This window comes from Grampus griseus, assembly GCF_964374135.1.
Source record: "Grampus griseus genome assembly, chromosome: 8".
Classification (NCBI taxonomy): domain Eukaryota; kingdom Metazoa; phylum Chordata; class Mammalia; order Artiodactyla; family Delphinidae; genus Grampus; species Grampus griseus.
Genome location: NC_139002.1, coordinates 14,968,116 through 15,040,204, shown reverse-complemented (window position 1 = coordinate 15,040,204; position 72,089 = coordinate 14,968,116). Strand labels below are relative to the sequence as shown.

The 72,089-nt window shown below is 42.1% G+C and overlaps 3 protein-coding genes and 1 pseudogene across 5 annotated transcripts in view; 1 reads left to right on the top strand and 3 right to left on the bottom strand.

Annotated features, from left to right (window-relative positions):
• JAML (junction adhesion molecule like) overlaps positions 1-15,419 on the bottom strand; it is a gene marked incomplete at its 5' end in the record, with an annotated part of 22,270 nt that extends 6,851 nt beyond the window's left edge. Inside the window, 5 exons of the mRNA XM_082660855.1 lie at positions 2,903-3,140; positions 6,704-6,816; positions 10,561-10,786; positions 12,361-12,515; positions 15,377-15,419. Coding sequence (XP_082516981.1) covers positions 2,903-3,140; positions 6,704-6,816; positions 10,561-10,786; positions 12,361-12,515; positions 15,377-15,419 — 775 coding nt within the window. The remainder of the gene's footprint in view (positions 1-2,902; positions 3,141-6,703; positions 6,817-10,560; positions 10,787-12,360; positions 12,516-15,376) is intronic.
• A 14,436-nt stretch (positions 15,420-29,855) lies between these two features.
• Positions 29,856-53,043, bottom strand: MPZL3 (myelin protein zero like 3; the record flags this gene model as incomplete). 2 transcript variants are annotated; one of them, XM_082659828.1, is made up of 6 exons in its annotated part: positions 29,856-30,018; positions 34,159-34,219; positions 35,740-35,905; positions 37,253-37,463; positions 42,591-42,757; positions 52,914-53,043. In XM_082659828.1, the coding sequence occupies 6 exons, from the start codon at positions 52,984-52,986 to the stop codon at positions 29,992-29,994; spliced, it is 705 nt and encodes a 234-aa protein (XP_082515954.1). In that variant the 3' UTR covers positions 29,856-29,991. The 2 variants fall into 2 exon arrangements, with proteins under 2 accessions (XP_082515954.1, XP_082515955.1); XM_082659829.1 differs by having other exon boundaries at positions 42,591-42,721; positions 52,914-52,986.
• Positions 39,384-40,880, top strand: LOC309825607 (prolyl hydroxylase EGLN2-like; annotated as a pseudogene). The gene is made up of 2 exons: positions 39,384-39,395; positions 39,568-40,880. The product of its transcript is annotated as a prolyl hydroxylase EGLN2-like (transcript).
• Positions 53,044-58,241: 5,198 nt separating the features above from the next.
• Positions 58,242-66,172, bottom strand: MPZL2 (myelin protein zero like 2; the record flags this gene model as incomplete). The annotated part of the gene is made up of 5 exons (XM_082661241.1): positions 58,242-58,305; positions 61,572-61,719; positions 64,491-64,701; positions 64,968-65,134; positions 66,115-66,172. The coding sequence occupies 5 exons, from the start codon at positions 66,170-66,172 to the stop codon at positions 58,242-58,244; spliced, it is 648 nt and encodes a 215-aa protein (XP_082517367.1).
• Positions 66,173-72,089: the final 5,917 nt, after the last annotated feature.

Here is a 72,089-nt window from a genome sequence, read left to right as displayed (position 1 = left end):
AGGGACCTTATACCCAAGGTCTGGAGCTCTTAGGTGCTTTTTTTGTTTGTTTGTTTTGTTTTGTTTTGTGGTACGAGGGCCTCTCACTGTTGTGGGCTCTCCCGTTGCGGAGCAACAGGCTCCGGACGCGCAGGCTCAGCGGCCATGGCTCGCGGGCACAGCCGCTCCGCGGCATGTGGGATCTTCCCGGACCGGGGCACGAACCCGTGTCCCCTGCATCGGCAGGCGGACTCTCAACCACTGCGCCACCAGGGAGGCCCTCTTAGGTGCTTTTAGGTGACAGGATGGTGCTTTTAGAAACTAGCAAGAGTTCCATGGGTCTGGTTCAAAGGTTGTGTTTGTCGGTGTGGTGGGGAATGAGGCTGGATCAGTAACAGGAGCTAAGTCATGCAGGACCTTGATTATCTCAATGAGGAGTTTGGATTTTTTTCCTTGGCGATGGAGAAGACATTAAGAGATTATAAGCAGTTGAGATTTGTTACTGAGAAAGATGGCACTCAGAGCTGCATGAAGAATGAGGGGTAGTGACTGAGAATGAAAGCAGAGACTTGTTAGAGGCCTACAGTCCAAGACGGGGATGAGACAGCCAGAATAAGGCGGTGGTGACAGATGGGAGAGGAGGCAGATCCAGTCAGTAGTAGACAGCCATAAAAAGGAACGAAACTGAATTATCTGTAATGAGGTGGATGGACCTAGAGTCTGTCATACAGAGTGAAGTAAGTCAGAAAGAGAAAAAGCAAATACGGGTTGCTAATGCACATATATGGAATCTAAAAAAAAAGGTATGATGAACCTAGCGGCAGGGCAGAAATAAAGACGCAGACGTAGGGAACAGATTTGAAGACACCGTGGAGGAAGGGGAAGCTGAGATGAAGTGAGAGAGTAGCATCAACATATATACACTACCAAATGTAAAATGCGTGGCTAGTGGGAAGCTGCTGCATAGCACAGGGAGATCAGCTCAGTGCTTTGTGACCACCTAGAGGGGTGGGATAGGGAGGGTGGGAGGGAGACGCAAGAGGGAGCGGATATGGGGACATGTGTATGCATATGACTGATTTGCTTTGTTGTGCAGCAGAAACTAACACAACATTGTAAAGCAGTTATACTCCAATAAAGATATATATTTTTTTAAAGTCAGTAGTAGAAATGACAGGACTTGTCAACTTGTTAGACTGGGGGTCATGGGAAAGGGAAGAATCAAGTACAACTCCCAGGCATCCAGTTGGATAACTGTGTAGATGGTGGTGACATTAACTGAGGTTGAAGAGATGGGCTGGGGAGAGGTGAGAGGGGTAGGTTTGGATATGTTGTATTTGAGTATTTGTGGAATATTTGGGTGGAGCTCATATAATACCTAGAGATAGATAGATAGGCAGACAGATAAAGTTGTATCTAACATAGAATATATTGAATGTATGTAGAACATGGTGTTCAATACTACTGAGGTAGAGAAGGTCAAGGATGTGCCTTTAGAGTACCATTGGTGACCTATGCTAGAGCAGAGGTAGAAGCAGAAGACTGAATGCAGTGTGCTATCAATTAATGGGAGATGAGATAGGAGACACCATGTCCAGCCCTTTAGCAAGCTATCTGGCTGTGTAAAGAAAGAAATACATAATGTACTGTGGGGAAGGTTGCACAACTCGGAATATACAAAAAACCATCAAGTGTACACTTTAAATGGGTAAATTGTAAGGTATGTGGGTTGTATCTCAATAAAGCTGTTTCAAGAAAAATAAAGATATAGGATGAGAGCTAAAGGAGACAAGGACATAGGTAAGAGGAAGAGTGGAGTGTATGTTTGTGCTGAGTGGTAGAAGCCCTTGGAAAGTATGGGCTTAAAGAGCCATGCTGTGAGGATCCTGAGAAGGAAGAGAGAGCACCACCCGAGCACAGGGGCTCAGATAAGCCCTGGGTGGAAGGGAGCTCAGGATGGCAGGGCAGGGAGGACGATGGGAGTGGATGTAGGTCCGTTTGTGGGCGGGGAGGGCTCCAAAGTTGAATGAGCTCCCGTTAATGGCTTCTATTTTCTCTGTGAAGTGGAGCAGAGACTTCTGAGAGTGAAGAAAGCCATCTGTCTTCTTCCCTCTCCAGCTGGGATCCTTTGCTATTGGCAAGAAGGCGCCTCCATAGACTTAGGTCTCTGGCCAGAGGTACTGGGGTGTGTTGCACCCTCACCTCTATCCCTGCCCCCAACCAACCACAGCCCAGCCCTGGGTCCCTAGCAAAAGGCAAAGTCCACAGGCCACATCCTGACTGCTAACTGGGTTATGGTTTAACTTGAACTCCTCACTTATCAACCTCTATCAGTCAACCCAATTTAGTCTTTACTCTCCTACACACCAATGGCCTTAATACACAGTGTTTCGCCAGAATACAGAATCTTTGATCAGGAAACCCCTCTATTGTTGGTTCTGACCCCTTCCTGTTTTCTCTCTGTTCTTTGCTGTCTCTCACCAGCTCGGGACCATCTTCCTTTCCACTACAGAGCACAGAGCATCTCCCTTGAAGCCAAGTCAAAACAACTCCAATCCATCTCTGAGCTCCTGTACTTTTAACTTAGTATATTACACTAATGATGAGTGAGGTCCGGCAGAGGGGTGGTGTTCACTCAATATGAGCTTTTTTTTCCTTGACCTGCCAGCAGGGAAGAACTAGGGTGAGGCAAGTAAGGTGCATAGGGCACCAAATTTAAGGAGGTCTCACTCTCAAGGTCATGCAAGTACAGGGTACAAGTGCTTGATAAGTGCTGGGCTTATCAGGTTCAGGCAAGTACAGCACCTGGGAGTGATGCCTCCTTAAATTTTGCACCCTAGAAGCCTCTCCAGCCTCACCCTAGTCCTGGCCCTGCCTACCAGCTATGAGGCTCCTCCTCCCTCTCCAACCAAATGTTAGATACTTCGAGGCTCTTTCAGGATCACGTGCAGCACAGTGGTTTTCCTGACTGTCAGGTTCCCCAGGTGGATACTGCAGGTGTAGCTTCCTCCATCAGACTCCTTCACTCTGTGGAGCACAATGGAGCCATCGTTGTGGGAAGTGTCCCCCACCAGGTTTACACGGTTCTGGAAGCGGCCCCAGTTCTGGGGGTATCCCATGGCTGCCTTGAGTTTGGGGTAATAGCGCAACACAATCTCCTCCTAGAAGGGAAAGGCAAAACGTATGAGATTGAAGGGCTGGGGTAGAGGGGCGCCGGGAAGGTTGAGGGGGGGGGGCTCTCAGGACTCACAGACTGTGTGTGGAAACAGTAAAGGTATTATCAGAAGGTATTAAGTAACACAAATCCATGGACACACGTGTCTGCGGGCACATAGTTGTGCAGGATGCCACCAAACCACAAACAACTCTTCCATCTCAAGAGAGGGATGAGGAAAGTGGGAATGAGGGACTTTCAGTTTTTTGCACTTCTCCAGTAAAAAAAGTAAAAGTACTCCTTTACTTTTTATGACACATCCAGTTGGATTTCCAATAGGCACCTGAAACATGTCTAAAACTGAACTCCAAAATTCTCCCCCAAACCAGTTCCTTCTTATCCATCCCATTTTGGTAAATGGCAACGTCTTCTTCCATAAGCTCTGGTTAAGAATCTTGCAGTCATCCTTAACTCCTCTATTTCTTGAACAACTCACATCTAATCCCACAACAAACCCTCTACCCTCGAAATACATCCCAAATCTAGCCACTTCTCACCTCTTCCACAGTCTGGTCCAAGCCACCATCTCTCACCTGGATTTCTACAAGAGCTTCTCAACTTGTATCCCTCTATACTCCCCACTACAGTCTATTCTCAGCAGATGAACCTTTAGAAATATAAGTTAAATCGTATCACTCCTCTGCTCAAAACCCTCTAAGAGCCCTCCATTTCTCCTAAAAGTACAAAGTCCTCCATGAGCTGCCCCACCCCCATCTCCTCTCTGATTTCATCTTCTACTGGCTTTTTCCTCACCTACTTGGGTCACTTCACTCCAACCACACCAGTCTCCTTGCTGCTCCTTGAGTACTGGCCTCAGGGCCTTTGCACTTGTTGCTTCTTTTGCCTGGAACACTCTTCTCCCCTAGACAGATGCACGGTTGCCTCCTTCACTTCCTTGAGACCTCTGCTCAAATGTTACCTTTTTGGTGAGGTCTCCCTGACCACCTACATAAAATAACAACCACAAAACCCTGCTTCCTTGTTCTCCATAGCTCTTACTATTACCTGACATATCATGTATTTATTTCTTCATTGTTTTACTATGTATATCCCTCCATCTTTTTTCTTAACATCTTTATTGGAGTATAATTGCTTTACAGTGGTATGTTAGTTTCTGCTTCATAACAAAGTGAATCATCTATACATATACATATATCTCCATATCTCCTCCCTCTTGTGTCTCCTTCCCACCCCTCTAGGTGGTCACAAAGCACCGAGCTGATCTCCCTGTGCTATGTGGCTGCTTCCCACTAGCTACCTATTTTACATTTGGTAGTGTATATACGTCCATGCCACTCTCTCACTTTGTCCCAGCTTACTCTTCCCCCTCCCCGTGTCCTCAAGTCCATTCTCTATGTCTGCGTCTTTATTCCTGTCCTGCCCCTAGGTTCTGTCCCTCCATCTTGATTGTAAGTCCCCCATCAGGGCAGGAGCTTTGAGTATTCACTGCATAGCAGATGCTTTAAAAACACTTGTTAGATAAATGTGTTGGAGTTTTTTATAAAGTTATATAAATATTATTATTTTTTAAAAGCTTTTAAGAAAAGGAAATGGGCATACAAACAGAAACATGAATGAAAAGACCTGGCTTGTCTCTTGTGATTCAAATTCACAACCCAAAACGTCAACTCTCATCCTATTTTCTGCAGTGTCTCAATTGGTGGATGACATATAAATGCATGACAAGTTCCCAGAGGTGAATCTGGAACTACATGTAATTCCCCAGACCCCACCATGATGCCACCATTTCTTTTTTTTTTTTTTTTTGAATTTTTGAATTTTATTTTATTTATTTTTTATACGGCACGTTCTTATTAGTTATGTATTTTATACATATTAGTGTATACATGTCAATTCCAAACTCCCAGTTCATCCCACCACCACCCCCCCACCACCACTTTCCCCCTTGGTGTCCATACGTTTGTTCTCTACATCTGGATGCCACCATTTCTGACCCACTCAGCATATAGGAATCAAGTGAGTATAAATGACTTTTTGTAGGGATGACCTGGAATATGTCTTCATTTATAAAAGTTAAATCTTTTCTAAACTTTGTACCTTAACTTTTATTAACAATAAGTTACCTGAGATATCTCTTACAACACACCTTGACTCATCAGGATATCATCATGCCATAGTTGACATCTACTGGTCTAATGAACTAACTTGCTGTTTACTACTTCAGAGTTCCCATGAAGTACTCCTCAACCTGGCCCCCAGGACCTACTAATCCCAACATTCGAAGCATCCATGAAGATAAAGAAAATTCCCTCCATCACATAAATGGGGCAATGGGGCACAGAAGAAAACTCACAAAAATAACCCAAATAAGAATAAGAGGGCTTCCCTGGTGGTGCAGTGGTTAAGAATCCGCCTGTCATTGCAGGGGACACGGGTTTGAGCCCTGGTCCGAGGAGATCCCACATGCCGCGGAGCAACTAAGCCCGTGTGCCACAACTACTGAGCCCATGCGCCACAACTACTGAAGCCCGCACGCCACAGCTACTGAAGCCTGTGTGCCTAGAGCCCGTGCTCGGCAACAAGAGAAGCCACCTCGGTGAGAAGCCCGCACACCGCAACAAAGAGTAGCCCCCGTTCGCCGCAATTAGAGAAAGCCCACGCGCAGCAACGAAGACCCAGCGCAGCCAAAAATAAATAAATTAAATAAATAATTTTTTAAAAAAAAAGAATAAGAATGCAAAATGGTATAGACGATCTTATTTGCAAAGCAGAAATAGAGACACAGATGTAGAGAACAAACGCATGGATACCAAGGGGGAAGGGGGAATGGGATGAACTGGGAGATTGGGATTGACATATATACACTATTGATACTATGTATAAAATAGATAACTAATGAGAACCTACTGTATAGCACAGGAACTCTACTCGATGCTCTGTGGTGACCTAAATGGGAAGGAAATCCCAAAAAGAGGGGATATATGTATACATATAGCTGATTTACTTTGCTGTACAGTAGAAACTAACACAACATTGTAAAGCAACTATACTCCAGTAAAAATTAATTAAAAATAAAAATCAAAAACATTTTTTTAATTTTAAAAAAAGAATACGAATGCAATTGTGCTTATGCCTAGCCCATTGCCTTCCTGGCTAGGCCACCAAAATCATCCCCCTTGCTATCCCATGGACGCTACGAAAAGGGGAAGGGAGAAGAGGAATTAAACTAAAATGCAGTGGCCAAGTCATGTACAAATGCTTTACATCAGCCGTCTCCTATATGCGTCCTGACAACCTGAAAAGCTGAGCAGCAGCAGCATCTACTTCTTCTTCTTCATCATCTTCATTAGAGTCATTTTTCCCAACCGGAAGCTGAAATTGCCCAGCCAAGTGGCTGAGCTGAGAGGCCCAGCTTTGCCAAGGTCCAAAGCCCAAGCCCTCACAACACAACCACATGGCACCTGGTGCCTGGATTCTTGATCTCCCCGCTCTGTCCTGACAGCATCGGCCAGGGGCTTCTTATACACAATGAGGGTTTCTCCTCCTTACCTTGGTGTGCTCTCCTGATGAGAACATCCAGTCTACCCTGGTCATGTGTTTCTCTTCTGTGCTGTGGAAAACACATCCCATCTGAGTCGAATCACCCACATGAGCCATGAGCTCTGGGGATAAAATGATAAATCAAGTCAAACTCACGGTATAATCTATAGAAGCCAAAGAACTTCTAGAAGAGATAATATTTAGCCAAAGATCCTCAACAGTAAAATCAATGTCACCGCCAAACACTGCACACCTTCCCTCCACAGGTGATCCAGATTCTTCTGTGTGGTCAAAGTACTCAGAGGTTTCTCACTCAAATCCACACAATACCCCAAGGATAAGACAATACCCTCTAGCTACCAACATTGGGGTCCCACTGACTTCAGTAAACACTTTCTGGTTCTCTTAATTCCTTTCTCCTTCTCCTTTTCTAGAACCTCTCCCACAAGCCCCAACTCCACTTCAAGCTTGTGATAAAGAAAGTACAGAAAACCTTGAAGCCCCCCACTTTCTGTTCTCCAACTTAGATACCCACATCTGCTTAACATAAACAGGAAGTGGAAAGTTATATAACTCTCATTCTTATAAATAATCCACTGGCTCTCCTAGCTGAAAAACTGAATCACGGGTAACTTCTTTTATTCTTTTACAAGTTGTCTTAGGACTTGCTTCGGACAATTCTGGCTAGAGTACAGGTCACAGGACTGCTTGCTAATTAGGCCAAGACAACAGACAGTTTTCCTCTTGGCTTTTCTTTCTGTTTGAATCCCTGCCCCCACTTCCCCATCTGCTCCCCCTTCCCCTGCTCCTGGCTTTCCAACAAATAGTCTCTTCCTCCTGCTTATTTGTACGAGCAGCTGACCCCATCATATGTTTACTGCTTTAGTCATTTCAACAAGTCCCTGAAAAAGAAAACAATTGGAAAGATGCTTCTGATTTTTCAATAGTGCTCTATACGAATCGACCACAAAGTCAATTAAGAAAAGAAAGGCAGGATGATATTTAAGGGAGACACAAGCCTAGGTCTTAACTGGACAGAGTTCCTTCAAGAGAGCATTAAGCGGAGCTCATAAAGGAACACAGTACATCAGCTAACCTTTTCATCCAAATTGTGTCCCTGGGAGAACGTTAACTTCCCACCCAGGAGGAAAGACGCACAATGGGAAGAAAGCAAAAGAAAATATTATGAACTCAAAACTCTATGGAGGGAATTATTTTGGAAGTAATAAAAATTCACTGCAAAGAATACCAATAGGGAAGGAAACACCCTCTAAATCTATGAGTATATTAAGAATTGAACCCTGTTTTTTAAATGCAATAATAAGAACTGAACATTCTGAGTTCCTTCAACACACACCTAGGTGTCTATGCCATCTGCTAGACACCTAGGATATCACCTAGTCATTACAATATTTTGAGATATGCACTATTACTCTCCCATTTCACAGAGGAAGAAAGTGAAAGAGCCCAGAGCTTCATGGCCAGTAAAAGGCAGAGCCAGCACTCAAACCCAGGCCTGAGTGAAAACAAAGCCCACGCTTTCTCACTCCCTTTACTGTTACCACCTCACTTAAGTGGAAGGATGGCTGATTCTAGAGCAAAAATATGGGAAGTTAATATTATTTTTATTTGTAAGAAAATTGTCTATACCACTGAAATTTTGTTTTCCAAATATTAGGAACTTTCTCTAAATTAGGATTTAAAGCACTGTTAGGTGTGATTCCAAAACATGGGCTTTTAATTATTTCATTAGATTGCCTCCCTTCTAGAATCATAGACCTTTATAAATTGAAAAGAGATTAGAATAGAATAAAAATAATAGAGTAATGAAGTTAGGGATCCAGAGGCCACCTAAAGCGCACATACTATACGACCTACCATGTGCATGAATCCCTTCAATAAGAATGTTTTCTCTCCTTGAACAACATATTTTCCAAAATGTTAAACCAAACTCAAAACATTGTTCAAGCAATTCATCTGATATGAAAACTTTAATTCAATTTTGAATCTTAAAAATGAAGATCATCTGACTGAAATTATATGCACAAGTTTGAATAAAAATTACTTTTTGTTCTCTTTATGCTTTTCATCAACTGTTATACAATATATCTATACAGTATAAGTGTATAATCTGAGGACACACACATTCAGATGCCTTAAAATCCTTTCATAGAATAAAATGGAAGCAAATTCCTAAGAAAGAAAGAAAGGGAAAGAAAGAAAAAAGAAAATTGTTTATAGTGTTTAAAATAAGAACTACGAATAAAAGAGTTGAAGTAGTAGAAACACAGAAAAATTACAAACTGAAGGATAAACTTTGTGGAGGAAATCTAGATGAGTTTTCACATGGAAGGAGATGGCCACCAGGCAAATGGTCAGGAGTTAGAGCTATTCCCACGCCGGCTGGAAAGGAAAAGTAAATACAAATTGCTCCACTGGCTACTGGGAAATCTGACTACCCCTAAAATTGCTCTAGCCTGCTCCCATGGACTCAGTTCTTAAAACTGCCTCCTTTGGGCTCCTTCCTTCTGTGTCTCTTCTAAGCAGGAATAGGCACCCGTTTTGTAGGACATGCTTGTAGTCCTCAGGCCCAGCATCAGAGAACAAAGTAGAAAGGGGTAACTCAAAGATAATCCTTGGGGGACACAGACAGTTGGTTCATTTCTTCTTCCTGGAGAGCCATAGATTTAAAATCGAAAGAAAAATGCAATTGAAAAAAGTAGGAAAAATTAGGAGAGAGGCCAGAGGCCACCTTCTACAATTCCTTCTACCCTTCCATTTTTTAGAAGTCAGATTCAAGTGAGGGATGCTAATTTAAGAATTTCCTTCATTTGACAAATGTTTACTGAATGTTTACTCTATGCCAGGCATTGTGTCTAGGGCTGGTCATGGGACCAAGAACACAGATCCAGGTGAGCAGGGGAGACACAACTGAACAGGTGTGTTGAATATCACCAGAGACAGGGACAGGGTGCTCCAAAGGAGCTCATTGAAAGAATGGACCTAAACTAGCTGGCAGGGAGCGGGGTGTCCAGATTCTAGTTCACTCACTAAACAGCAAGCTCTCCTGAGGCCAAAGACTGTTCCTTCTACCTCACACTTTTAAAGAATGTATCTAATTCTGTGGTTTTCAAACTTTTTAAAGCAGCAGAATTCTTTCTTCAAACGAAATCTTATCTGGCAGCCCAATGAATATAACAGGAAAAAGGAAAAGGACTTTGGTTGTAGTGGAGGTGGAAGCCTGAGGTCCTGCCCAACTAGATCCTCTATCAATCCCCTGCCCTGTTCTCATGCTTTGTGTGGCCCACCAGGTTCCTTGGACCTTGAGTGTTCTATAGAACATGTTTTTTAAAACCAACAATCTACTGAAGCCATTTATAAATGGGAACATAAGGTCCTAGGAAGTTAGAGAGATCTGCTCATTTCTTTCATATACCCCAGAACACCTAACATCGTTACCTACAAAATATGGACACAACATCAACATGGATAACTGATGGGAAGCATCAGGGTATAGTGGAAAAAAAACATGGACTTTGTTGACAGAGGTACCAGGGTCCAAGTACTGGATATGCCATTTAATAAATATATGTCCTTAGGCAAGTCACTTAATCTCTCTAAACCTCAGTTAACTCATCTGTAAAATGAAAAGAATACAGTTCTTCCTTCACAGCATTTTCATGAGGTTGAAACATGATAAAGTAATAATAAAATAATGATCATCATTATTTTTATTTTATTGAGGACTCACTCCGTGGTAAGTACATAGCACAATGGCTGTCACTTGCTCAACAAAATCAGTTCGCTTCCCTCACCGCACACCAAATCTCTTGCCCCTTCGCCCTTCTGAGTAAGCATTTATGTACCTTTGGGCTCCTCTGGTAGTACATGCAGGACCACTGCTTTTTTGAACACCAGGCTCTCCATTTTGAAGCGGATTTCACAGGTATAGTTTCCCTGGTCAGCCTCTTCCACATTTTGCAGCAGGAGAGAACCGTCATGGTGTAAGATGTCCCCCACCAAGTTCACACGATTCTGGAAACGCCCCACAGGCACACTGATGTTGGCATAATAGAAGAGCACGTAATCATCCTGGAGGGCAATACAACATCAGAGAAAATGTAAAGTCCATGGCACCAGACCCAGGAGTCTGGATTCAAAAGCCCCTGTTCTGTGGAGGCAGCATAGTCATCATCACCACTGTGATCAAAAAGTACTTGGGGGCTTCCCTGGTGGCGCAGTGGTTGAGGGTCCGCCTGCCGATGCAGGGGACATGGGTTCGTGCCCCGGTCCGGGAAGATCCCACATGCCGCAGAGCGGCTGGGCCCGTGAGCCATGGCCGCTGAGCCTGCGCGTCCGCAGCCTGTGCTCCACAACGGGAGAGGCCACAACAGTGAGAGGCCCGCGTACCGCAAAAAAAAAAAAAAAATAGTACTTCGTACCCAATTCACCATCAACAACATCATCATCATCATCATCACCATCATCGTGTGCCTGGCAATACACTAACTTGCACAAGGCTCTGCGGCTCATTTTACACAAAGACAATTGGAGAAACAGGGTCAACACATTTCCATTTCTTACAGTTTAAGGTAAAATGTAACACCCACTCTGAAGATCACTCTGGGGATTCAAACTCACAACTTTTGAAAAGCATCTCCCATCTTCACCCTGTGTTCTGCCATGGCCTCCGCATTCGATGGCATCCAAATGTAATCCCACAGACAGGCTGTTGTGAGAATCCCCAGCATGTTGGCTGCTACCGCTGTCCTTTCTGCCCTCCTCCAGGCAACTTATCATAAGGCATGGGAAGGACTCATCAACAGGGAATGGTTTACAGACTGGGAGGGGGAGCCACTTAGACCATGGGTATTTCCCTCTTATAACAATAAATAGTAATAAAAATTTGAGTGACAGTAGCATGATAGGGATAACATGCTCTGAGCTACAAAAGCAATATTTCATTTGCAAACATTGGGACTTTATCGTCAATAATATATTACTTAGGACATATTTCGCAAATGATCCTGACATACAAGTATCTCCACAGAATCTCAGATGAGGTTTAATACACTCTGTTTCCTAATCCAAAGAGCTCCCATGAAAGGCCTTCACTCAGCCATGCTGAATCTGCTAATGCCAACACTTCAAGCAGCCGTGAAGGAGAAAGAGATGATTCCCCAGCACATAAATGGGTCAGTGGAGTGCTGAAAGAATCTGCCCCCTCCCAAAGAAAAGATTCCTGTGACACCATTCCTGTGCCTAGCCCATAACTCTTTTTGTCTAGACCAATGCGTTTTCACTCTTCTCGCCCTCCCACCCACCTATGCTACTCTACAAATGGGAGAAATAGAGGAAAGGAACTAAAGAACTTTATGTGCATGTCTCCCATTAGCTTCTCAAGGTCCCGAAAAGTAAGCATTACCATTATTATAATCACCTTCATCTTCACAGATGGGGAAGTTGAATGTCAGAGAGTTTGAGCCATTTACCCAGCTGATTACACAGCCAAGAGGCCAGGAGGAGGCTCCGTTCTGGCAAGCTCCAGAGCCCAAGCTCCTGCAACCCCGTCTCATGGCACTGGATGACCTGATTCTCCCTCTCTCCACATTCTGACACCATTGGCCAGGGACGTTTAATACACAGCAGTGTTTCCTCCTTCTTACCTTGAAGTGCTCTCCTGATGAGAACATCCAGTCTACCTTGGTCACAAGTTTCTCTTCTGTGCTCTGGAAAATACATCCCAACAGGGCTGAATCACCCACGTGGACTGTTAGCTCCACGGAGGAAACAATCAAGTCATTCAGGCCCAAGAAATAACCTACAGAAGTCGAAAAGGCAAGAGGAGGCATCATTCAGACAAATACACTCAGCAACAAAAACTAGTATTAATCTCCAAGTATATGCACCTTTCCACCCCAGATGACCCAGCGTGGACAAAGTATTCAGAGGCCCTTCATTCCAACCAGCATGGCATTCCCAAGGGTAAGAGAAATACTGTAGTTCCCCCCACGTAGCTCAAATCAGAGGAGTTCTACAATCTTCATGCTATATAGATGCTAACTGGTCCTGTGCTCCTAGCCAGTCCCTTCCCCTTTTCTAGAATTCATCCCTGCAATCTCCTTTCTAAAGAAAGAAGAGAGGGAATTCCCTGGTGGTCCAGTGGTGAGGACTCTGCGCTTTCACTGCCAAGGGAGCAGGTTCGATCCCTGGTTGGGGAACTAAGATCCTGCAAGCGGCGTGGCATGGCCAGAGAAACAAAACAAAAAGAAAACAAGAAGAAAAGAGAAGAGAAACCCTGAAGTCTCTCCTTTCAGGTCATGAATTTAGACATCCATAAACAGGAAATGGGATGTCTCTGGCTCCTAGTTTCAGTTAGGGAACTGAAAAGCCAGTTCACAGGTACTTTTGCTTCCCTCTGCCTTTCTCCTTCTTTAGTTCCTTTACAAAAGCTTATCTCTGAATTTGCTGGCTGATTCTGGCTGTAGTGCAGGTCCTTGTAATTAGGCCAGGACAGAGCACAGCTCCTCCCTTGAATTTCCTTTGTTTGCCTTCTCCCCACCTCCCTCCTCCAGCTCTGCCCTCAGCCCTGGCTTTCCAGTCTCTAGGGTTAGCCCATGCGGTACCCCTCCACTATCTGTCCATTGCTCAAGTAATTTCTCTTTTCCCTTAAAGAAAAAACCATTTCTAAAGAGAAAACCATTACATGGATATTTCTGTTTCCACAGGACATGCTCTATGCAAAGAGATAACCATAGCAAGAAAGACACATTTAGATGCTGGCCAGTTCCTATCAAAGAAGAGCCAAGTGAACGAATTTTGGAGTAAACAGAAAATGTGCCAACCTCTCCATCCAAGCTGCTGCCCCGGGAGAAGAGTGTTAACTTCCTGCCCACAGCAGGCAACACGCAGTGGGGAGGATGTGAAAGAAAACATGAACTCTCCACTCTCTGGAGGGAATTATTTTTTGAAAGAAATCAAAAGTACCTGCAAAAGCGACCTGGAATTTTCCTGTAAGGAAGAACTGAGCAACTTTAAGTGTGGTTAAAGGTATAAGAAGCTTATTTAATGTAACATGAAGAGCACTGTCTATAGAATTAAATGAGTTTGCTAGAAAGCAAGAGCAACAACCAAAGCAAAGAGAAACTTATACCTGATAGGTAACCTTTGTACAGAAATGGCTGAAGAAATTGAGACTTTCTACAGAGGAGGAAAACCTCTCCAAGAAGTACAATACCCCCTGATGTCACCAGGCCACTCCACACGGGGTTGGATTGTTAAGTCTCTGGATGGAAGGGCAAAAACTTGCAGGCTGCTTCACCCAGGAAATGTCTAAATAGCCTCTGAGATTTTTATAACCCTGATTCCATGGGGAAAAAAATTCTCTAATACATACCAGTTTCATGTGTGTGTGTATGTCTGACTGCATGTTTGTGCACATGCTATGTTGCCTGGAATTAGAGCAAAGACAATTCTTTTGTGCACTTTGCTGAGTCAGTGTTTAGGTCACCATGCAAAGTTTAAGAAACTAATAATAAAGAGAAAAATAGAATAGATAAACAACAAGGTCCTACTGCATATTACAGGGAACTATAGTCAATATCCTGTGATAAACCATAATGGAATATAAAAAAGAATGTATGTATATGTATAACTGAATCTCTTTGCTGTACAGCAGAAATTAACACAACATTGTAAATCAACCATACTTCAACCATACTTTAAAAAGACAAAAAAATAGGGACTTCCCTGATGGCACAGTGGTTAAGACTCCATGCTCCCAATGCAGGGGGCCCGGGTTCAATCCCTGGTCAGGGAACTAGATCCCACATGCATGCCACAACTAAGAGTTCACATGCCACAACTAAGGAGCCCACCTGCCACAACTAAGACCCAAAGCAACCAAATAATTTTTTTAAGTTTTTTAAAAAAGAGAAAAAAATAAAAAGCTATGAGAGCAAAGCATCTCATTAATTTATTCTTTCAACAGAGCTATATCCATGGGATAAAGAGAAGACAAGGGGACAAAAGGATGAAAAAGTTAGAAAGAGATGGGATTAGCAAGAAGAAGCAGCCCTGAGCACCATAGGAACAGGAGACTCCAGAGCAGGCTTTTTAAAAGTGGAGCTTAAGGAGAAACCTGAAGGATAAGGAAGGCTTAGGCATGCTTGCTAGGGTGAGGTGGGGAGAGAAGGTTCCAGGCAAAAGAAACCATCCAAAATTGGGAAAGAGCTCAGCGCATTTGAGGAACTGCAAGAAGACTAGTGTAGCTAAAGCACGAAAACAATTACAGGGATTCTGGGACTCCCTTTGGTAATTTCATTTCCTGATCTGAGACTAGCTGTGGTTTTAAAGATAACAATTTAAAGTGCAGGAATACCAGCGAGAAACTTTCTTTGTATCCCATAGGAAGGTCCTAAAACACCCAGTCAGGACCCAAAGGCATTCTGTTTCTAATAGCAGCAGAGGAATATTCAGCTTTCCAAGGAAGAGTCTCCTACCTGGCTTCTAAAACAGCTGTTGAAGCAAAACGGCTGTTTCAACAAAACTGTGAAGTTCCAGGTTGGGGTTTCCATTTTCAACAAAGCAAGGGGAAATGAAAATATATAAAACTGGCTTCTGAACACGCATGAGACTTACAAGAAATCAAATACCCTCCTTGGTCCCTTGGCTTCTACTTACTGAGTAACACCGGCACCAGGATGCGTTTCGGTGGGTAAAACATGCTGCTCTCAATTTTTCAACCTTAAAAGAAAAAAAAAGTCAGAAAATAGTGTCAAGAGAAGTTCATTAATTTAACACATCAATGGAGAGTTCTGTGAGTCAGCCTCTGTCTGAGGCACTGGGCTGCAGCACGTAGCAAGGAAGACAAGGTCCCGGCTGATAGCAGCTTGCACGTGGAGGGGAGATGGAGAGGAAAAAAGCAGCAAATGAATGAATAAGAAACAGTGGATGCTGGTAACTGCTATGATGAAACAAAACAGAGTGGTATTTGGAGAGTCACTTGCGGGCTGCCTCAGACTGGCTATAAGGGAAGATTAGATGAAAGTTGCTTTTAAAGAGAAAAAAAGCAAACAATTCCAGGATAGCCTTGAGGTGACAACCCTAGACAATCTACAATCTGAGAGTTTCACATAAACAAAAGATTACAGGATACTCAGCCTGAAATTTTTACCTATCTCTCCAACTAAATTAAAATGACTACCTTTAAATATATAAAGAATGTTCTGGACATGTAAGAAAAGAGATACGCAAATACGAGGAAATTTTTTAAACTCAGTTATGACACAAAGAAGCCACATGAAAGGTCCACAGTGAGATTTTTTTTAATATTTTTTTAGGCAGGATAGCATGGATAGAATGCGAATTGGGTTGTGCATGGGCAAAAGTACTTTTAAAACATCTATATTATCTCTGTGGTATTAATTTCACTGCATCCACCAGCTCCTGGGAAAGAATTCACTGTCTGCACAATGCCCTGCAATTTTCTTAACAAAACAGAAGAACCCTAACTCCCAGGAGTTACAATTCAACAAGCCTTGGGTTCCTACCTACTACTGTGGCTGGTCTCCGTCATGATCCCTGCACCTCTAACATTTTGGAGTAATTCCACCTCAGAATATGCTAGGAGGAAAGGTCTTCTTTGTGTATTAACATCATAGTACCCTACCCAGCTCTGCTGGAAGTCCAGCACGTATGGTGGCCATTTTAATGTATAAAAAATGATTACCTAAGAGATTTTGTTTTTTAATAATTTGTCTGTTTGATGTTTGCCGTTTTGTCTGTCTGTTTTTCTTTCTTTCTGGCTGCATTGGGTATTCGTTGCTGTGCACGGGCTTTCTCTAGTCGTGGCGAGCGGGGGCTACTCTTCGTTGCAGTGCGCAGGCTTCTTATTGCGGTGGCTTCTCTTGTTGCGGAGCATGGGCTCTAGGTGTGCAGACTTCAGTAGTTGTGGTGCACAGGCTCAGTAGTTGTGGTTTGCAGGCTCTACAGTACAGTAAGAGATTTCTTACCTGTATTCTAATCAACAAAGTCCTCCATCTGAAAAATCAGGGTCAAACTGTTTAAGGTGGCCCTACCTAGGTCTCACTTATGCAGAAAGTCCATTGACCTTGCTGAACCTCAGTTTCCTCACCTATAACATGGGGATAACGACACAAGGATCAAATGTGATAATGCAGATAACAGTGCTTTGAAAAACAGAAAGCATTACCACATGAGATCCTATTTTTATAGCCTAAAAGTCAGATAGGAAACAGAGTTTGTAGCCTTAGAGGAGATTTTGGGTTCTGAGAATCTACCTTTACAAGAACAGCAAATGATGAATCAGAATGAACTGGAAACTTCTTAAGTTTCAGTTCTTGAATTCCACTACAATGTAGATAACAATTACACTGACTCAGATTACCAAAAGTCACATTAAATTTCCCCAAATATGAGTACTTCTAATGAAAATACAAGCTCTCAGGATAGCCACAGCTTTATTCCTGCTGCATGACACATGCCTTACCCTATGCATACATGCGTGAGCATGATAAAGGGCTTCCTTTATATCATAACTTTAATTCATCATATCTCAGATATCTAAGATCCCTGTCGTGTTCTGGATGAATTCTTCTCCAGGGAGTTGGTTGTGCTCCCTTCACTGCCCAGCAAACAGCTCTCATATATTCCCCAAAGCAGTGCGCCATTTGCACGGAGGAGTAATCATTGATTACAGTGTAGAGTTATCTATACTCTCAGGGGCAGGACCATATGCGTCTCATTTATGAGTGTCCCACGCCCATGTTACAGTATCGGTGAAGTGCCTGGCATATACTGGACAAGTGCTGACAGCTGCCAATACAACCATCAAACTGAAATCAACTTAGACATCGTGCAAATGCACCACTCTATTCTAAGAGGAAACCGGCGACCCCAAAAAGACTCTGAATCTAGTCACCAACCTCAAGACACACAGAGCCACACCCAAACCATTTTCAAACAAATTCTAAGAAGTGTGCAAAAATCTGATAAATAGAAGATACCCATTTTCAGTCTTAAGTACTCAAGTGCACCACTAGAACTCTGTGTGAATGAATAGAGAAGCAATGATTTAACATAAAAAGCATTAAGTTTTTAAAAAATTATCTTCCCAGATCAGACATTCCATTAACTAATTCTTTGATATTTGGGAAACCACTCAGTCTCTCCAGGCCTCATTTTTAACATTAAAGGGTCAGACTTTTTCCCCCTAGTTAATATAGCACCACACTAGAAATCAGTAGTGGATACTCAATAAACTAGAGAAGGTTATATGCCAGGCACTGTCTGAGCGCTCTGCACATTAACCAATTTAATTCTCACAACCCCCTATGAGGTTTTACAAATGAGGAAACTGAGGCACGGATTGGTGAAGTGACTTGCCTAATAACACAGAGCAAGTGGTAGGCCAGGATTCAAACCCGGGCATTCTGGATCAGAGCCTGTCTCTTTACTAGCCTATACTGCTCTTCCATGTGTGTGAAAGTAATCAATGTTTTACAGCAAAGCTTCCCTGAACTTCATTTACCAAAACAAGATTAATCTGCTCCCCCTGACTGAATGCTCTTCCCATCCCCTTCCCCTAGTTAACTCCTGTTCATCTTTCATATCTCAAATTAAATGTCATTTCCTCAGGAAAACCTCTCCTGAGCCACCCTTCCGAGGGCAGACCCTAGCCACATGTTTTAATAGTACCATTTCTCTTTCCTTTAGGGCATTTGTCACAACTTCTAATTATCTATTTACTTATATGCTTGTTTGATTAAAGTCTTGCTCTCCACCCTCACCCCCACGAGGCCAAGAGCTGTGGCTATGGGCCAGTGCATCTCCAACACCAGCGCAGAGTAAGACCCAGAGTGGGAGTCCAGGGACCACTCATCAGATGAACTAATAACACCTAACCAGGCCAAGAACACTAGTCAAATTTGAAGATTCCTAGTTAGTTGGCAAATATTCAGAAATTCCTATCATATAATACAGATAGATAGATATTACACACACACACATATATAGTTCAGAATTTTATCATTCAGATATGTAATTCAGTATATATATATATTAATCTCAGTCTCTAAAAATCTAACCAAAGCATTCAGGTGCACCTTCAGCACCTTGATAGACTCCAATTGAATCCTCAACTCAGCCTGCTTCCTTTCCCGGATACTGACTTATCTCTTCACCAGCATGTTCTTGAGATAATTCTGCATAGTAAATTATCTCACATGTTGGCCAAATGTTTGGACCTGAGCTTATGGCTCTTTCACAATATAACTCTTGGCAAATACTTTCTATCACTCCTGGGGAGTTGTAAGTATCAGGACCCCCTTTTCCCCAGTGTAGGGGAATTGTTGTCCTTGGCACAATTATAACAGAAAAAAAGATCTTCAGAAAAGAGACTCATGACAATGAGACTACAACACAGGATGTGGAAATGACCCCCAAATATTACGATATTACAAGACAAAATAAGGGAGAGGCATTCTCTCTCTCAGTCAAAGCATTTGCCCCTAGTGAGGACAAGCAACCACTGAGCACACAGACAACCTCACTGCCCTCCCTCACTCAGGCAGCTGCTCTACCAGCAAGGCTAAGTCCCCTCAATTTACACATCACTGTGTACCTCCAGGATTTTGGATGTTTTTAGGTATACGAGTCCACATAACCACTCTGAGGCATGAACCTCTTAAAATGCATCCTTGTTTTTCCTTCCAAGACCATTTAGTACAGACTGGTAGGTTACATGGCTTCTTATAATACAGTCTCAGTTACATCGGTCAACCCTGTACTTGAAGGGGACCTTGAGAGTCATTACTCCTGCTCTCTCCTTTAGAATGGGTTCTATCTAAACCATCCTACTTCATCTTTCCTGAGATCAGGGCTATGCAGAGGGTGTGGCAAGTATAGACAACAGCCTAGCTCTCTAGGGAGGTTTAACTTCCTGACTTCTTAAGGTTAAATATTGGCCTGTCTAGGACTGGGAGAAGAGAAACAGTGCAGGAAGAGTTCTGCCATGAGTCCAAGGACAGCTAGTCACAGCTCTACCCGAAGCCACAAGCAACTTAAAAGCTAAAGCCCTGAAGAAGGAGTAGGAACCATTTAAAGATGCGTAGAGCAGGTGATAAACTAAGATGTGATATGAGAAAACGTGTAAGAAGGAGGAAGCAACACAGTTGAGTTTGAGAGTCTTCTGCTGACTAAGGACAAATCTGATGTGAGTTCATTTTGAGATTTGAATGAGGATCGTAGTGTAAGGTGGTTGCTGAAGTCAAGCTGTGTTAAACTGCCTGACTGCCCTGCTTCATTGTTTGTAACTAGAGCCGTGTGGCTGACAGAGTCTTTGTGCTCTGATCTGGTGTCAGGCCTGTGCCTCTGAGGTGGGAGAGCTGAGTTCAGGACACTGGTCCACCAGAGACCTCCCGGCTCCACATAATATCAAACGGCAAAAGCTCTCCCAGAGATCTCCATCTCAACTCTAAGACCCAGCTCCACTCAATGACCAGCAAGCTATAGTGCTGGACATCCTATGCCAAACAAATAGCAAGACAGGAACACAACCCCACCCATTATCAGAGAGGCTGCCTAAAATCATAATAAGGTCACAGACACCCCAAAAGACACCACAGGATGCAGTCTTGCCCACCAGAAAGACAAGATCCTGTGTCATCCAGCAGAACACAGGCACCAGTCCCCTCCACCAGGAGGCCTACACAACCCACTGAACCAAGCTTACCCACTGGGGGAAGACAACAAAAGCAACGGGAACTATGAACCTGCAGCCTGGGAAAAGGAGACCCCAAACACAGTAAGCTAAGCAAAATGAGAAGACAGAGGAACACACAGCAGATGAAGGAGCAAGGTAAAAACCCACCAGACCAAACAAATGAAGAGGAAATAGGCAGTGTACCTGGAAAAGAATTCAGAGTAATGATAGTAAAGATGATCCAAAATCTTGGAAACAGAATGGAGAAAATACAAGAAACAGTTAACAAGGACCTAGAAGAACTAAAGAGCAAACAAACAATGATGAACAACACAATAAATGAAATTAAAAATTCTCTAGAAGGAATCAACAGCAGAATAACTGAGGCAGAAGAATGGATAAGTGACCTGGAAGGTAAAATAGTGGAAATAACTACCACAGAGCAGAATAAAGAAAAAAGAATGATAAGAATTGAGGACAGTTTCAGAGACCTCTGGGACAACATTAAATGCACCAAAATTCAAACTACAGGAGTTCCAGAAGAAGAAGAGAAAAAGAAAGGGACTGAGAAAATATTTGAAGACATTATAGTTGAAAACCTCCCTAATATGGGAAAGAAAATAGTCAATCAAGTCCAGGAAGTGCAGAGAGTCCCATACAGGATAAATCCAAGGAGAAACATGCCAAGACACATATTAATCAAACTATCAAAAATTAAATACAAAGAAAAAGTATTAAAAGCAGCAAGGGAAAAGCAAATAACAAACAGGGGAATCCCCATAAGGTTAACAGCTGATCTTTCAGCAGAAACCCTGCAAGCCAGAAGGGAGTAGCAGGACATATTTAAAGTGATAAAAGAGAAAAACCTACATCCAAGATTACTCTACTCAGCAAGGATCTCATTCAGATTCGATGGAGAAATTAAAATCTTTACAGACAAGCAAAAGCTAAGAGAATTCAGCACCACCAAACCAGCTCTACAACAAATGCTAAAGGAACTACTCTAGGCAGGAAACACAAGATAAGGAAAAGACCTACAACAACAAACCCAAAACAATTAAGAAAATGGTAATAGGAACATACATATCGAAAATTACCTTAAATGTAAATGGATTAAATGCTCCAACCAAAAGACTGGCTGAATGGATACAAAAACAAGACCTGTATATATGCTGTCTACAAGAGACCCAGTTCAGACCTAGGGACACATACAGACTGAAAGTGAGGGGATGGAAAAAGATATTCCATGCAAATGGAAATCAAAAGAAAGATGGAGTAGCAAATTTCATATCAGACAAAATAGTCTTTACAAGGGACAAAGAAGGACACTACATAATGATCAAGGGATCAATCCAAGAAGAAAATATAACAATTGTAAATATTTATGCACCCAACATAGGAGCACCTCAATACTTAAGGCAAATGCTAACAGCCATAAAAGGGGAAACTGACAGTAACACAATCATAGGAGGGGACTTTAACACCTCACTTTCACCAATGGACAGATCATCCAAAATGAAAATAAATAAGGAAACACAAGCTTTAAATGATACATTAAACAAGATGGACTTAATTGATATTTAAAGGACATTCCATCCAAAAATAACAGAATACACCTTCTTCTCAGGTGCTCATGGAACATTCTCCAGGATAGATCATATCTTGGGTCACAAATCAAGCCTTGGTAAATTTAAGAAAATTGAAATTGTATCAAGTATCTTTTCTGACCACAATGCTATGAGACTAAACATCAATTACAGGAAAAAAATCTGTAAAAAATACAAAACATATGGAGGCTAAACAATACACTAGTAAATAACCAAGAGATCACTGAAGAAATCAGAGGGGAAATCAAAAAATACCTAGAAACAAATGACAATGAAAACACGATGACCCAAAACCTTTGGGATGCAGCAAAAGTAGTTCTAAGAGGGAAGTTTATAGCAATACAATTCTACCTCAAGAAACAACAAACACCTCAAATAGACAACCTAACCTTACACCTAAAGCAATTAGAGAAAGAAGAACAAAAAAACCCAAAGTTAGCAAAGGAAAGAAATCATAAGATCAAATCAGAAATAAATGAAAAAGAAATGAAGGAAAGAATAGCTATGATCAATAAAACTAAAAGCTGGTTCTTTGAGAAGATAAACAAAATTGATAAACCACTAGCCAGACTCATCAAGAAAAAAAGGAAGAAGACTCAAATCAGTAGAATTAGAAATGAAAAAGGAGAAGTAACAACGGACACTGCAGAAATACAAAGGATCATGAGAGATTACTACAAGCTGCTATATGCCAATAAAATGGACAACCTGGAAGAAATGGACAAATTCTTAGACAGGCACAACCTTCCGAGACTGAACCAGGAAGAAATAGAAAATATAAACAGACCAATCATAAGCCCTGAAATTGAGGCTGTGAATAAAAACCTTCCAAAAAACAAAAGTTCAGGACCAGATGGCTTCACAGGCAAACTCTATCAAACATTTAGAGAAGAGCTAACACCTATCCTTCTCAAACTCTTCCAAAATATAGCAGAGGGAGGAACACTCCCAAACTCATTCTACCAGGTCACCATCACCCTGATACCAAAGCCAGACAAAGATGTCACAAAGAAAGAAAACTACAGGCCAATATCACTGATGAACATAGATGCAAAAATCCTCAACAAAATACTAGCAAACAGAATCCAACAGCACATTAAAAGGATCATACACCATGATCAAGTGAGGTTTATCCCAGGAATACAAGGATTCTTCAATATACACAAATCAATCAATGTGATAAGCCATATTAACAAATTGAAGGAGAAAAACCATATGATCATCTCAATAGATGCAGAAAAAGCTTTTGACAAAATTCAACACCATTTATGATAAAAACCCTCCAGGAAGTAGGCATAGAGGGAACTTACCTCAACATAATAAAGGCCATATATGACAAACCCACAGCCAACATCGTTCTCAATGGTGAACAACTGAAACCATTTCCTCTAAGATCAGGAACAAGACAAGGATGTCCACTCTCACCACTATTATTCAACATAGTTTTGGAAGTTTTAGCCACAGCAATCAGAGAAGAAAAAGAAATAAAAGGAATCCAAATCAGAAAAGAAGAAGTAAACCTGCCACTGTTCACAGATGACATGACACTATACATAGAGAATCCTAAAGATGCTACCAGAAAACTACTAGAGCTAATCAATGAATTTGGTAAAGTAGCAGGATACAAAATTAATGCACAGAAATCTCTTGCATCCCTATAAACTAATGACGAAAAATCTGAAAGATAAATTAAGGAAACACTCCCATTTACCACTACAACAAAAAGAATAAAATACCTAGGAATAAACCTACCTAAGGAGATAAAAGACCTATATGCAGAAAACTCTAAGACACTGATGAAAGAAATTAAAGATGATACATACAGATGGAGAGATATACCACTTTCTTGGATTGGAAGAATCAACATTGTGAAAATGACTGTACTGCCCAAAGCAATCTACAGATTCAATGCAATCCCTATCAAACTACCACTGGCTTTTTTCACAGAACTAAAACAAAAAATTTCACAATTTGTATGGAAACACAAAAGACCCCAAATAGCCAAAGCAATCTTGAGAAAGAAAAACGGAGCTGGAGGAATCAGGCTTCTGGACTTCAGACTATGCTACAAAGCTACAGTAATCAAGACAGTATGATACTGGCACAAAAACAGAAAGATAGATCAATGGAACAGGATAGAAAGCCCAGAGATAAACCCATGCACATATAATCACCTTATTTTTGATAAAGGAGGCAAAAATATACAATGGAGAAAAGACAGCCTCTTCAATAAGTGGTGCTGGGAAAACTGGACAGCTACATGTAAATGAATGAAATTAGAACACTCCTTAACACCATACACAAAAATAAACTCAAAATGGATTAAAGTCCTAAGTGTAGGGCCAGAGGCTATGAAACTCTTAGAGGAAAACATAGGCAGAACACTCTATGACATAAATCACAGCAAGATCCTTTTTGACCCACCTCCTAGAGAAATGGAAATAAAAACAAAAATAAACAAATGGGACCTAATGAAACTTAAAATCTTTTGCACAGCAAAGGCAACCATAAACAAGACAAAAAGACAACTCTCAGAATGGGAGAAAATATTTGCAAATGAAGCAACTGACGAAGGATTAATCTCCAAAATATACAAGCAGCTCATGCAGCTCAATAGCAAAAAAACAAACAACCCAATCCAAAAATGGGCAGAAGACCTAAATAGACATTTCTCCAAAGAAGATATACAGATGGCCAACAAACACATGAAAGGATGCTCAACATCACTAATCATTAGAGAAATGCAAATCAAAACTACAATGAGGTATCACCTCACACCAGTCAGAATGGCCATCATCAAAACATCAACAATACAATAAATGCTGGAGAGGGTGTGAAGAAAAGGGAATCCTCTTGCACTGTTGGTGGGAATGTAAACTGATACAGCCACTAGGGAGGACAGTATGGAAGTTCCTTAAAAAACTAAAAATAGAATACCATATGACCCAGCAATCCCAGTCCTGGGCATATACCCTGAGAAAACCATAATTCAAAAAGAGACATGTACCACAATGTTCACTGCAGCTCTATTTACAATAGCCAGGACATGGAAGCAACCTAAGTGTCCATCGACAGATGAATGGATAAATATGTGGCACATATATGCAGTGGAATATTGCATATATGTATATATGCATATATATATGCATATATATATATGCATATATATGAGTATGCATATATGCATACATATATATGCATATATACTCAGCCATAAAAAGAAATGAAATTGAGTTATTTGTAGTGAGGTGGATGGACCTAGAGTCTGTCATACAGAGTGAAGTAAGTCAGAAAGAGAAAAACAAATACTGTATGCTAACACACATATATGGAATCTAAAAAAAAAAAATTGTTCTGAAGAACCTAGGGGCAAGACAGGAATAAAGGCGCAGACATAGAGAATGGAATTGAGGACACGGGGAGGGGGAAGGATAAGCTAGGACGAAGTGAGAAAGTGGCATGGACATCTATACACTACCAAATGTAAAATAGAAAGCTAGTGGGAAGCAGACACATAGCACAGGGAGATCAGCTCGGTGCTTTGTGACCACCTAGAGGGGTGGGATAGGGAGGATGGGAGGGAGACAGAAGAGGGAGGAGATATGGGGATATACGTATATGTATAGCTGATTCACTTTGTTATAAAGCAGAAACTAACACACCATTGTAAAGCAATTATACTCCAATAAAGATGTTAAAAAAAAAAAAGCTAAAGCCTTATCACCATCATCATTATTATCATTATCATTTACTCTTTTATTAAGAGCAAACCTTACTCCTTTTTTCTCTGAGCATCTTAACACAAGTTACTCTACACTACAGAAAGGAAACGTGTCCCCATTAGACTACCTTATGGCAGTCCTCCTGCAGAAATTGACAGCTCTGTGATTGTGGCCTCACAATCCAAAAGGATTGCCATTAAATGAATACTTTTAGAACCAGCCTTCTTCTGAGTGAGAAAAGTTCAAGTCACTGTTTAAGAAATACAAAGAAACTGCTTACCCAAGATGAGGAATGCCAGGAGAAGCAATGCACTGAGCTCTCCCACAACTGCAATTGCTAAGTCCAACTGAAGACACTTCTGCCTGCACAGAAGTTCAAGCTCAGAGCAAACCAATGCGTGCATTCTGAGTTGGCTGCAGAGACACAAACAGGAACCTTTAAATCAAGGTTCTTGTTTCAGTCATCTGGCCTATTACCCACTTGTTATTTACACTTTCATTCTAAAATGAGGTAACAAATTCACCTTACTGAGGAGAGCCTCATGTTCCAGACCTCTGCAGGTGTCATCTCCCCTTCTAGATTACAAACTCTCCAAGGGTGGGATCTCAAATGGTCCCAGGCAAACATGCTGAGAAAGAAATCAGCCTCTTGCAAACAAAATAAATTTAAGATTAACACAAAACATTTTGCTCTGTATCTAAAATATAGCAACCTTTCATTTTTTTTCTCTCAACACAGAGGGGCAATATAGCCAATCACTCAATCCCTGCTTCCAAAGATGTGCCTGCCCAGTCCTCCAACTCACCACCTAGGCATGTCAGTTTCCACTGACCATGTGATATCAGCATTTCTAGAATACAACAAGCATCTTATTCCCCCAGAGAATACTGTGGGTGACTAGATAAAAACTCAAAGCTTCTTCACGTTGAGGTATCTTTTGCTTTTAAGTTGCCACTTGAAAATAAGTGTTCTCAGTGTACGCTCCTTCAACCTTGCCTGCACTGGCTTGCCTCACACGTGGGCATACTTGTTTTTTGGAACTTGTCCTGTATCATTTGAAAAGCTGTTGAATGCTTGCTCTTTACCAGGGCTATGCTACATGGTTCTTGAAAACTGGTGTGCTGATAAGCCAGCAATTGAGTAAATACCCCCACCATGGCCTATTTCAAGCTACCAACACTTTAACAATTGGCCTGCAAAATTCCTAAAAATTTAACAATCAGCTCTTACGGTGTGAGCTGGCTGCAGCACCCCTTGGAATCTATGCAGATTCTTGCTGGGGTACGGCTCAGTCATGAATGGTTACTTGATGCTGAAAACCACAAACCACCCCCCTTCTCTTTCACAGGACAGCTCTCATCTAATATGTAGATATACACCAACAAGTAGCCAGAAAGTGCAAAGAAGTTTATTAACTATGACGTGGTAAAGATCTCAAGAGTTACACGTCTGTGTGCATGACCCAATAGTGCATACCCTCCTACAAAAACAAACAAACAAAAAACACAGTGAAATGCAGCAGTTAACAGTCCAACACTGGAGTCAAAGGGTTGGAGCTGCCTCGTCTTGCAGCAAAGTTCTAAATTGCGCAATTAAATGAGAGTGTTGGTCCATGCCCTACTAGTCTTCTTACAGGTCCCCTTTGGAACCATAACTGAGTGACACACAAGAATATTCAGATTCAGGATTTGGCCGCCAGAATTTTTTCTAAACAAGGACGTGCAACATCCCCTCATGAAGCACCAGAGTCCAGTTTGAGAGCTGCAGAGAATGTGCCCCCAAGAAGCTTGAGGTTAACAGGCCACATGGGAAACACAAAGCATTTTATAAGTTCACATTTGGTAACAGAATTAAGAGTTCAATGGACAAAACTCATAAAGTAATGTAACCACAAGTAAAGACTTCAGCAGGCAAAGAAAAATTCTGAAAGGCTTTTAAGCCTCTCTGAAGCTTTCAGAATTCAATTCCCTTTCTAGACAAGGCTGGTCTCCATACAATGTGATAAGAACTCATGGAGCAGCAAAAAGAAAAATAGAAGATATTAAACAGAAGATATTAAAGATATTAGAAGATATTAAAACAGTAAGTTAAAAAAAGAAAAAGCTTGATCTTCCTTCCATCCTTAAAATGCATGTGTCCCAACACTGCTTTGTGCTCCTTTGAAGAAAAAAGGCTGTAACCCAGACCTCAATATAAGGACTGAAGAAGGAAACTGAGAGCAGCCCTAAGACTGTGATAAACATATCCCACTGTATTAATCCTCATCACATGCCTGAAAAGAAATTACAAGAAAACTCAGCCAAAACTCGTTCTTTATTCAATGGGATGTGACTTTACCTGGGTTCCTATAACATCATCTCTTTCTCAAAGAAATGAGGACCCACAAAAATTCTACCTCACAGCTAGATCTCTATCTTCAAATGTCTTAGAGCCCAAATTATTTACTTTCATTACTCAAATTGTTTTCCTCTCTGTGTTGAGGTGTCAGATTGTCTCACTAGATTGGCCCTAGACATCCACATACTTAACAAGTAGCCCAAGACTGTGAGATTTAACCACTGGAAATGTAGACTGCCAATCTCGCCTTTGCCTCTTCTTCTTTATATGACCAGAGGTAAATCATAACATCTATTAACTAATCAGACTCTCTAATCGATGGACTAGATTAACAAAAGAGGCCAGGCCAAATCTATGAGAACTAATAACCCAAATTTTTAAAAATAGGTCTTAGCAAAAAAATATAAAAGTGATTTTTGCACAGCATACAGTATATTATGCTATAATATGGAAACCTCCTGAGCCACCTAGCAAAAAATCATGGAAACGGGCTACCTTGTTAAAAAATCAAAGATGGGAAGAGAGGATAATTTTTGTCTCTCATAATTAAGAAGTGAACTCCATCCCTCTATTACAGAGGACTGCACAGTCAACCCTTCCTGATATGTCATACATTTTCTTTTAATTTATTTTTATTTTTGGCTGCGTCGGGTCTTCGTTGCTGGGCTTTCTCTAGTTGCAGCGAGTGGGGGCTGCTCTTCGTTGCAGTGCGCAGGCTTCTCAATATGGTGGCTTCTCTTATTGTGGAGCACGGGCTCTAGGCGTGCAGGCTCAGTAGTTGTGGCACATAAGCTCAGTAGTTGTTGCTCATACATATTTCTTAATGGCTTCTAGAAAATCCCATGTAAATTAAAATTTGAAATATGTTGCTGCAGTAGAATGGAGGAAGCTCATAGAAGGTATCAGGAGAACAGAAGGAGGAAGTATAGGTTATTCACACCCTCACTTCCTTATCTCAAATATTATGCAAAAACGGTTTGTAAATACATTAGTTTGCTCATATTTTCCGCATTTTAGAAATCAAACAACTTTTGAAGAACAGCGTAGGTTAAAAGATGATTTCATTGCAAATTACTGGTAAAATAGTCTACTTAGCCCCACTAAAACCTTTTGAAGAGTTTTTCTTGCCTCTGATCTGAAAAGTCAAGAAGGAAATCATAAATCAGTCAGCTGTCAGAAAGTAAAATAACAAATTGCACCTAGTAAGACAAAAGAAAGGAATCCCTCTATCTCATCATTTCTTTCCTTAATTGTAAACTGAATGCACTTTAACACTTTAAAAACCCAGTCAAAGTAAACCACTGACTCCCGAGCCTACCAACTCTAAAAAAAAAACTGAGGTTATGCACTCCAAGCCTCCCAAACACAATTGATGATGAGATCATTAAACCAACGAGTATATGCTGTATGCTAACTCACAGCTGAAAATGTTCATGGAGCAAAAAATAAAGAATAGCTATCCCAGACAAACATTTTGCCTGGGAGCACATCAGGAAGCTCCAAGCTCCATTTCATTAAATATATGTACACATTTTGGCATCAGCAGTATGGCCAACATCTAGGATTCTCCCTCAAAAAATTGGAAGAAAACATGTAATACATTCAAGAGCAAAGGCAAAACAAAAAGTATCTTTCTATCTAGGAAAAGAATTCCTTCATTCAATTAGAGTATAAGTTATTTAAAGGGGTAGTTATAAGTTTCTTCTGAGAGTTTTTGAACAGTTTATAAATACAAAAAGAACATTTCTTCAATAAATAAATGGCTCCTAAAGTCTTCACTGATGGCTTCCAGAATTCTCCATCACTACTGTCCAAGCCAGCTCCACTTCTCTGGGAGGCTTTAGCTGACAGTGGAATGGGATATTTTCTGTTATTAGGTGACTCTTCTTCTATCATGCAGACTTTCATCAGTAAGTCTCTTCATAGTCTGAATCCTGGAGGGGAAAGAACAGTAGTTGTGGTGTGTATATGAAGCACAATGCCACAGTCAGAATTCAGGCAAAGACCACACGTTAGGGTCCCCCAAATGGAACTTGGCTAGGGGAGACATCAACAGTGAAATGGCACTGACTCAACCCACCTAAATTCCCAAGAAGCATCACAGGACCTCATTATAATTGGTATCTATTGGGCTAATTTCTGCTTTGAAACCCTAAGGGTTCCCTTTTCCTGGGTGACTATTTTTTAAAACCTCAACACACAGGAAAACATGCCTGTCTGTAGCAAAATGTGCAAGACTGTAGCTAGGAGTTTAGGCTAGGAGTCAGTCTACCTCTGGGTTCCAATCCCAGCTCCACCCCTTGCTGGCTATGTGACCTTGAGTAAAGTTATTTAACTTCCTTAAACCTCAGTTCCCATCACTGTGCCTGGCAATTTGTAAGCACTCATTCATGATGAACTACTATCACTATTATTCTTATTCTTATTTTTATTGTTCAAACTTGTATTCATTATTTCTAAGCTCGAGTAGGCCATTAGTACTACCTGGCATACCCCATTTCTCTAGTCCACTCATTCTCCTATTCTCCTAGATGACTATTTTCATATCTTTCCCTCTTTCTCCAAACCTCCAACACATTCAGCTCACTTCATTCTCAGCTGATGACCTTATTTTCTCCCATCATTGGGAACAGAGAAACAGTCAGTAGGGAACTTCCACAAGCTCCCATCATATTTACCCACCCACCTGCATCTGGGCCCACCTACTTGGCCTTCCTTACTCTTCGTATGGATACATTCTCGCTGCTTTTATCTAAGGCCAACATCTCCACTGGTGCACTAGATCCTGAAGTCACTCCAGCAATCCTCCCCCCTCTCCTGTAACATCAAATTTTCACTTTCTACTGGCTCATTCCCATCAGCATACAAATGTACTGTAATTTCTCCCATTGTAAAAAGAAGAGCAACCCTTGACACACACCTCTCTCTACCTACTGCCCTATTTCTCTGCATCCCTCCACAGCAAAACTCCTTGAAAGTGTCATTTATACCCACTCTCACCAAAACATCTCTTTGTATTCTTTCTTGACCCTACCTCAGTCAGGCTTTCATCCCCACTATTCCACTGAAGCTGCTTTTGCCAAGGCCACCAATGACTTCCACATTACCAGATCATCCAGTAATCAAGTCTCAGTTCTCATTTTACTTGACCTGACTCAGGAACAATTGACACAGTTAATCACTTTCTTTTCCTTGAAACGCTTTCTTCATTTGGCTCCCAGGATACAGAGCTCTCCAGGTTTTCCTCCCACCGAACTGGACATTCCTTCTCAGCCTCCTTTGATAATTTCTCCTCATCTCCCCCATCTATAAACCTTGGAGAGCTCCAGGGCTCAGTCCTTTGAGTTCCTCTCTATCTACTCTCATTTCCCTGGTGGAAATATCTCTACCAGTCTCTATATACGAATAACTCCTAAATTTATATCTCCATTCTAGACCTCTCTTCTGAACTCCACACCCATATAACCAATTGCTTACTCCACATCTCCACTTGAATGTTTAATAAGTATTTCAAATTACATATATCCAAACTCAGCTCCCTTAAAGCTTGTTCCACCCACAGGCTTGTACATATTAGAAAATGGCAACTCTGTTCTACTAGTTGCTCAAGTCAAGAACCTTGGATTTATCCTTAACTCCTCTCATTCTTTCACACACACACATGCAACTCGTCAAGAAGTCCTTCTGGCTTTACCTACAAACTATAACCAGAAAACAACTACTTCTCACCACCTCCACCACCACCACCACCTTGGTCCAAATCATCACCCTCTTCCCTTACTTGCATTATTGCTAAAGTCTCTTAATTGCATTCTGTTTCTGTCATGGTCCCTCATCACCTGTTTTCAACAGAGAAGCCAGAATTATCCTTTTAAAACATACATCGGTTCAAAGTGTTCTCTTCTCAAAAACTTCCAGTGGATTCTGTTTCATTAAGAATAAAATTCTAGGGCTTCCCTCGTGGCGCAACGGTTAAGAATCTGCCTGCCAAGGCAGGGGACATGGATTTGAGCCCTGGTCCGGGAAGATCCCACATGCCGTGGAGCAACTAAACCCGTGTGCCACAACTACTGAGCCTGTGCTCTAGAGCTTGTGAGCCACAACTACTGAACCCGCGTGCCACAACTACTGAAGCCCGTGTGCCTAGAGCTGTGCTCCACAACAAGAGAAGCCACCGCAATGAGAAGCCTGTGCACCGCAACGAAGAGGAGAGCCCGCTCGCCTCAGCCAGAGAAAGCCCATGCGCAGCAACAAAGACCCAACGCAGCCAAAAATAAAAAAAAGTAAATTTATTTTTAAAAAAGAATAAAATTCTAGGTGATTACACTCACTATAATGTTCTATAAGATAAGACATTATCTCTCTGAAGAAATACTATTCTTTGCCTTGCTCACTTGATTCTTGCCACACTGGCCTCTGTGCTGCTTCCAGAACATGCCAATCATGGCCTCTCCCCAGAGACTTTGCACCAACCACTTCCTCTGCCTGAAATGTTCCTCCATGATAGCCAAGTTGCTTGCTTCTACTTTTAGGTGTTTGTTCAAATATCATTTCAGTGAGGGCGTCCCCAACCATCCTATTTATTTATTTATTTAGGTCACACCTTGTGGCTTGCAGGATCTTAGTTTCCGGACCAGGGATTGAACCCGGGCTCCGGCAGTGAAAGCACAGAGTCCTAACCACTGGACCTCCAGGGAACTCCCCCAACCATCCTATTTGGTATCATACTCCCTTATCCAGCCATTCCATCTCCCTTTCCTATTTTATTTTTTCTCTACAGCATTAAGCACAATCTGACATACTATATATTTTACTAATTTTTAAAAGATTTAGTTTGTTATTGTTTGTACCCAATTTAAGAGAAGGTAACATTTCAACTGTGTCTCAGACCACGAGTTTTCCAGGAATGGAAAGAATGTAATTTCTTCTGAGGGCAGGGATTTTTGTCAGTTTTGTTCACTGCTGTTTTCAAAGTACCTAAAATCACAGCTGGGGCATGTCAGATACATGCTCGAAGAATAACTGTTGAACAAATCAATATCTGAAATGTGGACAATAATCTTATGAACATTAGCTTATTTAGTTTTTTATTTACTTTTTTAAATTTTTATTTTATATTGGAGTATAGTTGATTAACAACGTTGCGTTAGTTTCAGGTGTACAGCAAAGTGATTCTTTTTTCTTTGTTTTTTAATTTTTACTTTATATTGGAGTATAGTTGATTAATAATGTTGTATTAGTTTCAGGACATTAGCTTATTTTTTGTTATTAAAAATATTCAAATCCCAAAGGGTTGGAATTAGATCCTATCCACCTTTCTCTCATCTTACCTATAATACTCAAGTACGTGAGAGAAAGAGAAAAAGAACACTGTGGTGAGTAATTGGGCTGCAGTCATCCGGCCAAGTGCTGAATTTGGCAGTAAGTACAAAGAAGGCTCAAGTTTAAACCCTGACATGACAGGTATGCTTTGTATTAGATCATGAGTTGCTTTTGACCTGTTTCCAACAGTACCACATCAGAGAGTCTCTCTCCCTCCTAGGATCCTGGAACAGCACACAAGCCTACCAGTCACAGCAAGCACCCAAAGGGGGAGGGATGACAGTTTTCTGAAATGTAAATCAAAACTCAAGCCTTGCAACATGGGTATGTCTTATTGACAAATGCCATCGAGTCACCTAAAAGTTTGTATCACTGGGGAAAACTGAGGCTCAGAAGAAAAGTTCAATTCAGGGTTTTAGGTTCAGCCAGTCCAGCCAGGTCTCCTAGTATGACCTCAGCAGCATAGGACACTCCTCTTTCAGGATGTTCCCTGTCAGTCAGCAGAGGCTGCCTACGCAATCCCCTTCCCTAACCTAAGGACACCACTCTCTGCCCGTAAGACAGAAAATAAAATAATGCTTAGAATTGGTGGGGGTCCCCTGAGACCAAAATGCTTTGGGGAAAGACCTTGGTTCATACTTTGCTTCAGACCTATTTGCATATCCTCTGCTGCCTCTGAGGGTGAAGGATTCCATTAATTAAGCAGGAAAATGAAGCATGAACAGTGAACAGAAGAAATGGCATGGACTTACCAGGCACTCGGCACAACGGACACAAAGCTTGCCCATGCAGTCATCCTTCTCCTGGTCACTGCTGTAGAAAGAGGACAAACCAAATGTGAACAATCACTATCCTCAGTATGGTAGAGCAGTTAAGAGGACAAGTGTTGAAGTTAGACAGGTCTGTTTTTAAATTTCAGTTCTGCCACTTACTAGCAGGATGACTGGGAAAATGACTTAAGCTCCAGGAACCTATTTCCTCATCTACAAAATGCAGACATTACCAGCTACACTTAAAGGGTAATGGTTAGGAGTAAATGCAAAATAAGTACATGTAAAACAGGTACCACAGTGCTTGGCACATAGTAAGTGCTCAATAAATAGGAGCCAGTCACAATCATTCATTTAGAAATGCACTGAGCACCAACTATGACAGAGGCATTGTGCTGGGCTGGGGTTAAAGACATAAATAAAACATGGTCCCCTGAGCTCATTTTGTTAGAATACAATGTGGTAAATGTTTTCATAGAGTTAAGGTCAAACCACTGCGGCAGCAAAAAGGGGGGAGTGACCAGTTTTCCCTGAAAGAGTCAGGGAAACTCTTGAGAAGCAGACATTTCATCAGGGTCTTAGAAGATAAGGAAGAGTTTTCCAGGCAAACAAGGGAAGGAGGGAGGGGATTCTAGGTAAGAGGAAAGCATGTTGAAAATTTTTAAAAAGGTCTAAATGAGTATAGTATGTTTGGAGAAGGAAACGGCTCACTGTAGTTGGAATGTGGAGCAAATGAGAAGAAATGGCAAGAAACAATGCGACTTAGGGTTAGATCATAAAGGATCTTGTTAGACCATGCTTCGAAATAGACGTTTTAGTATTTTTACCAAGAGTTCTTTGCCTTTTTGTGGGGCCACAGATTCCTTGTAAAGGGCACTGTTACTCCCATTAAATAAATGTGCACACACACACACATGCACACACACACAGAAAGAAGATTTTAGACTCTCTCAAAGTAAGACTTCTCTCCCCAGGTTAAGAGCCCCTGCTATAGATAATGGAGAATCAACAGGGTTTTATGTAGACTTCTGTTACCTTTTTTTTGGTGGATTTGTTCTTAGGGAAAATACTGGATCACACCTGCTCACTGGCAAATGCTTTTGATAACCAGAATCAAATTAGCCCCTTCCGAGCATCCGCTGACCAAGAGTAGTTCTCACTTATTTAAACTGTTTTGCTCTCCCTGGCTGTTCTAAAGCCTCTCTCACTGCTCAGGCACTTCTGTCAGGAGACATCAGCTCAGTGCCAAAACAAGGAAAAGGGGAAAATAACTGACTTGTTGGAATTTCCTGTCCATTTTGAAGGAATGAGAGATTCACTTCAGAATTTATATTCAGAACCACAGCACTACACAATCTCATTTCAAAAAAAAAAAAAAAGAGAGACTAGGACTATGCTATCAATCCCTCCATCTCTCTCTCCAAATTAACATCCACACATTTCCCTTTCAGCAGAACTAAATTCAGCCTGGAAGAAAGGAAGGCATGATGCAGAAGCCTGGGTACTGTCCACAAGCCAGGTCTCTGAAGAGGGTTGACTGCTCAGGACTGCAGCTGGACTTACTCAGCTGAAACCTCAATAGATGACTTCTTAGAGCCAGACTTGCTCCTCTTCTTCAGCCCCGCAGACTTCCTCCCCATTCTCACCAGCAGCAGCACACCCACCACAGCTGAGGGAATGAAGACAAGAATGGAAAGAAGGGCCACGGAGGACAGCATCATGCCAAAACCTGGAGGAGGAAAAAGAGGTCAGAGAGGGACATGCAAAGTGCTTCCTTTGACATGAGATAGTCTTACATTTGCTCTTGTATTTCTTCTGCTTACAAAGGGCATAAATTCATTGTAGAAACAGTAGAAAATACACAAAAGGACAAAGAAGAATTAAAATTTACCCATAATCCCACTCCCTAGGATCAATATGTCAATATCTACCCGTTCAATCTTCTTTCTAGGAGTATGTGGGTATGAGTCTGAATATAGGGAGGAGAGTACATGTTCAGAAGTATTGATCATAGTTTACATACTATTTCTAGCCTCTTTTTTATATACTATATTATAAATATTTTCCATAAGTATTCCTTCCAGGTGTGATTTTTTTAATAGCTGCATAGTATTCTACCATATTAAATAATTTATTGAATCGATCTTCTATTGCTAGATATTCAAATTATTTCCAATTCTTTGAATCTATGAGTTATATAATGATGATCATCCTTGTATATAAATATTTAACTCTATTTTTTAAAATAAATTTTAAAATGGAATTACTGGATCAAAGGGTATATAATTTTAAGGCATCTGATTTATACTACCAAACTGTCTTCCAGAAAAACGATACCAGTTTCTACCTCTACCAGCAGTATGAACGTTCCTATGTCTTTGAAACCTATGAGTTGCCTTAAAAAAATAAAGAAAAAAGAAAGAGGAAGGGGAGGGAGAGAGAGAGACATACAGAAAGATTTGAGAAATGACAAGGTATCTATAATGAACCATAGATACCTTGTCATTTCTGAATCTCTAAATCTTTGGTTCAAATTCAAATAAGGACTAGAATGACCACTCAACAGTCACCAGGGAATAGTGTAGAAAAAAAGGTCAACCCTTAACCCACTCTCCTCATGTTTCACACTAAAAGGAAACAGTTGCTCTTTGCAACATAAAAGAAATGTGCTGCCTCCGTCTTTAGAGGAGGTACCCTTTCAAGAAACAGGCAAGAACACAGTCTCATAACTGAGGGTATGAACACATTAGGGAAACCAGAATGACTTCTATTTCACACAGACAACAACCCTCCATTTATTCAGGGGTTTGCCATACATTCCACAAGAACTCTGGTCACCTGAAATTAAAATTTGAAAAGGATAATGGAGAAACTATGACAATATTTGAAAAAAAAAGTCAGTTTGAAAAATAAAGGTAAAAAAACTCATCCTCAGACAATTCAAAATGGCAGAATGTCCCAGTGACCAACTGGCTTATGGAGATAGGTAGTTTTGCTTCTCACTGATCTCCCCACAAACCACTACAGTAGTCACAGAGCACTCACTACCGAAGAAGGTCGGTGGCAGTTAGCTTACCCCTTTCTGTGACGGTTAGCTCTGTCCCTGGAATATTATGGTACACATCCGGGGGATTCTTCACAGCACAGCTGAAGGTCCCATTGTCCTTTATGGTAGGGTTGATTATGCTTATGGACGCATCCCCGTTGTACACATCTCCAACCCAGGAAATTCGATTCCGAAACGTGCCCACTGTGGTTGGGTACTGGAAAGACTGATAATGAAAAATCTAAGAAAGCAACATCATGAGAAAAACGTTAATTTGGAAAATGCAATGAAAACATAAAGCTAAGTGGGTCCAAAATAAAATACAAATGTGTAGTGGGTTTTCCCAGTTGGACAATTTTTTTTTATGTTTTGTTCACTTCCATCCTATAGATTAAAAGACAGGCTAATAAAACTTGTCCAAAAAAAGGCCTGACGAAAGAATCCAGGGATCCTAATTCTTGAACCCCTTTTAAATTCTCCCCCAAGTCCTAAAGTAGCAGTTCTCAACCAGGGGCAATTTTGCCCTCAAGACACTTGGTAATATCTGGAGATAATTTTGGTTGTCTCAACGGGGAGGAGTGCTACTGGCTTCTAGTGGGTAGAGGCCAGGGATATTGCTGAAAATCCTACAAAGCAGAGGACAGCCCCCACAAAAAAGAATTATCTGTATCAAAATGCCAGCAGTGCCAAAGCTGAGAAACCCTATGCTAAAGCGGCATCTAAGTCATATGGTACTTTATAGTGTGCAAACTACTTCCATACGTTTACTCATTTGAGCTTCACAACAACACTGAACTACACATGGAGCAGGCAGAAAGGGAAACAAGGACAAAAACAAGAAATTAAATGAGTTACTCGAAGGCACACAGCTAATAAGTGGGAAAGGGGAGATTTTTGTTTATTCTCAAAATCACCAGGAGGCTGTAACATAAGCCTCTCTCAAGTTATCTATCTTGGCAATTAATAAAAACCTCAAGTCAGATGCATGATTGGCATTCGATGAATATACATTGAATTAAAACAATGCTACTTCAGATTGGTAATCATATATTTCATCACCAAAAACACCTAATTATATTTGGTGGTAGGCTGGGCAAGCACTACAATACAATATGATCTTTCTCTCTCTCTTATGCAAGATTCAAGCCTTTCCTAGTTCTTTTCTTACTTGGTACCTCCCCACTTAAGAACCCAGGCACTTACGAACACCGAATTGCCCAATTTTGAAAAGCAACTTCCCAGAGAAGATGCTGAATCACTTCTTGGTTCATTTGTTCATGCATTCATTCAACAAATATTTACTGCACACCTACTATGTGCCCTTAGGCACTGTATTAAGCAAAATGATACAGTGGGAGCCAATCAGGCACAGTCCCTGCTCTCACGGAATTTACCATCTAGTGGGAAATACAGATATTAGTAAATAATAAAATGTGTAGAATGTTCCAAAGAGGGAGCTAAAGAATACCTATCTCTGATTATCAGCATCAGTAAAAAAGGGTTTGAAACTCCTTATTGACAAAACAAAGCCTGCTGTGAATCTGCAAGATTAATCCGACCTGTGAGTTTCAAGTTAAACTAGTGATACTCAAATCCTGCTAACTGATTAGTTTGACAGAATCCTGACTGATCACGTAACTGCAACATAGTGTTATGCAACTTTAAGGGTCCACTAATTCCAACTTGGATGAGTTTGCTGATTTCCCGACTAGCCTCACAGAGAACAGCGCCATACGAGAACTGCTGTTTGCATTTAAGGCTTCTGCCCCAGGAAGATCCCCACTGTTTGTACTGTCCTACTTTTGGCCAAGGAGGAAGAGCCATATGAAGCCAGCCATAGTTTCCTGACCACTCAAAATAAAGTGACCTATTTTAAGTCTAAAGAAAAAAGGACCAGAAACTAACACAACATTGTTAATCAACTATGCTTCAATATAAATTTTTTTTTTAAGTTGAAAGAAAGAAAGGAAGGGCGGGAGGGAGGGAGGGAGAGAGGGCGGGAGGAAGGAAGGAAGGAAGGAAGGGAGGGAAGGAGGGAGGGAGGGAGGGAGGGAGGAAGGGAGGAAGGGAGGAAGGGAGAGAGGGAGGGAGGGAGGGAGGGAGGGAGGGAGGGAGGGAGGAAGGAAGGCAGAGCGTCGCAGGTGGTGGGGCGGGGAATGGCATGCTGTGCTGCGTAGGGCGGTTGGCACAAACGGCGGCGCCGAGGCGGGAGTAAAAACCTCGCCACCGTGACAGGTCCTTTCCCAAGCCCCTAGGGACAGCAGAGGACTTGGGGACCAGCAAGCAGCCCCAGGGCACGAGAAAGGCCTCTGCCACCTGTCCTGCGTCATCCTGCCCCACGCCAGGCCCAGCGCCCCGGCGCGCGGCTGCATCAAGTGGAGGAGGAGGAGAAGGAGGAGGAGGGAGGCAGCAGGGGCCTGGGCCGCGCCCTCCACGCCCCGGGGGATGAAGACACTGCTGTCGTGGACAGCCCGCGCCAGCCGCAGCCCCTGAGTCAGGCTCTCCCTCACTTGCCGGGTTCGGTGTCAGAGCCCTTGGAGCCTAGCAGGGCCAGGATGGGGGTGGAGAGTTACCTGCCCTGTCCCTTGCTGTCCTCCTACCACCGTCCGGGAGCGTCTGGTGAGGCCTCGGCGGGGAGTGGGACCCCCAGAGCCACAGCTACTTCCACCACAGCCAGCCCCCTGCGGGAGGGCTTCGGTGGGCAGGATGGCAGCGAGCTGCGGCCGCTGCGGAGTGACGGTGATGGGGCACTGGTCACCAAGGGGTGCCAGCGCCTGGCAGCCTAGGGCGCCCGGCCGAGGCCCCCAAACGGAAATGGGCAGAGGATGGTGGGGATGCCCCCGCCCCCAGCAAGCGGCCCTGGGCCGGGCAGGAGAACCGGGAGGTGAGGCAGAGGGGGAGGGCTGCAGCAGTGGCAGCGGTGAGGCCAGCGCCAGGCTGAGGGAGGTGGTGTTGCCCGCTGCACCTGAGCGCCTGGCCCTGGGCTATATTGTGCCCTGCATGCGGTACTATGGCATCTGCGTCAAGGACAGCTTCCTGGGGCGGCACTGGGTGACCGAGTGCTGGCAGAGGTGGAGGCCCTGAAGCGGGGCGGGCGCCTTCGTGATGAGCCAGCAGGCTATCCTGCCACGCAGCATCCGTGGGGAGCAGATCGCCTGGGTGGAAGGCCATGAGCCAGGCTGCCGAAGCATCGGTGCCCTCATGGCCCACGTGGATGCTGTAATCCGCCACTGTGCTGGGAGGCTGGGCAGCTACGTCATCAATGGGCGCACCAAGACCATGTGGCGTGTTACCCAGGTAACGGGCTGGGGTACGTGAGACACGTTGACAATCCGTATGGCGATGGGTGCTGCATCACCTGCATCTATTACCTGAATCAGAACTGGGACGTCAAGGTGCATGGCGGCCTGCTGCAGATGTTCCCTGAGGGCCGTCCTGTGGTAGCCAACATTGAGCCACTCTTTGACCGGCTGCTCATTTTCTGGTCTGATCGGCGGAACCCCCATGAGGTGAAACCAGCCCATGCCACCAGGTACGCCATCATTGTCTGGTATTTTGATGCCAAGGAGCGGGCAGCAGCCAAAGACAAGTATCAGCTATAGCATCAGGACAGAAAGGTGTCCAAGCACCCGTATCACAGCCGACTACGCCCACCTAGTGTCTAGCCCCAGAGCTGCCTGGACAGACAGCTTGCCCTGACTTCGGGAGAGCCCTGGGCCCCAGTGCCACCAGTCTCGGTGCCTGCTCCTTCCCCGCCACTGCCGCTGCTTCTGTCTTTGCCTCTGTTCTGACTAGTGTGGAGGGCTCCATCCATCGCTGAGGACCAAGGAGCAGGAGAGATCTCTGCTGCCCTGGGCTGGGGATTGGGGTTGTAACCTGGGCAGAGGCCGGCGTTGGGGACTGCCGTTACTGGAGGTGGGGGTCTGTGTCCTGCCCTGGAGAGCTGGAAGGAGGCACTGCCACCTCCTACCAGAATGCAGGATTTGGGGTTGGGGTGACTCATGGCCTCTTGCTGGCAAAGGTTTGTGGGGGAGTATCCCCAAGCCCCCCACTCCTGCAGCCTGGAATGGGAAGTGACTCCCCAGCCCCTTTGGCCATGGCACATTTTGGACTAGGCTGCCGCTGCTGGGCAGGATGAAAGGTGCTGGGAGGAGCATGGGTCTGCAAGTCCTGTCAGGCAAGAAATAAAAGTTTACCTCAGAAAAAAAAGAAAGAAAGAGAGAGAGAGAGAGAAAGGAAGGAAGGAAGGAAGGAAGAGAGAGAAAGAAAGAAAGAAAGAAAGAAAGAAAGAAAGAAAGAAAGAAAGAAAGAAAGAAAGAAAGAAAGAAAGAAAGAAAGAAAGAGAAAGAGGGAGGGAGGGAGGGAAGGAGGAAGGAAGAAAGGAAGGAAGGGAGAAAAAGGGACCACAAATACAGCCTAGCTCACTGGAGCCACCTTCACTAGGACAGCTGGAGCACCTACTGTAGTTACTGAGAGATGCTACATGGCATTCCATAATGGTTCCTAAAACAAAATCCAAAGCTTATACATTAAAATCAAAGAGAAAGTACTTCTAATGAAGGAAACAGGATAAACAAATCAAGGATACTTTCAAAAATACAATCTTACATGCCACTCTGATATTCACATTCTTGATAAAAAGTATCCTGACCTAGGATATTGCTGGAAGCGTACAGAAAAAGGGTTTTTTAATAGCATTGCATCTTCAATTAGACATCCGCAATGGGATTTGAGCCATAAATGTGTTTTATCTGTGTGATTAAAATATATTGCTTCTAATATTGCAAGACCATCTGTCATCAACAGCATCTGTCATCAACATAAGGTGCCCTATAATTTCCTTCAAAGGGAGCTGTATAAATCAGTGCAGATGTTTATACACTGGGAGAAGGTGCCAAGATAAATCTACAAGTACCGATATACAAACAGAAACACCCACTGAGACAACTTCACATGACAGGAAATGAGCAGCTTTGAGCAAAAGGATGTCTAAGACTGGGACCTATAGAATTTCTCTGTCCAACAGCCTGGAGGTACCCTTTTTAGTACAACAAATCTGAAACTCAAGCTATGAAGCCAAGCAAAAAGAAACAAAAAAGAGAAACAAAACTAAACCACATTTCCTCTGAGTTTCTGACTGTTTTTCCTATAGCTTATTTGCAAGATTCTTACACAGAAGAAGAAAAAGCCCTATATGACCAGATGAATGTGATATAGGGTAGAAGCTCATCTCCTTCTATTTAATAGAAGCTCATCTTCTATTTTAAGATGAGAAGGCTTAAGGTGTACCTGTGACATAAAATAAAAGGATTCCAGAGCTGCTGACCACAGAAGGCTCAAAGAAATATCCTTAAAATTATACACTTACTGATTCTGTGCGACTGCTGCTTGGAGGTCGATATGTCCAGTCTATGGTGAGTTTGTCAGTGATAGATGAGGTTGACTTGAAGGTGCATTTCAACTTGATATTTTCTCCAACATAACCCCGGACATGGGCATCTGCTTTAATCTCCAGGGAAAGGACGATGTAAACACCTAGTCAAAGCAAGCCCAAACATTTAAAATGTGTACACTGGGTGGAATATATAGACGTGAGTGAACAATATAGAAACCGTATTTTTTTAATTTCTTTCTTTAATTTATTTATTTTTGGCTGCATTGGGTCTTCGTTTTTGTGCGCAGGCTTTCTCTAGTTGCAGCGAGCAGGTGCGCGGGCTTCTCACTGTGGTGGCTTCTCTTGTTGTGGAGCACGGGCTCTAGGCACGCGGGCTTCAGTAGTTGTGGCACGTGGGCTCAGTAGTTGTGGCTCGAGGGTTCTAGAGTGCAAGGGCTTCAGTAGTTGTGGCACATGGGCTTAGTTGCTCCACAGCATGTGGGATCTTCTCGGACCAGGGCTCGAACCCGTGTCCCCTGCACTGGCAGGCGGATTCTTAATCATTGCGCCACCAGGGAAGCCCTAGAAACACTATTTATCACTTTTAGGTCTCTCATCAGAAAGCTGTAGCAATAAATGTCTTCTCAGGCCGACCCAAAAGGATAAGAAGCAGATATCTGCATTAATCAAGGGTGCTATTTTTGTCATTTTACGATATTAAATCATAGAATGAATGTTTGGGTAAAAATTTTAAACCTGGTCACATCAGCACTTTTTCCAAATACAGAGTTGTGGATAAATTAACTACAGCCAAGCGGGTCAGCGCACAGAAGGCTAAAAGGCAACACCACCCACTCCCTTGACACACTTATACTCCAGGAATATGGCAGTTGCTGTGGTCTGAGGGATTTACCCCAAGTACAGCACGACTGTAACCTGAAGCTATCACTGCCTCAACCACCAGCAAAATAAGAGTAGAAAACAAGAATAGGAATTTTTTTTTCAAAGAAAAAATAATTTTTATAAATCTACGCCAAGGTTCTATCTAGTTTTGTTTTGTTTTTCCCTTTCTTAAGGCTCGTTAATGAATCACTCATCCATTAAAAGTAAATCATGGGGAGGAAAAAGTTTATTAAATTTACAATTTAATGCATTTTAAAATGTAAAAAAAGATATCATTTTTAAACTCTTTAGAGACTTCCTCTTTCCAAAACCACTTCGTATATCCAACTTTTTAAAAATTTATTTATTTTATTTATTTATTTTTGGCTGCATTGGGTCTTTGTTGCTGCACGTGGGCTTTCTGTAGTTGCAGCCAGTGGGGGCTACTCTTCATTGTGGTGCACGGGCTTCTCATTGCGGTGGCTTCTCTTGTTGTGGAGCACGGGCTCTAGGCACGTGGGCTTCAGTAGTTGTAGCACGTGGGCTCAGTACTTGTGGCTCGCAGGCTCTAGAGCGCAGGCTCAGTAGTTGTGGCTTGCGGGCTTAGTTGCTCTGCGGCATGTGGGATCTTCCCAGACCGGGGTTCGAACCCGTGTCGCCTGCATTGGCAGGTGGATTCTTAACCACTTTGCCACCAGGGAAGTCCCCTCGTATATCCAACTTTGACATCCCATCTCCCCCAAAAGAGTTGGCACTTTCTTCTGACCATTCCCTCTGCTTTCACAGAACAGTGGTAGAAATTTCTCTTCCATTAGGGAGCCATTTTTTAGGAAAGTAAGCCACCAGCACTTTGTTTTTCCTGCTTCCTTCTCCACTACAATGAGCCATGATTCACCTGGCAGGCCAAAGGCAAACAGAGCAGCAAGGTTTCAGAAGAGAGCAAACCCACACACCATCCTGGAAAACAGCAGTCCCTCTGGTTGAGAAAGGACGCAAATCCCAGCCCTATCACCTGCTGACTCTGTGGCCTTCATAGGTTTACTTGATTTCTTCAGTTTCTCATCCTGGTAGGAATGATAATAATAACACTTACCTTAGAAGGTCACTGTGAAGGATAAATGAATTAAAACATGTACCACACTAAGAAGCCTACCTAACCCAGAGTAAGTGCTCAATGCACGTTAGATAGCTTCATCATCGTTACTGACACCTCTTTAGTTCTGTCCTTAGTCTCTCAAACTTTCCTGTCAGAGACATACTTATGAATCATCATTTCCACTGCCTTTACCTCTGCTGCTTTGAATCATGTTTCTTGCTCCTCTCTAGACAATCCAGTCTGTTCACATTCCTCTTAAAAGCAGGAGACCAAAAAAAAAAAAAAACAGGAGACCAAGACTGAGCTCACAACTCTACTAAGAATCTGACCATCCCAAAGATAAGGACTACCTTTGGTTCATCCAAGACATCCTCTCTGACTTTGCCATGCTAAACTTGTTATTCCTCCTATGCCTTTGCAAATGCTGTTCCTCTGCCTGGAAAGCCTTCATCCCTCAATCCCTACTCTCTCCTAAGCCCTCACTCCTGACCCACTTTACTCATGACTTAAGATAAAGCTCTAAAAAAATGGAAGGCAGAGGGCTTCCCTGGTGGCGCAGTGGTTGGGAGTCCGCCTGCCGATGCAGGGGACACGGGTTCGTGCCCTAGTCCGGGAAGATCCCACATGCCGCGGAGCGGCTGGGCCCGTGAGCCATGGCCGCTGAGCCTGCGCGTCCAGAGCCTGTGCTCCGCAACGGGAAAGGCCACAACAGTGAGAGGCCCGCATACCGCAAAAAAGGACAAAAAAAAAAAAAAATGGAAGGCAGAAATGAATGGATAATCTTCACACTCCCCATACTCTTTATATATCCTTTATATACTCAGGATATATATCCTTTATATACTCTTTATATATCCTAAAACATAAGTATAGCAAAGAAACTTTAAAGTTTAGATTTAGAATTAGACAGACCTGAACTTGAGTTCTAGCCCAGCTGCTTTCTGGCTGTGAGACCTTGATCATAGTTACCTAACCTGTTCAAGATTCAATTTCCTCACTTGGTAAGTGGGAATAATTAAAAGACCTACTTCATTGTGTCACTGTGAGGATCTAATAAGATTAAAGAAGGTAACACATAAAATGCTTAGCATAGTACCTGAAATTGAAACTTTCAATAAATGTTAACTATTATCATTAAAATGAACACCACAAACACTCAAAAACCTTCAGTAATTCTCTATTGGGCTATAACATAAAATCTAAATAGTGCCAATCTGGCCCCCAACTTCTGCTACTCTGCCCACCTACCCATCCCATCCCCTTCACTATGCCCAGAATGTCCTGCCATTTCCCAAATTTATTATGTCCTTCATGCCACTGTGACTTTCTTTGAATATGTCTTTATCTGGAAGTTTCTCCCCATCCCTACCAATCCTGCCTGGTAACCACATCCCCAATACTCACGCCCTTCAAAACCCATCTCAAATATCACCCCCCTTGTGATGCCTTCCCAAATTCTCTGATGCAGTTTGTTACTATTTTTCAATTTTCACATAACATTTAGTACATAATGCTACTCAAGCACATATACCATTGCTTGCACTCAATTTGTAAAGATGATTTCCTCCATTAAATTAAAGGAAGTACCTTAAGAGCAAAAGTCAGAGGGAAGGGAGAAGGCAGAGAGAGACCAAGAGAAAGAGGTGGACAGGTCACCAAAAGTTCTCATGTAGGAACAAAGTGTGCTTATTAGTCACCCACTCTCTTCATATCCCCATTCTTACAGTATTTTCAACATTCTTAAATCCCCCAGACACCTACCTTTCCATTAAACAGAATCAGGAAAAGCTCAGCCCTAGATGACCACTTCTAGACTATGGCTGGTGTGCGCTGAAGGAGAAAAATCACACCACTGCACCGATAGTTACCATAAGAAATTCATCAGTTCCATCCACAGCTAAGTCCTTAATAAGGCATGATGACTCTTTAACCAGCCTTGGTCATCTCCTCTTTCTGACCCCTCAAACTTTGCCATTCTCTTTTATCTTCTGTGCAACCTATAAACCCCTCATTCTCAGAAGAAAATGTCTCTATTCTTCAAGGAACTTGAAGCCATACAAACTGCTTAGTCACATATCTTCCTGCGTCTGCACCCATTCTTACCTCCAATCTGAAAGGATGTGGTCAAGCCCTTCTTCTCTGCCTGGATCCCTCCCTTCCAAGCCTTGCTCCAGGAAGAAAGAAGAAAAAAAAAAAAAACCCTCTCTACTATCTTCAACATTTCCCTTTCAAGAGGGGCTTTCTCCCCTCAGCCTCTAAATACACAGAATTCTCTCCCATCTGTAAAAACAAATATATAACAATAAAACAAAACAACAACAAATTTTCCTTAACCCTGTAATCCTACTCATTACCAACTACTGCCCTCTCTACCCTAAGCGAAGTTTGTGAAAGAGTTGTTTATATCTGACGTCTCCCTTTCCTCCCTTCCCATCCACTTCTGGACCCCTACAGCACAATTTGGACTCCACTACCACTTCTAGTAAAAGGCATTATTGTCTTAAAACAGCAAAATCAAAGGGACAAAAACTCCAATAGGCAGTTTTCTCTCCTGATTTTACTGGATCCCTCTGCAGCAGTAACTGTTTGCTCCTTGACCTTCTCTGTCTCAGGGCTTCCAGGATGATACACTCATTCATTCACTCATTCTTCAAACAAAGATTTATTGAGCGTCTGTTTTGTGCCACCCTCTAAGTTCAGGATTAAATGTGAGCAAAATACATACACTCCCTGTTTTGGAGCTTAAAATGCAGCAGAAGTTCAATACACTAATCAAACAGTCATAAAGACAAATGTATAATTACAAACTCTGATAAGCACTGTGAAGAAAAGACAGAGTGGTTATGAGAACTGTAGCAGTTATGATAGGGGAGCAGGGAGTGGTTAATGAAAGCTTGCCTGAAAAAAGTTACTTTTGAGTTGAGTTCTGAAGCAAGGATAACAAGGTGAGGAGAGGGGGAACATTCCGGGCAGAGGATACTGCGTATGCAAAGGTCCTGTGTCAGGAAGGAGCACAGTCAGTCAAGGAACTGAAAGAAAGGCAGAATGGTAGCAACACAAAGAGCATGAGAGAGAAGACTGAGACATGGCTAGGAGGTAAGCAGAAACTAGATCAGGCAGGACCTTAGAGATTTGGGTCCTTATTCGAGTAATGGGAAGCTATGGAAAATACTTAAGTATGGGACTGAGTGAGAAGGGGCATGAAGAAGTTTGCATTTTTAAAACCTCACTCTAGGGAAGACGATTAGGAGGCACTAAGAGTATATATAAAGAGATTACTTAGGAAGCTACTACAATAGTCAAGTAAGAAATAAGGAAAGATTGAACTAAGTTGGTGGCAGTGGACATGGAGAGAACTAGGAAGACAACAATACAAGGTAAAATCAGCAAGAACTGGTGTTAGATCATATGTGGAATGTTTGGGAAAGAGAGGCATTGAGGATGACTCCCGTATTTCTGGCTTGGTGATACCATTCACTGACACAGGAAAGACTAGAAAAGTACCAGGCTTGGCAGGGGAGAACATGAGCTTGATTTTGGAGAAGTTTAAGGTGCCTTTGAGATATCCAAGGGATAATGTAAAGGGGGCAGTTGGTTTGGGGCAGGGATGGGCAAACTATGGACCATGGGCCAAATCTAGCCCACAACGTCTTTTTATAAATAAAGTTTTATTAGAACACAGCCAACTTTATTCATTTATGTATTGTCTAGGGCTCCTTTTGTGCTACTCCAGCAAAGTTGAATACTTGCAACAGAGATTGTGTGACCCACAAAGCCTAAAATATTATCTGGCCCTTTACAAAAGTTTGCCAACCCTGCTTTAGAGCAAAAAAGAACTATGGATTAGAGTTATAAATCAGAATCTCATTAGTCTCCCTCCAACCAACTCTCCACACTGATTGTGTTACATACACACACACGCACACACTCGACATCTCTGCTAGTTTCTATTAAATCTCTTTCTAAGGCTCCTCCTTTCCTACCCATCCCTTAAACACTGGTGTTCCTCAGAGTTCCACCCTGAGCCCATGGTCCTTCTTTCAACATGTTCTCTTTGGCCAATCCTACCCACTTTTATAGATTTCACAACCACTAATAGGCTAATGATTCCCCAAACTATGTTGCTAGCCATGACCTGCCTCTGAGTGTCCAAATATTACTGGATATACCCACTTGACTATCACCACCACAGGAACCCAAACTGAAGGTAGTGAACTCTTGTTACCAGCTCAATATCCATTCCCCTCATCTCCTTTCCTAACAATACCCAGATTTTCTTTAGATATCCACCCTTTCCTACATAGCCCATGAGCTTGGGGGTAGAGGCCTCTGGCAGGGTCCAGGCAGGAAACAGAAGGCAAAATCAGCTAAAACTTTGAAAAGCGTGTGGGTCACTTTTCAAAGGGACTTTTTCTCAGCATCAAGGAAGCCAACAAAGGCACAACCCTTTACCACTCCACGCCTGAAGGGGCAAAGGGAGGAAACGGTGTTACTGAAGCCTGGTAAGAGGTGGATCTGTGGGCCATTTGACAGAAGCTGTAGCCACAGAGGATCATAGCCACTATCAGCCATGGCATCATGACAGGGAGGGAGCAGGGAAGAAAAATGTCTTTCTCCTCCTGCCCTCCAATCTCCTGCCAATGCCTCCCACTGACCAAACCTAACTGGAACCCAGAGGACGGGAGCCTGGAGGATGTGGTTTATAGGTCAGCTTTCCAGGGAGGAGGCAAAACGGAGAAGAGAAGTGAATGGATCTGGTGAGAGAGGAGCAAACCAAGAATAACGAGACCCTCCTCCCAGCTCTGGACGGTAACTCAGATTGGCCTAAACTAATCATTACATCCAGAGGTGTGCTGGTGAACAGCTAAAAATAGAAAACCCAAATATGTAGGTTTCAAAATTTTCTGTGGTACAAATACTCCCACCATGGCTAATTTCAAGCTATGAAGGTAAAAGTCTCTGAATGCTGAGTTAGGAAGACATGTGCATGATTGGCTCTTGAGAGCCAGTAGGAGGTAGCTCCAGCACACCATTCTCCTGACCACAGAGATATATTTGGAGTAAACACGGGATTTAAGTTAATCTAATCAAAGTAAGTTTCAGAAAATTTTCTTGGAAAGTTACCTCTATGCCTTGTTTATGCTCTTCTCTATGTCTGGAATTTTCCTCATTCCCTTTCTCTAACTAACTCTTATCCTTCTTTCAGATTTAACTTTGGAGACACCTCCAGGAAGTCTTCCCTGTATCCTCTTGGCAGATTAAGGGCACTTCCTCTGTGATGCCATGGTTTCTAGTGCATTTCTCTCTTAGCACTAGATTTTAAAATTATCTGCTGACTTGTCTGTCTTCTTCGATAGACCCTAAGCTCATTGAAATAGAACGTAGCACATTATGGATGCTCAGTAATATTTATTCAACTGAACCAAACCAAGAGTTTCCTTTTATAAAACAAAAATTGTCACAAAATAAGCATAAAAATTACAAGTTCTGAGCAAATTTTGGTTACTGAATTACAGCAAGTACACCTTTAATCAAACTACCTACTAGCAGCTTCTTCCTTCTTAATATATATAAACTCCATATTCATGAACATAATTTTGCCACAAAGCTATCAATATGTAAAGTCACTTCACATAATCTAAACACCGGATAAGCGGGTCTTAAATATATAGTTACAGAAAAGTAACCATAACATCCATGGATGAACTAAACAAATCTACACTACTAATCTATACATCAGGATATTGGTTCCCCCTGGAGGAGAAGGAAGAATGCCTGAAAGGAGGCACAGGGAAAGTTTCTGGAATGCCAGTAACAATCTACATGCTGATTTGGGTGCTGGTTGCCCAGGGGTGTTCAGTTTCTGAAAATTCATTAAGCTGTACACTTATAAGCACTTTTCTCTGTTTTACTGAAATTACAATTATTCTAAAATCAATGGATATAAAATAATTTTCCTCTTCCACTCAAAAAGTAAAATAAGAAGAAAAAAATATCAATCCAATGTTACATTCATTCAGAAACTTTCACCCTAGGCCTAATGTGCTAATGGATATTTATCTCTTCCCCAGAGGGAAAAAGCATTCTTGCCAGGTAAAAACAGCCAACTATAGAAATAATTATAATAATTAAAAAGAAATTTAATCTGGGAGGAAAACAAGAAAATCACGTTTAACCATAAGTAATTTTATACATGGAAGAAATGGAAAAAATGACAAAAACTCCCAATTTTATACACCCAATTTTCCAAAATACAAATCTGTCAAACTGATTCATAAAACTGCACACTCAAGTGGAAAAGAGAAAAGTGTAAGAGCCCTAGGCTTGTTAATCTACTGGTTTTACATACTTAGACAACTGATATAGCAGGACCATACTTATAACTTAGGAAGAATTCAAACAAGTTAATAATTTAACAGGTCCTAAATATGAAGAGGAAAGGCAAATAAACTGGTATGAAACCAAAGTCTATTACCTAAGAGACTCAAAACAAAAGACCCCCTCAAAGATGGATGAACCTTAAAACATACTAAGTGAAAAAAGCTAGTCACAAAAGAACACATATTGTACAATTCCATTTCTATGAAATGTGCAGATTGGCAAATCCACAGCAATAGAAAGTAAATTGGTGTTTGCCAGAGGCAGGGGGGGAGGGAAGAATGAGGAGTGACTGTTAATGACTATGGAGTTTCTTTGGGATGAAGAAAATGTTCTAAAACTGATTGTCATAATAATTGCACAACTGTGAATATACTAAAAACTATTGAATGGTACGCCTTTTTTTTCTGGCCGTGCCATGCTGTGCATCATGAGGGATCTTAGTTCCCCAACCAGGGATCGAAACCATGACCCCCTGCAGTGGAAGCAAGGAGTCCTAACCACTGGACCACCAGGGAATTCCCTGAATGGTACACTTTAAATGGGTAAATTGTTCGGCATGTGAACTATAGCTCAATAAAGCTGGGGTTTTGGGGTGGGGGGGTTTAGGTAAAAGATAAATGAACAAATACATACAGATCATAGACTCAACTTTTAACATTTGAATTATTTGGTTCCTGAACTGATGGACAGTTTTCAATGTGAAATGACATCAAGTTTGTGAAACCACCCACCATTTCTAGAATTTTTTTTCAGTAGGACAATATTTGAACATTTCTCTGTGTGTGTGAGAGAGACAGGCAGACAGACAGAGAGAGGAAACTAGGATGATTTGGAGTGACAGTAGGTCAGCCTAAACAGTATATTGGAAAAGAATTTAGGATTATTTGGAGTGACAGGAGGTCTGCCTAAATAGTATATTGCAAAATAATTTAGCTGAAAAACTGGACACCTGTTATGACACAGGCAGCTGGGAGGGATCAGGGAGTATGCTGGCAGCATAAATACTAGTCATCAAATAAATTAAAACTCCCTAGCCCTACCTGCTGAGACTTAGCACACCTGAAGCCTTTATATCAAAGATCCCCTTCAGAAATTCCTATTACCCACAGGGAAATTTTATGAAGTTAACAATACACTCCTATGCTAGCTCTACTAACATATGATTTCCTGGGGAAGACACACACACACACTCACACAAATCCAGGGAATAACTGCACCCTAAATGAAGGTAATTAGGTTGACTGAAATTTATGCAACTTGAAAATTGCATGAAAGCAAAACTTATCCAAATTTTAACATTATGTGATAGCGTGAATACTATACTTCTGATATTGGTTAATAGATTAAAATCTTAACAGAATTGATATTCCCTTCCTTGTATTAAAAAAAAAAAAACTGTTATTAAAATACCAGAGCAGTTTCTTTTCCTCAACACATGCATCTCTGTTACAATGCAATCAAAGCACATCCTTTCTGTGACTCATAAACGTTTTACTTCATAAGCCCTGACAATCACCTACAAAAAAAAAAAAAATACCAACAGTCATCATTTTCTTTCACAAAATTACTGGAACTCCTGAAGACTAGAATTGTCCTTTCCTAATCAGGATATACGGCCCACAAAACCACAGCCGAGTCAACCACTGATAACTCATAAGACAACACCGGATGCCCCCAAACCCAGTGCCCTCCGTGATTCTATCTAGCCGTGCCATCACCACAATACAACGCACAGTGATCGAGCTGCCAGGGGCTCAGGAAAGTACGGACAGGCTACCGACGGCCCTCAGTGGGTGTTGACTACGAGAAGAGAACATTGTCCCCACGCCCTCCCGCTTCCTTCCTTCCCAGAAGCGCAGTAGGGTCTTTCCTGAGACCCCCACCGGAACCGGAAAAGCGACCATCTTCCCTAAGCCCCCGGCCGGAAGTGCGACCGAGCCCGCTGCCGACTCACTCACCCTGGAAGAATAGGACGCCCAGCAGTGGGCACAGAGCACAGCCACGGCCTCCAGCCGCCCCGCTCTGCAGCATCCCGACAGCTCTCCAGAAGTTTGCACACCTTGTTTACGGCTCCCTGTAACCACACAGGTAACACCGGAAGTGACGCGAGGGCGGGAGGCCGCGAGAAGACCTAAAATGGCGATTCGAAGTTGCCATAGTAACGTGGCTTCTTTCCAGAGCCACACCTGGACTTGCTCACTTCAAGTCAGCGATTCTTAACTCTCAAGTAGTAGTTCATTATTCCCGTTTGCTCGAAAATGAAGTCGGACAGGCTTTGGAGAACTTACTATTTATTTTTACGGAATTCTGCAGCACTTAATCGTCTTGATCCCCTTGACTCTAAGCCAGAAGTCCTTTTTACTCCCTACAGATTATTTTATTTGAATGCTCTCAGAATAGATTTCTATAAATTTAGAGTTCAGAGGGACCTAGGAGATCATACAGGATCAGGCAGTGAATAGATAAATATGTATTAGGCCTTCCTGTCAATTTGTGCCTCAAGACTGTTTGGTTCATGTTCATTTTTTGTGTGTGTAGCTATTACAGCATCCAGTTCAGTACTTACCTAAATTGGGTGTTTATTAAATTGCTGTTGACAGTGGCAATGATGAAATCATTACAAAAAGGAGCTGAGATTTGTGCCACTTTTGGTTGGAACAGTGAGGAAGTGCTTGAAGTGAAATGAAGAGATGGTGTCACATTCTTCTGAAAAAGAGATGGGATGGTACCCTGCTCTAATCATTAGTCAACCTATTCTCCTGGAATCTATGTATATTTAATGAAAGCAAGAGAGGAACGAAAATATGCTTCAGCTTTTGGGAAAGTTAATAACTTTCCGTTTTTCAACTCCCATTCCTTTACTAGACTTGAAAGCTGGTAGTTTTCTCTATTAAGGTAATATAAGAGTATCAAATGGAAGCGATGATACTGTTCCTTCAAAAGAGTCCCCAAACTAAGTAGTTGGTTGTGCCCAATTCTCAGTTATTTGAAGCAATGTGGAAATTCATACAGGTTTATTTATCCAGTAGAAACTAATTCTATCCATTATTGACTTCCAGGCTGCCTCTAAGAAAATTTTTCAGTGAAGATAAAATGTATTCCCATCAGTTTTCTGTGACCTGCTGTGTAAAAATTTTAGATTTGCATAAAAGCAAATTATATAATTGTAATGCTTTATTACTGAAGGTTATTTACATAGTGTTTAAAGCACAATAAAAAATAAGTTACAATACAAAAGTTCTCTTCAAGTAAAAGACACTGAACAGCCAGGCTATATTAACCCTTGAATATTTAGCCAAGACACAAAAGCTACAAGTTTTGCTGGAAACACCTTCCATGAGTTTTTAACTACCTCTTTACATTTATGGAACATCACCCAGGCCATCTGTTTGAAGAAATGCCCAATTACTATATTTTCAAAGGTTGAATTATAGAGAAAAATAGAAAATGTGAAAGGTAATATAGACTTTAAATCCAATTTTTACTTTCAAAACTGGGAACTGAAACTGTACTTTTTTAGACAGTATAAAAGGCAAAATGAGACAGGTATGGAATGCATTTTGAATCAAGGTTCACATGTAAATTATACCAGGTATTTTTTTTAGTATTGGAAAAAATATCAAAGCTCATCACCTTTAAATACAGATAAACTATTTGGAAATTCCAGTTTTAAAAGAAATAACATCTTCAACCTAGTTGGTGAAAACTGAAAATATCAAGCTGTAAACATGGGGGGCAGGCGGTAGGGGGAGAGGTTCCTAAACATTTAGATGTTTTCTATTCTTTAAATAAGTGCTGCAGTAGCTTAAGTTTGGAAAGACACTGGGAGACTAGACAGTTCTTGAAAAGCACTCTTCTTTCCATGACCCACTTATAAAGTTTGTTTTATCTACTAGTATAAGAGAAAAAAAAAAAAAGTTGGTTACATTCTGTTAGTTTTGGTATTTCTTTGACCCCAAACCAAATCCTCCCCCCAAATAAGCAACTGAATTAAAAAATAAATAAAAGAAAAAAATTTAATGTCTTCCAGTTCTCAGAGCTTTGTATAACACCATACAAAATTATTATCATTTAGGGTGATTTTTTTCACTAGCCCTAAATTTTTTAATTGTAATATACTCCTTCAGAAACTCCATTTAACTGCTTAATGATTCCAGTCTACAAATAAGCATAGATTTTGCTCTGTTGTTATAAATAATTGAATTGGGGGAAAAACTATAGTAAGCTAAACAGTCATTCACTGCTCATGAAAGATCTGAGCTGTTGATTGCTTGTCACAGCAGAGAAAAAAGGTGACAAGCAATTCATCTTGAGGTGGCCTTTGTCAATCTACTAGCACTTCTGTAACCTTCCCTAGTTACTCTGTGGTTTAGACTTGTACTACTGTAAACCTTGGATCAATTGACCAAAAACAAACAAAAACAAAAACCTGCCATCTAGGGTATTGAAAGAAATTCAATAAAATAAGATGTGTCCCATACTTAAGGAGAGCCATAAAAATCAAACTGTTCTTTAACAGGTTGAATTTAGAATTTTCTGTTAATCAATCAAAAACAGTTGGGAGAATCAGCTCACCTTTTAATTGAGAGTGTGAGAAGGAAAGAGTAAACATGTTAACTTTAGTAGCAAGAGTGCTGCTCTAAGGAAACTAATATATTAAAGGAAATGTTATGACACACAAGTGGACTTTTATCCCATTTGATGCCAATAGATATGTATAAAAATCATAATCCACAAGGAGTGTTTAAGGGCAAAAATGTAGCTTCCTAGTATATAAAAGCTAATGAGCATTTGAAAAAAATACAATATTTGTACTCTGAAATTAAATAAAACCTTAGTAACAGGGCTGTGTGTGAGTCTGCTGGTATCTGCTCAAGAAGGGCCCTATGCTGGCACCAGAGGAACGTTGCTTGTCTAGGTGGTTATATACTGCAGAGCTGGTTGGAAGACAGGTCACAACTGGAAAAGCCAAAGAAAAGCTTCCATTAACACCAACTTATCTCAGGGTTCTTGTTCTTGGAAATCTTCAGCTTCCTGAAATACAAAACAAAAGTTTAAATGGATAATGTATATGGCAAGAGTGCAATAGGAGTACCTGGCATTATGAATACATATATATATGATCTATTCTCCATCGTGAAGGAAAATATTCGTAAGTATATTTATCCTCTTCTAACTTAACTTTTAAAAGAAATTTCCTGATCCTTATTACATATTTCTCTGAGTCAGTGTCCTTAATTCATAGTCTCTGCCTTGCATGGACACTTGGATGATCCATAGCTGCTCACTCACATGCATTCATTCCTCTCCCTCTCTCTCTCTCTCTCTCTCTCTCTCTCTCTCCCCCCCCACCATCACCCCAACCCCTTTATTATAAACAAAATCAAATATACAGGGGCTTCCCTGGTGGCGCAGTGGTTGAGAGTCCGCCTGCCGATGTAGGGGACACGGGTTCGTGCCCCGGTCCGGGAAGATCCCACGTGCTACGGAGCGGCTGGGCCCGTGAGCCATGGCTGCTGAGCCTGCGTGTCCGGAGCCTGTGCTCCGCAACGGGAGAGGCCACAACAGTGAGAGGCCCACGTACCGCAAAAAAAAATCAAATATACAGAAAAGTAAAGAAGGCAGTGTATGGAATTCACTGTCACTTAATTTTAAAGTTTTTTTTTTTTTGCCTTATTTGCTATAAATACATATATTGGTGGGGGCTAAAGTTTTTAAAACAAATTACTGACATTTTAACCCTAAATACTCCAATATGCATTTTTATAATAGGGATATCTTCCTGTGTAACCACAATACCCTTATTATACCTAACAAAAGTTAACAATAATTCCCTATTGTCCAGATTGAAATTTTTCATATTAAGACTTGCCCAATGTCCCCCCAAATCTTTTTTATAACTAGTTTATTCAAATTAGTATCCATCCAGTCAGGGATCGTACACTGCACTTGATTGTGTTACTTCTTTAAACTTTTTTTTTAAATTAGGGTATAATTGCTTTACAATATTGTGTTAGTTTCTGCTGTACAGTAAAGTGAATCAGCTATATATATACATATATCCCCTCTTTTTTGGAATCCTTAAATTTTTTTCAATCTTAAACAGCCTCCATCTTTATTTTCCATGACTCTGGCTTATTAGAAAATCTGCTTGATTTTAAGTATAGCCCTTGGTAAAAATCTCTCTGACACCAGATTTTTTTTCTAGGTTTACAATAGAACCATTTTTCTCCATATTCTATTTTATAAATCCTTGAGAACTTTCACTGGAGCTTTAGGCTATAAAAATGTGGCTCTTTTTGCAAATAATAATAGTGGACCTACTTCAGAGAATAGAAGAAATTGTGATCATATGAAAAATAAATCATCCTACCTTTTAAGCCTAATAAACCTAAAAACTGGAAAAACAAAACTAAACACCACTAAAATTGGATTCATAGTCCCAATAACTAAATGAGAGTAGTAGAAATCAATTCCAAATAATACAGAAGTTCTCCTGTCAAAATGTCAAGCATATCTATTGAGTCACTCTCTTAAATGCCATGATTAGGTTACAATAAAACAAAAGAATAAAAGCAGATATTCTTTCATTTAAAAAAATTTATTTACATGTTGAAAGTTAATTTATTATTCTTTATGGTGGTAAATATAACCCCAAAGCCTCAAATAATCATAGAATTCTCTCAGCTTTACTGGTAGTAGGGTCTAGCTTCCTGTCCTTTGCACAAAACACACTCAAAGGGGAAGCCATCGATAACACAAGAGAAGCCTTTTATCTCTCTGCCCAACTCCTCTAATTTCATACAGGAAACACATATCATATAATCTGGGAGATCCACAGTAGAAATGAGCCATATAAGAAAGCTAAGGAGGGACTCCCCTGGTGGCACAGTGGTTAAGAATCTGCCTGCCAATGCAGGGGACACGGGTTTGATCCCTGGTCCAAGAAGATCACACATGCCGCGGAGCAACTAAGCCTGTGAGCCACAACTACCGAGCCTGCGCTCTACAGCCTGAGAGCCACAACTACTGAGCTCACGTGTTGCAACGTATGAAGCCCATGTGCTCTAGGGCCCACGTCCTGCAACTACTGAAGCCCTTGCCTTAGAGCCCGTGCTCCACAATAAGAGAAGCCACTGCAATGAGAAACCCGCGCACCGCGAGGAAGAGTAGGCCCTGCTCACTGCAACTAGAGAAAGCCCACGCACAGCAACGAAGACCCAATGCAGCCAAAAAAAGCTAAGGAAAGAAATGAACCCATTTGTGAACCTTACCATATAATAATATTAGTCTGTGTCTTCTAAATAAACAGAAACCTTTTTTTCTTGGTTGAGCTTTTCTTCTTCTTTTCTGTAACATAGAAGCAGAAACCAATGTCAGGGGAAAAAGGCAAGAAGCAAGGGAGGCAAATCCTACAAAGGTTCAGGTGTGATATATTCCCCCAAATTTGGGGAAGAATTGTATGCACCTGGGAGTAGATCCAAGCTTACAGAGCATTAAACCTATTAGCGCTATCTAATAATACTCATACCTCCACATGACCCTGGGTATCTGAACTTAGACACTTTTCAGAATATTTCTAGAAGACAATATTATTTTGGAACTCCAGGTTTAAAGCAGACACCTTAGTTTACCATTACTATTCTACCTCTAATTCTACTTCCTATTCAAAAAAGAAAAGCATAAAATAAAAAATAAAACAAACAAAAACAAAAAAAGAGTGACCTAGAAGTCAACTTTATTGATCGTATTCTATTCAAACCAACTCAGAGTTGGGTTCATTAGTCTCCTTAAAAATCAATTCTATTTAGTAAATATTTCTTGAGGAAAAGAAACAAATGGTGCTGGGACAGCTGAAAATTTACAACTGCAAAAGAATAAATTTGAACTCCTACTTCACACCATATACAAGAATTGATTCAAAATGAATCAAAGACCTAAATGTAAGAACTAAACTGTAAAACTTTTAGAAGAAAACATAGGCATAAATCTTTTTGACCTTGGATTAGACAGTGGTTTCTTAGATATGACACCAACAAAACAAGCAGCAAAAGAAAAAAAAGATAAATTGGACTTCTTCAAAATTTAAAGGACACTAATCAAGATAGTGTAAAGGCAACCCACAGAAGGAGAGAAAATAATTGCAAATCCTATATATAATAAGACGCTTTTGTTTACTCCAAAATATATTTTGAAAAACTCGTAGGGCTTCCCTGGTGGCACAGTGGTTGAGAGTCCGCCTGCCGATGCAGGGGACACAGGTTCGTGCCTTGGTCTGGGAAGATCCCACATGCCGCGGAGCAGCTGGGCCCGTGAGCCATGGCTGCTGAGCCTGCGCGTCCGGAGCCTGTGCTCCGCAACGGGAGAGGCCACAACAGTGAGAGGCCCGCATACCGCAAAAACAAAAAAAAAAAAACTCTTAAAACTTAACAATAAAAAGACAAATAACCTAAATTTAAAGTGGGCAAAATATTTGAATAGGTGCATCTCCAAATTAGATATTTAAATAGCCAATAAACACATGGAAAGATGCTCAGCATCATTAGGAAAATGCAAATGAAAACTTCAATGAGATACCACTTCACACCCACTAGATGACTATAATCAAAAGGACAGACAATACAAGTGCTGTTGAGGATGTAGACAAACTGGCACCCTCATACATTGCTGGTGGGAATATAAAATGGTGCAGCTGTTTTGGAAAACTGTCTAGCAATTCCTCTAGAAGGTAACACAGAGTTACTACATATCCCAGTAATTCCACTCCTAGTTATATACACGGGAGAATTGAAAACATATGCCCATGAAACTTGTAGATGAATGTTCATAGTAGCATTAATCGAAATAGCCAAAAAGTGGGGAAAACCTAAATGTGCATCAACTGAATGGATGAACAAAATGTGGTATATGCATACAATGGAATATTATGCAGACACAGGAAGAATGAAGTACTATAACATAGATGAACTTTGAAAGCATTATACTAAGTCAAAGAAGCCAGACAGGGCTTCCCTGGTGGTAAAGTGGTTAAGAATCCGCCTGCCAATGCAGGGGACACGGGTTCAAGCCCTGGTCCGGGAAGATCCCACATGCCGCGGAGCAAATGAGCCCGTGCGCCACAACTACTGATCCTGTGCTCTAGAGCCCGTGAGCCACAACTACTGAATCCTGTGCGCCTAGAGCCCCTGCTCTGATACAAAGAGGAGCCACGGCAATGAGAAGCCCGCTCAGCGCAATGAGGAGTAGCCCCTGCTCGCCGCAACTAGAGAAAGCCCGCGCGCAGCAACGAAGACCCAGCACAGCCATAAATAAATAAATAAATAAGAAGCCGGACGTAAAAGGTCACATATTGTATGATCCCCTTTATATGACATGGCCAGAACAGGCAAATCCATAGAGACAGAAAGCAGATTAGTAGTTGTCAGGGGCAGGTGAGGGAGGAAAATAGGGAGTGGTGGCTAAAGGGTATGGAGTTTCTTTTGTGGAGGTGATGAAAATATTCTGGAATTAGTGGTGATGGTTACACAACTTTGTGAACATTAAATAATGAATTATATGTAAATTTTATCTCAATAAAAAAATATATTATGCACCTTATATCAGCATGGCTGACTTTGCTAGGCACTAATTCATAGAGACCCTGCTGACAGCCCAGTGGTTCTTAGAAATGTATGCTTTACATTAAAAGTGAGGAATATCCAGGACTTCCCTGGTGGCGCAGTGGTTAAGAATCCGCCAGGGGACAAGGGTTCAAGCCCTGGTCCGGGAAGATCCCACATGCCACAGAGCAACTAAGCCAGTGTGCCACAACTACTGAGCCTGCGCTCTAGAACCCGAGAGCCACAACTACTGAGCCCACCTGACACAACTACTGAAGCCCGTGCGCCTAGAGCCCGTGCTCCGCAACAAAGAGGAGCCACCGCAGTGAGAAGCCCGCGCACCGCAACGAAGAGTAGCCCCCCTCACCGCAACTAGAGAAAGCCCGTGTGCAGCAACAAAGACCCAACGCAGCCAAATATTAATTAATTAATTTTTTTTAAAGTGGGGAATATCCTAGAAAAGCTTTATATAAGTAAATTTTTATAATATCAAATCCTGCATAGTAAAGAAAGCTTATAATAAAATCTTCTATAAAATTAAGAAACTAAAGTTACTAGACCCACAGACATAGAAAACAAATTTACGGTTTGTTTGTTTGAAAGAGTGGGGAGGGATAAATTAGGAGATTGGGATTAACATATACACGCTATAATATATAAAATAGAGAACCAACAAGGACCTACTGTATAGCACAGAGAACTATATTCAATATTTTGTATTAACCTATAAGGGAAAAGAATCTGAAAAAGAATACATATATATATATATATAAATCACTTTACTGTACACCTTAAACTAACACAACATTGTAAATCAACTACACTTCAATTTAAAAAAAGCTAAAGTTACTAATTCACACCCTAATTTATCCATCCTGTGAATTTGAATTCTGTTATGTAAGATTAACTCAAGAGGAAGAACATCTGTCCAACAATTATTTAGCCCCACTATAAAATACCAAGAGTTGCCATAAAACAGTGTTAAAAGAAGACTTTCCCAGAACTGCCCAGCCTTACGATTTTATCTCCACCACTTTATGAGCTCTTTCAGCCCGTCGCTTTTTCCGGAAATGCTGGAAGAGGACCACCACAATTACTATTATGACCATCAGTGCACAGGCGGAGCCAATGGCCAGGGCCAGGAAGTGGATCTCAGAGAAGCGTACTGTAAGGAGAAAAGATCAAGTTGGGGTTCTGAAAGGAGGACGACTATAATGAAATCTAAAGATATTCATCCTTTTTTTAAAAAATAAATTTATTTATTTTATTTATTTATTTTTGGCTGCATTGCGCCTTTGTTGCCGTGTGCGGGCTTTCTCTAGTTGCGGCAAGCGGGGCCTGTTCTTTGTTGCCGTGCACAGACTTCTCATTGCGGTGGCTTCTCTTGTCGCGGAGCACGGGCTCTAGGTGCGTGGGCTTCAGTAGTTGTGGCACACGGGCTCAGTAGTTGTGGCTCACGGGCTCTAGAGCACAGGCTCAGTAGTTGTGGCACACGGGCTTAGTTGCTCCACGGCATGTGGGATCTTCCTGGACCAGGGCTCAAACCAGTGTCCCCTGCATTGGCAGGCGGATTCTTAACCACTGCACCACCAGGAAAGTCCCAAGATATTATTCCTTAAATGGAATCATTTAAGGGTGTATTTTCATCTTTAAATGAAATCTTCCTTTCTTCTACGATATTAATTTTGTAAAGTCTAGTAGCAGTAGAAAAGCCATACAGGGATTTCCCTAGCAGTCCAGTGATTAAGACTCCGTGTTTCCAATGCAGGGGATGCAGTTTCAGTCCCTGGTTGGAGAACTAAGATCCCATATGCTGCGTGGTGTGGCCAAAAAAAAAAAAGTAGGAAAAGCATACAGACTACTTCAGTGGTTCTCAAACTTTGGTTCTAGGAGTAGCAGCTACAGAATTACTTGAAAACTTTGAAATGCGAGTTCTATCAGGCCCCACCCCAGGCCTAATGAATTACAGGGGGCACCCAGCAATCTGTTTTAATTTGTCCTCCAGATGATTCTGATGCATGCTAAAAGTTTGAGAACCACTTGGCCAGTTGATCTACCTAGTGGGGTAAAGTTATTGCTGACCTAATCGAATCCAGTGTCTAAACTATTTCTCCCCGAATCCTTCTCTCCTCTGTCATGCAGTCAGTCATTTATTCAGGCTTATTAAGGGCCTATTATGTTCCAGGGACTCTGATGGAAATACAAAGCCAAAAGAGACATTACCTTCAAGGAACTCATGCCCACTGGAAAGATAGACAAGTAAATCAGTAACTATAGTCTAGTGGATATATGATGCAAGAGAGAACCCAAAGGGAAAGGTCCCTAAACCAGGCTAGAGTCTGTGAAGCCTGGGTCTCTTAATTTTTACCTTGATTTCTGACTTAAATTTCAATGAACCCTCAGAGCCAGAAAAGACATTAGAGAATATCTAGCCCAGGGGTTCCCAGCCTGGAGTCTATGAAGGAAGATGGGGGGTGGGCAGGGCACAAGCCCACAGAATCCATGTCATATTGTGTGTGTACATTGTTTGTGGTAAACAGGGGTTATGGCATTCATTAGGTTCTCTAAGAGTAGTGATCCCAATATGTTGAAGAACCATGTGTTCTTATCTACCTGTTCATTTTGCAGGATAAGAAACTGAGAGCCAAAGACATTACATTACTTCTTTCAATACTCAAATGACTTCTCCAAGGTCATACAGCTCTCTATTGATAGGGCCTTGAAGGATGATACTAGGAATGAAAGGAGGAAATGATACCACTGTATAGGCTTTTACGTTTTGGGTAGTAATGTTGTGTGTTGGTTAAGAGCATACAGCAGAGACAGCTAGGTTAAAGTACCAGGTCCTAAAAAAAAAAAAAAAAAAGTACCAGGTCCTGTGTGATTTGGGGTAATTAACTTCTTTGAGCCTCAGTTTCTTCAATGTATAAAATAGAGACAACAATATTCACTTCTTGAGTTCTTATAAAATATAAAATCGCTCATGTAAATTGTTCCACGCTGTGCCTACACATAATAAAGTTTCAATATATGGTAATTATTATAATTTTCAGTACAATTCAAGAGTTTGGGGGGTTTATTTTCATTACTTCATTTTATCCTCACCATAATTTTTGCCATATTATTCTCACTTTACAGGAGAAAAAGAAAAGTTATTTACAGCTGGTAAACTGTAGCAGTGACTCAAACACAAATTTATAGCTTGTAAGTTTTATGGTCTTTGCTTTTTGTTGTCTGGCAGTTTTCCAGGTTGTCCTTTATAGAACTGCAGGCAATACAGTGCCTTAGTTTGGAGCACAATTTTGGAGACAGAGATGCTTGGGTTTGAGTTCTGAGTGACTCCATTTATGAGCTCCATGACTTTAGACAAGTGACTTAACCTCTATGAGCATCGGTTTCATCATTAGTAAAATGGGGGGGGGAGCACACTAAGAGCACAATAAAATGGTATGATATGTAAAGATTAGATATGATATGTAAATCCCCTAGCACATGGGAAGTGTTCAATAAACAATAACTACCCTTATTGGGATCTGCCTCCAACAGTGGTTGCGAGAATTAAATGAGATAGTACATGTCAAGAACTTTGGACAGTGCCTGATGTAGAGTAGGTACTCAATAGTACCTTGTGAATAAATGAGTGAATGAATGGACCTATTGTGTTAGCCTTTTATCGGAGGGTTGCTTCCTCTCCCTTTCACGATCTCAATGCCATTTTTGTAACAGATTCCTTAGGTCCCTTTATTTTCTGTTTCTTTCCACAGCCAAACAAAGCCTTCCTCTTTTTTACCCCAGGACTCTTCACTCTCCCTCTGCAGTTTCCAGATCCAAAGGGTTGGTCCTTCTCTCTACTCTTTCAGCCATCACAAAAGTTTGCCCCTCTCTTTTCTACAAGCTCTCACGCTTTCCAAAACGATTTTTCTCTGCATCACCTACCAGTTTGCACAACGCTGAGCTGGATCTCCCCTATCAGCCCATCAACATCAGGTGGGTTCTTCACCTGGCAAGTGTATGTCCCATTGTCATCAAACTGTAGCTTCCAGAGGAGGATGGAGACATCGTACCGCTCAGGGTTCCCATCCCAGACCACCCGGTCCTTGAAACGCCCACTCATGGGTCTGAAAGGATCCACATGGTAGTAGAAAACCTAGAGAGGAGAAATGGCCAGAGGTCTTATTTGGTACCTGGGAAGGGAGGCTGAGATGGCAGGACCCGAAGAGAAATGCCAGCAAGACTGACTGCCCCATCTGCAGCTCTCCTGCAAGAACCTCTTGCTTTCCCCTTCGCCGGCCTCTCAGTTCTGTCTGTTGATTTGTTTCCCAGCTTTACCCTGTGCTTGTTGCTAAGAAAAATACAGGAAGGGCAAGGAGAAATGGACTGGCTTATTTTCCTAACCAAGGGACCCTTACTTACAAACTGCTCAGGGCCCCCATCTCGAGGACGGAAATTCCAGGTCACTGTTAGAGCATCACCCACAGGGGCAAAGCTGGAGAAAGTGCATTTTAACCGAACATCGGTCCCATTGACAGCCTCCAGCACACGGGGAGTGTAAATTTCCACAGCTGCTATTGGCCAAAGAGCTGCAATGAAAAAAAGGGAAAGGAAGGGTTAACAGGAGATGTGTATTAAGAGAATTTCTGCTGACACTACCAAAATAAAAGTATGAGTAGGGCATCAAACAGAACTGAGATGCCTCAGCTCTCACTCAAACTCACTTCACCCAGAGTCTGCATACTCCTACCTACATGCAACCTTCACCCTCCCATTCCTTAAACAACTACAAATACCACACAGCGCTCTCGCTTTCTCCAAAGCATGATACCCTAGCCTCATGGTACCCACTTCAACACTGCTGTAAACAAACTACAAACATCGGCAAATAAAATTGAAAGCAGAAACAAACCATCAGAACTAATCAGAACATGAATTAGACATGTATTCAGATTAAGCATTGTATGTTATGTGTCTGATGGTCCCCTAGCAGGTAAGTTTTCCAGAAAGTGTCCTTGTTGTGTGAATTTCACACTGTTCCTAGTCTTCTGCAGAAACTGAGTTAATCAGTCCCAGACAGTTTAGCTTGCCTGCGCCACTGGCACCTTTATACCACATGGCATTTTTTTAGCATGATATTTACATTTAGAATGTGCATGTTGGGGCAGTTACAAAGCCCCAGTGGGTCTCTCTCCTTAACAATCTCAGCTTTCCCAGTGCTGCCGAGAGCCCCAGGCAAGACCCACACACAGAAATCGAAGTGCTAGGTTCTGCCAGCAGTGGGAGGTTGAGAGTAGCCACAAAAAATGGTGTGTAACCTGAGATTAGAAAACTCTCTCTGTGCCTGAATCACTGGCACCTGAGAACACACCTAAACCTGTTTTTCCAAAAGCAACTCCCCCCAAACAACCCACCACTTCAGTTTCACTAAAGTCAAAACTAAAATGAAATGCAACTGTGGCTCAGGCTCCAAAGAGCTCCAAAGCTCTTGCAACTTCTTCAACAATTAGCTAACTTTACAGGGTAGGCAGTGAAGGAGGTAGGCTCAGAGAAGCCCGCGAGCTCTTACCTGTGAGCTGTATGCCGAGGAGAAAAAGCACAGCACGCGTAGGGCTCTTGCCATACATGAGGGAAACCCAGCCCTGGCCCCAGAGACCAGACCGGGCAGACGGAGCGTTCCAGCACCCCGCCAAGGCCACTCCAGGAGGAAAGCGCACTGCGTTTTTCCGGAGAGGGGAGTCAGTCCCTCACCTATGGGAACCTGAGCACCCGTGCCTGTGAGTCATTCCTGCTCTGCCGGTGCTGGAGTGAAAGGTGGGGCCTCAGCTCCCAACGCCCTCCTTCCCTCCTTCCTTTCCTCCCTCCCACCCTCTGTGCTACAAGCGCGCCTGCAGAAAGTCCCATGCAGTCCTGTCTTAACTTTTCAGTTTATCTGGACCCTGGCCTCTGGGTGGCCTTGAAAACAGCCAGAGGAGGTGGTGCCCGTCTGAAATGTCCCAGGCTGCTTTGGTTCTGGCCCACACACACGTTTTTTTAAAAACAGGTTTCAGGCTTGTCTGAGAAGTGAATGCTGAACCTACCTGCAGTGATTCCACTTATCAAAGCACCTCCCTTGGGCCACAGCAGCGGAAACTGGGTTTCCAAATCCAAAGTAATCAGAATTCCTTAGGACCCTCTGTGCTCAAGAAGTCCTACAGTTTATACCCTCAATTTTAGCCAAATGTTACCACAAGGATTGCCGTACCTTTCCTAGCTGCTAGCTTTCCCCGAGACCCACGTAAAATAGACTGACCAAAACAAATCTCAGTGTTTAATGACCCTTTACGTTTGAAGGATTTAAAGAGGAATCAGGACATCATCCCAGCTCATTTAGCCTATCTCAAGACAGTTTGCAAAGTGCTTTTATCTACACAACACTGCCGTGAGGCATTCCCATTTCACCAGTGAAGACGCTAAGAGCCCAGAGAAGTGATTTGCACAGCCAACAGGTAGCAGAACTGGAACTTTTTTGACTTTTTTTTTTTTTTTTGGCCGCACGGCATGTGGGATCTTAGTTCCCCAGCCAGGGAGGGATCCAACCCATGTCCTCTGCAATGGAAATGCAGAGTCTTAAGTCCCCTTTTTTGACTCTTAAATCTAGTTCTCTTTCCACAAAATAATAGCTAATGTGAACAATCAGACAGAGGACTCTCAAGGAAAAGTTTTTCCTAATAACTTTTTTGTAGCTCTGATTTTATCTGCCATTTTGGGGGCAGCCATCTGTCTGAGAAGTCTAAAGCGTTGAGGACTTTAAATGAGCAAAGGTGCCTCCTTGTCTGGAAGGACGATGGGTAATTGTTCCAGGTTAATGAAGCAGCGTGGAAACAGCAGTAGGAGGGGGATGAAGATTACACACACAGTTAAGAAGTAGGCTTGACCAGAACCTAGAACAGAAGAAACAAATTGCCCTCATGCCTGGATTAGCAATCTAGAAACTCTTTAGTGATTCATAAAGTCTCCTAGTGAAACCCTGGAACAAAGAAGTTTCCAGGACGGGGAGGAAGGGGCAAGCTAACTAGAAAAAATAAAACAGCATAAAGAGGGAAGCAAAGAGAAAATTCCACCAAGAGAGAGGCAGATTACGGAAGAAGAAGAAAAGCAAAAGAGGAGAGAAAAGCAGCAGGAGAAAGATGTCATGATGATGGAGCAAAGAAAGGTAAACAACAGCAAAAATCAGTCCCCATTAGAACTGAGAAAACAGGGGCTCCCCAAGTGAAGATCAGCGGTGTCCCAGCGTGAGTGTCCTGGGAAGAGTGTTTCTGAACACAGAATGTTTAGCTCCTTTGTCAGCTTCTAGGTCGGAAATGCTGGGGAAACATTTCAAATGGTGATAGGATAAAAGAGCTTTTCTGGTATGTAGGTCCAAAGAGTTCAGCTCCAGGAGCCTGAAAGAAAAGGAGTTAAGGAAACTTGAGCCTCTTTGTTGGCTTTCAAATTGCAGGGCAGTGCAGCTCTGGAGAGGTAAAGCCTGAGGTTTTGAAGTCTACCACAAATTGCAAACTTTGGTCAGAGGTAGGGTTACCAAAAGGCTCAGGGATGCAGTGAACAGCAGCATGAGAGGAATCGGGGCGGGAAGGACTGAACAAACTGCTCCTTTGTCAGGAGGAGAAGTTTCCCCCCTCCCAGGTAGCCAGAAGCCCTGTGAGCTGGCTGCCAGCACTGCTCTGGGGAGTCAGCCGCTGCCCAGACCCCATTCCTCAGCAGAGTTCAAGTTCCTGGCTGTGTGCCTGGCAACACCCAATTCCTTCCAGTTAGCAGGAGAGTCACCCGGTTCTCCTCCCTGGGTGGGGAGGGGAGAGGCCAAGGGCTGGACTTGCTAAGTAGAGAAAACACTAAAGAAAAAGGACGTTTGTCCCTAAGCGTCCCCAGGATGCCAATCAGCAGGAGTCTGACCAGAGCAGGAGGCATCTGGGTAAGGCCTAAGTTACAGTTCAGTTTGTATCTGGGCAAATGAGAGAAAAGGAAGAGGAGTTCTGGAGTTTAAAGAGAAGAAAAGTGAAGTTTTCAGAGACATTACTTTTCCTCTAAACTTTTCCAGAGAAAAATTCTGATTGTCATTAAAATTCGTGGCATACTAAGTTTGGAAAGCACCTCATCTGTCCCTTCCCCACACATTTCCTAAAAATATTTCTGATGGATACTGAGACCTTGGTCAGTAGGAAGCTCACTGGGGGCTCAGAAGACAAAGAGGACAACCGGCCTGTATCAATATTTGTAAAAATTGTTTTCTTAGCATCCTAGGCAAAAATGTTTTTTTTCACCACAAGATGAAAATAGCATTCTGTGAAGCAAGGAAAACAAATAATTGAGCTCTTGGGGTGGTTCAAATAAAGTATTTAGTTACTCAAAAGTTTTGGTCCATATGTCTTTCTTACTAGAAAAACTTTATGAAATTTTTGTTATATGCTAGGCTGGAAATACAAAGTAGAATAAGAAGGACTTCTTAAATTAAATAAATAAATAAATTTTTTTTTTAAAAAAAGTAGAATAAGACATTTCTGCCTGGGAGGAAGAATCAGTCTAAAGAGAATTGGGAGGTGGGGTGTGTATGTAAGCAAGTAGTTACCGTGTTTGTGACTTTTGAACCAGTCCTAAAAGGCTGAATAGAGAGGAGAGAAGAGAAACAGATGGGTGGAATGTGGTATCCACAGGAACCTGCAAGCAATTCCTCAAATCTAGTGCATAGGGAGGAGTGGCAGTTCAGGAGGCTGGAGAGAGGTTGGGCCCAGATGTTGAGGGTCCTCATTCGCCATCTGAAGGTGTATGGACTTGATCCTGACAAATATATCCGTTGGGAGTAGCTAACATGTGACCAGAGGAGAGAATTTGGTATTTCCCAGAACCATAAAAAATAACAAGGTATAACTGAATCACTTTGCTGTACACTTGAACATGTAAATTAACTAGACTTGAATTTTTTTTTAATGGTTAAAAAACAAATAAGGAGGGACTTCCCTGGTGGCGTAGTGGTTAAGAATCCGCCTGCCAGTGCAGAGGACATGGGTTCGAGCCCTGGTCCAGGAAGATCCCGCATGCCGCGGAGCAGCTAAACCCGTGCACCACAACTACCGAGCCTGCGCTCTAGAGCCTGTGAGCCACAACTACTGAGCCCACGTGCCACAACTCCTGAAACCCACGTGCCTAGAGCCCATGCGCTGCAACAAGAGAAGCCACCGCAATGAGAAGCCAGTGCACTACAACAAAGAGTAGCCCCCACTTGCCGCAACTGGAGGAAGCCCGCGTACAGCAACGAAGACCCAACGCAGCCAAAAATAAATAAATAAAAACAAATAAGGAGGGAAGGCCTTGAGACATCAACCACCACATACTCAACCAACTGTCTCATAAGGCCCCTGGCCTAGGAGCCAGAATGAAAATATAAACTTATTACGTGTTTTCAGAAGACTCAGACTCCTAGCCTTCCCTAACCAACAATTCCAATCTATAGCTCCTTTGTTTTTTTCTAACTTCCTCTGGTTTAGAGACCTTTTCAAAGATGAGAGAGAATGTCAGAGTCCTAGATGAGAGGTGGGTTCTCAGCCCAAGGAAGAGGTGTGTTCCCTTGGGTCCTCCTCCTTGCCTCAAGGTTCCTACAGATAGTCCAGGGCAAGTCTGGATCTGAGCCTGAGCTCTAACGGCTTAGTGAAACCACAGGTAGGAATGCTCTTCTACCTCCCCACCTCTTGGCATCTTATATGTACACTTCCCCAGTAAAGCCTCAGACTCCTTTCTTAATTATAGAGGAGAGGCGTCATAATCTTATTAAACAGCCCAAGGAAGAGACTCTGAAGTTTAACCCTTCATGTTCTAAAGAGAAGTTAGATGGATTTGCACAGGGTTGGAGAGATAGGGTGTCTTTAAAGATAAACTTGAAGAGTCTCCCAGGAGGATAAAGAGACCTTGTTGGAGGCATTTGTCTATCTCCCTGTTTACCATAGGCACTACATCTAAATACTGGGTGAGAATTTACATTTACATAGTGCTTATTGATGAATGTGGTACCTTTTGGTTACCATGACCAATTTCATTCTTAGGAAATTATTTCATTTCCTGAGAAAAGAAATAGCCTCTTCTTATACTTCTTTTTCTTCTTTTTTTTTTTTTTTTTTTTTTTTTTGTTTTGCTAGTAAATATTAGGAAGCATGAGGCATAGGAACTGGAGTCCAACCTGCTTAGATTCAAATCCAAGCTTGGCCACTTAGTTAGCTGTGTGACCTTGGGCAGTTATTTAATTCTCTGTGCCTCAATTATCTTACACGTAAAATGAGAATAATATCTGCCCCATAGGTCTCCCCTGGTGGCGCAGTGGTTAAGAATCTGCCTGCCAATGCAGGGGACACGGGTTCGAGCCCTGGCCCGGGAAGATCTCACATGCCGCAGAGCAACTAAGCCCGTGCACCACAACTACTGAGCCTGTGCTCTAGAGCCTGCAAGCCACAACTACTGAGCCCATGTGCCACAACTACTGAAGCCTGTGCGCCTACAGCCTGTGCTCCGCAACAGGAGAAGCCACGATAATGAGAAGCCCGCACAATGCAACGAAGAGTAGGCCCTGCTCACCGCAACTAGAGAAAACCCGTGTGCAGCAACGAAGACCCAGCACAGCCATTAATTAATTAATTAATTAATTAAAACTATCTGCCCCATAGACTTAGTATAAGAATCAAGTGAAATGCTGTATTTAAGTAAAGCTCTATGTGCAGTGCCCATAGAAAACGCTCAGTAAATTTAGTTGTTTGTGGTTATACTTAGTTAACATATTGAACACTGTTCCCATGACCACTGGGAAAAGGTCTAGCAGCTTCTTGTAAAGCTAAGTTTCATATAAAGCTAACCACCTTAGCAATTTCACTCCTAGGTATTTATCCAAGAGAAATGAAGTTATATATCCACAAAATTACTTGTATGAGACTATTTGGAGAAGTTTTATTCATAATACCCCAAATTGGAAACAGCCCAGGGGTCCATCAACAGAAAAATAGATAAATACTCCATAGAATACTTGTACGATGGGTTACTACTCAGGGATAAAAAGGAACAAACTACTGATACATACAACCACATGCATGAATCTCAAATATATTATGTTGAACAAAATTAGCCAGACATAAAGGAGTACTTGCTCTTTTTTTCCCAACTTTTCTGAAGATTTTTATTTATTTATTTTTGGCTACACTACGCTGGGTCTTCGTTGCTGCACACGGGTTTTCTCTAGTTGCGGTGAGCAGGGCCTACTCTTCGTTGCATTGTGCGGGCTTCTCATTATCGTGGCTTCTCCTGTTGCGGAGCACAGGCTGTAGGCGCACAGGCTTCAGTAGTTGTGGCACATGGGCTCAGTAGTTGTGGCTTGCAGGCTCTAGAGCACAGGCTCAGTAGTTGTGGTGCACGGGCTTAGTTGCTCTGCGGCATGTGGGATCTCCCCAGACCAGGGATCAAACCCGTGTCCCCTTCATTGGCAGGTGGATTCTTAACCACTGCGTCACCAGGGAAGTCCCAGTACTTACT